The following is a 62,210-nucleotide window of genomic DNA, read 5'->3' on the forward strand; positions in this document are numbered from 1 at the left end:
TTATGTCTAAAATATGTATGTGCTGGAGGGTAAGGAGAAATGGCTGTTGAATAAACCTTAACAACTGGAATTATTTTGTCGAAGGTCAGGTAAATGGGACGAGATCCCATAGTACAATTATAAAGGCCTGGGATAAAGTCAGCGGTCCAAGAGAGACCTCTACTGGGGGTGGGTGGGATAGTTGCGATACCTGGTTTTAGTCTTACAGTAGGATTCCGCTGGTGGGCACCAGTTCTGGATCAGCTGCCGGGAGCCCACGAGGCAAGGCGCTGCGTGGAACTGCAGCCGGGAAGGCGCACACCCAGCAGGAGCGGGGACAGGCGAGCACACTGCCGAGCAGCGAGGGAGCGCCCACCTCCCGACCACTCCCGACCCAAGCACGTGCCCAGCGGGGCGGGCAGGCACCGGCGCCGCTGCAGTTGCGGCGACCCACGGGAAGACGCGGCTCGGCAGCGCCCGAACTACGCTGATGGGGCCCTGCCCGAGTCCCGCACCGGCCGGGGAGTGGCGCCTTCCCCCGCCCGCAGGTCCCAGCCCGTGGCCTTCGCCGCCGCCTCCGTCTTGACGTTGTGAGGGGCTGGGGGAGGGCACGGCCAGAGATGATTCTTCATTACCGGGACCGCTAGGTTATGACTCTCCTAATACCCAACAAGAGACTCAGTTTGGCCAGAGGGCACCCACAGCCGGAGCAGGGCGACGTACAATCAGTGTGCTTTTTGTAAAAAGAAAGGACATTGTAAAGAACGTTGCCCCAAAATTGCAAAGGGCTCTAGGTAACATGAAACCCCTAGGAGGCTTTGCTTGTTTTCCAAGCAAAGTTGGTAAGTAACCCTCAAAATATTACTTACATTTATTCAAAAGAGCAAATAATACATTATCTTTTGTAACAATAAAAATAAGCCCAAATGAACTCAGACCTTCTGCCTCAATAATTTTCATTACTGCAGTGTTACCCCACATTTATAATTCTGCCCTTTGTTTAAGAGATCCAAAGTTCTACCTACCAACCAATAATTAGTTTGTTCCTATCTATGTTCACGATTCCAGATATACAAATACGGTTTCTATCCTCAAGCTCACAGTTTAAATACAACTAACACATAGGACAATTAGAAAAATTACTAATATATAAATATAAGCTGATGCTGTAAGTGCTATAGAAGCTCAGTGGGGGGAGGGACCACAGAAATAAGACTTTGCTGAAAGAGTTCCAGGTTTAGAAAGTAAAATAGCATACAAAAAGAGTGGTGACCTTGTGGTATATTGCAGAGTAAGGAGGCACACAATAATAGCTTTTACATCACAGACGAGAGGAAACCAGAAAATATCTCCATTTTAGAGACGGGTAAATAGTGGTACAAAATACTTTAAAATTTATTCAAAATAGCCAACCGTATATGATCCAGGTCTTCTGGATTTTGAATCACGTTACTGCTTTTTGGGATCTATTTACCAAACACTTCATAATGCCCCGAGTTTTCTTAAAATGTGATTGTTCTGTCCTTTAATTTTGATATAAAAATCCTCTACTTAAATATGTAAGTACAAACCAAAGTTATTTTTTTTTTCAATTTCTTACCTTATTTTTCAATGTACCTTGATTGGCATTAGTATTAAGGGTTTTAAAAAAACCTAGAAAATAAGAACAGATTTGAGAAATCATTCCTCATTTTTAAAAAAATCACCTGTAAAGCAGTGATATGTGGAAAAAGAACTAAAAGCCATAGGAGATTCTGTAGAAAAAAAGGAATTAGAGGATTACGATTTTAGATCTTAAGTAAATCCATACAAGGTTGATTATACTATCAGATCTAGAAGGGTAAGGATTTAGTGACTTCATTTTTAGTAGTTACGATAGAAAAAATCAAGAGAGTCATCATAGGTGGAGCAATAAGAGGCCCAAATGTAGCTCTGTAAAATTATTTGCTGAGCTAGTGTTTGTACAAATTCAAAAGTCCCGTGGGAGAGAATAAATAAATGTTAGAAGAAAGTAAAATAGGGCTTAGATCTTACTTTCTCCATTTTGAAAGTGGAGTTATTTCAATTGTGGTAAATTTAAATGAGATTATGCATATATATATGTGTGTGTGTATATGTATATATAGTGCTTTGTGGAACTGTAAAAAAAAAAAAAAAAAAGAAAAGAAAAGAAGTCCCCAGGAGAGCAAATGTTTTTTTTCAGGTCCAGGACTCAGATGATGATGGAGAGGGCCCAGCGCCCCTGCCTCCAAATATCCCCACGGGAGCCCTTGGTGAAATTGACAGCGGGGATTCAATTGGTGTCAAACCACAGGGACAGAGGCATTCTGGGGGCACCTCCTTGAAGTTGCTCACAGTGCACGAGCCAGACAGGAGTGGTGGGGGAGAGACCAGCGTGATGAAGCTGTAGGCAAGCAGTGACTGTCTTCTTGACTATGAATGGTACTTGGTCACATTTAAATGGCAGAATCCTGGGACTGGAGTGGCCTCATGGGTTTAAAAGGGCTCTCCTGCCCTGTTTGATGGGAGCTTAGCAGGACTTGCAGAACCTGCAATTGGACAGATTTGCAAACAGCAGGTTACTTATCTGGGCTTCCTAGGAATGGCGTCTGGATCCCCGACTTCGGACTGATGGCAAAGCCCTTGTACAGGGCCCTTAAGGAGACAGATGTGGGCCCCTGATCTGAGCCACAGACTGCCAAAATGCCTTTAAAAATCTAAAGCAGAGTCTTATAACTGCCCCCACTTTGGGGCTGCCTGACTTACAAAAAGAATTTGAATAATATGAAAAACATGGGATGAGCCTTGCAGTCTTCGTACAGATGCTGGGAGACATCCCATGGCCAGTGGCATACTTGTCAAAGCCACTGAACAATATTGTGAAAAAATGGCCCCCTTGCCTCTGGTCAATAGCAGCTGCCTGTGAGTTGCTATTAAATACTATGTCTATTCTCAATCCTGCCACCCTGTTACCAGCCGAAGAGAAAGAGCCTGTGCAGCATGACTGATTAGAGCTTCTGGAGGCTGTCTGTTCTAGCAGGATGGATCTGTCACATTGGCTGATGCCAGAGCCAGGTTGGGATCTTTGCACTCATGGGAGCAGCTTTGTGGACAATGAAGGGCTGGTTATGTGGTGATCATGACAGTGACCTGGGATACCCTGGGTAGATTTCGATCCCCTTTAAAATTAAGACTGGAGCTCTGAAACTTGGATTGATGGCATAGCTAAGTGGAGACAGAATTCTCATGGACTCATCCTCCTGCCCAAAGCCTTGGTTCAGCCTCTAAGGGGGCAACTGCATGAATGCATGCATCAGAGGTGTGATGCCTCAGTGGATTTGGTGAGACCTCACTTAAGAGGATCCCATTTTCAACAAACTATTTCAGTATTCAAAACAATCCAAAGACAGAAAAGCAACCTGCTGCACAGGGAGCCCAACCATATGGGGACCCACCATTTTGATGCTGGCAGTGTCACTCAGATGCCTAAACTTGTATTTGGTAGGTACTTTTTCAGGTAGGGTAGAGGCTTATCCTACTTGAATAGAAGGAGTGTCTGAAGTTACCAGAATCCTTCTGAAAGAACTCACTCTGATATGAGCTCCTAGCAGGAGCTGCTGGCCCGGGACAGGGCCTTCAGCACGTTGCTGTGCACATAGGCCAGCACAGCACAGGAACAGGCCTCGGAGGATGACGGGATGATGGGCATCAGCAGTGCAGGGAAAGAGGCTGAGCAGATGGAGAATGGCATGCTGGCGATTGACGCCATGGGCAGGCAGCTGCAGAGACAGCTTAGCAGCTCCTTCTTCTACAGCGAGGATGTCAGCAGGCACCCCATTGTCGACAGGACCCAGGAGCACACTCCACAGAGCCCTGGGCATTTCACAGGAGTAATAATGGATCCTCATTTATAGGAGAGGTAATCAAGCAAGTAAGCAAAGCCCTACATCTAGAATGGAAATTGCATGCACCAGGATGCAAGAAACCCATGTAAAGTGGGATAGGGTGTTGCCACTTCTCCTCCTCCAGATAAGGGTAGCCCCTAGAAGCAGGCTTAAGTTAAGCCCCTCAGAAATAGTTTATGAGAGACCCTTGCTAGCACCCGAGGTAAGTATGGTAATATCCACAAGTAAAGAAAGCAGAGTAAAGCAATATGTCAAACGAGTGGGTCAGACACTAACCACTGTACATGAGTTTGCCTCTTTCAGGTCCCTGCCACAATTGGAAGCAGAGAAGTGGAAGAGACCCTATGACGTGCCTGTAACAACTCATGCCTCATTGAAATTGTCAGGAGTAAAAGCCTTGGGTCCATTGTACCAGAATAAAGAGGTGTCCCATGGAAGAAGAGGACCCAAGCTCACAGTGGATGGGGCAGCCTTTAGGCAATCTAAAATAGCTGTTTAAGATGAAGGAAAAATGACAATGTTGGTATTTTTGCTAACCTTTCTTTGGTTGTTTGTTCTTTCTATAGGATGGAGAGACAACTACTTAGTGAGGATTTCCCAGGCTATCGCCTCTTCTGCTGATCTGTCTTGCTGCTGGGTTTGTCATCCTAAACCTTGTTCGGTGCAAGTATTCCTGTTATGGTTTCTGAATTTGCAGAAACCGGTCTCTTGGATCACCTACGGGGTGCAACTAACAGTTCTGCATTTAGACGTCCCATGTTTCTTTCTTACCCAGCCCTGTATCTTGGCAATGGCATAAATAAGTATAAAATGTGCATCTAAAACATTGCCCCAATTCAGCAGGAGGTAGATTGATGACTATGTCGCCCCTCCTCCCATAGATATGGAAGGGTAAAATTGACAGTGGGGAATATGTAACACAGGGAACAGCCTGAAAAAAAAGATAAAAATGTTTTGTCTTTTTAAATCCTCCCCCACTCCTTTTGGTAATTGAAACCTGCATCCCTGCCTCAGGCCAGTGGTGAGGAGGGGTAGGGGTGTATCCTTTGCTCTTTGTACCACAGGAGATGGCTCAACAGAACTATCTGGGCAGAGGTCAAGGGATTGTCTTTGCCAAAGATAGGCTGGATTAAACAGCAAATAGCCTGAAGCTGAAAACCCTCCCCTTAAAAGCTCTGCATTTAAGGTTAGGAAAAGCGGTACTTTAGGTACTTTAAGTCAGGAGTCTGCCATTTTCCTCATTTGCTGGCAAATTACTAAATCTCCCTCTCTTTCTCCTCAAACCACTTGTCCTTATTCTTCTGATGTGGACTCGAGGACAAGTGCTGAACTTTCAATACCAGTCACAGAAGATAAAATGGCTTCAACCACCAGACAACTACGGAAATGCTAACTCAACACTCTAAATAGTTTCTGTTTAAAATCATAGTTTTTAATTCTTTTATTTTTTTGAGACAGGATCTTACTCTGTGTCCCAGGCTGGAGTTCAGTGGCACAATCATAACTCACTACAACCTCAAACTCCTGGGCTCCAGTGATCCTCCTGCCTCAGCCTCCCAAGTAGCTGGGACTATGGGTGTGTGCATACCATCACACCTGGCTGTTTTAAAAATTTTTTGTAGAGGTGGGATCTCACTTTGTTGCACAGGCTGATCTTGAACTCCCAGCCTCAAGTGATCCTCCCACCTCAGCCTCCTAAAATGCTGGGATAACAGGCATGAGCTGCTGCAGCCAGCCAACAGTTTTAAGTTCCTAAAGGAATTATATTGATCATTTTATTGAAGCTTAGAGGAAATTAGCCAGTTCAGACTCCCAGATAAATGTCCTCAGCCTATTTGGCATCTCTGCTCAGAGGTCTGTTAGACATCACCAACGTAACTGGCCCAAACTAAACTTCTGGATCTTTCTCTCGAGTCTGTCCTTCCAGCGGTCCTCCATGTCATCTCCTTCTTGACAGCACGAACTTTGTTTTTTTCACTGCTGTCTCCTGAACTTGGAATGATCCTGGCCCGTGGCAGGCACTCAGTATTTGTTGGATGAAGGAGTGATTGACCATTTCTATGAATGTTATTTAACAAAATTCTTACTTCCCTTCAACAAAGGGTCACTCATCAACTAGTTGACTTTTCTTAAGATTTTACTTTTTCTCCTTTTCACATGTTGAATTGTCCTTTACACAATGATCACCCAAAACATTCAAAATTCTGTTTTGAGGAATATGATAATGACATGAGTTCACTTCCTGTAATGGGCCTATTTCCAAGTACTAGCTAATAACTAGAACCAACACTGTTTTACTGATAGGCAAATGACACTTTATTGAGTAGTCACAAATCTCCATTTATTTGGCAGATGTATTTAATGAAGAAAACCTTTTTGAGTACATTTACAAACCCCAGCAGTGACTATCCTTATGATGGAAAAGATTCTTTTTTTTTTTTTTTTTTTTTTGAGACAGAGTCTCACTCTGTTGCCTGGGCTAGAGTGAGAGCCGTGGTGTCAGCCTAGCTCACAGCAACCTCAAACTCCTGGGCTCAAGCGATCCTCCTGCCTCAGCCTCCCGAGTAGCTGGGACTACAGGCATGTGCCACCATGCCCGGTTAGTTTTTTTTTTTCTATATATATTTTTAGTTGTCCAGATAATTTCTTTCTATTTTTTTAGTAGAGACGGGGTCTCGCTCTCGCTCAGGCTGGTCTCAAACTCCTGACCTTGAGCGATCCACCTGCCTCGGCCTCCCAGAGGGCTAGGATTACAGGCATGAGCCACTGCGCCCGGCCGGAAAATATTCTTAATACATTTTAAAGTGTACCTTTATTTGGAAGGGATTTTTTTTTAAAAAAACCTGGATGCTGTAGGCTATTTACTGAGTGCAGTGCTGAAAGCATCTAGCACACAAGGGAAAAGAGGGCAAAAGTAGCTGGAGTCAGTTGAAGAGAGACTAGAAGAGAGCTATAGAAAATCACTGTGTCTGTCATCTATTGCTTAAAAAAATATATACATGCACACTAAAACATAGTGGATTACAACAACAGTCATTTATTTGCAGTATCAGCTGGGGTGTTAGGTTGTCTAGAAGAAACACAATGGCCTTACTCACACAGTTGGCAGTTCGTGCAGGCTGTCAGCATGGGGCCATTGGACAGGTTGGCTGGAACAACCTGACCTGTCTCCATATGGTCCCAGAGCCTCTCCATGGGGCTAGCTTGGGCTTCCTCTCAACATGGTAGCAGGGTTCCAGTAAGGAGAATTCCAAGGGGGCAACCCCAGTGGAGTACAATAGAAATCCAAAAAGAAATTAGAAAATATTTTGAGACAAGTGAAAACAAAAACACAATATACCAAAACTTAAAGGATGCAGTGAAAACAGTGCTCAGATGGAAATTCATAGCTGTAACAGCCTACATTTATAAAAAAGAAAGATCTTAAATCAATAACCTACCTTTGCGGGAGGTTATTGAAATTCCTTAAGGAATTGAAAAAAGAGAAGAAAACTAAGCCCAAAGCTGACAGAAGAAAATAGTAAAGATTAGATTAGGTATAAAAGAAATACAGATTAGAAAAACAATAGATGGAGTTAATTACATCAAAAGTTGGTTCTTTGAAAAAAATCAACAACACTGACAAGTCTTTGGCTATGTTGTCTAAGAAAAAAAGAGAGAAGATTCAAATTACTAAAATCAGAAATGATAATGGGGACACTACTATGGACCTTACTGAAATAAAAAGAATTATAAAAGACTACTATGAACAATTGTATGTGAAAAAATTAGATAACCTAGATGAAATGAACAAATTCCTATAAACACAGAAATTGCCAAAACAGACTCAAAAAGACACAGAGGATCTGAACAGACCTGTAAGAGAGATTGAATTGGTAACCAAAACCTCTAACAAAGAAAATTCCAGGATCAGATGATTTCATTGGTGAATTCTGCTAAATACTTAAAGGAAAATTACCACTAATACTTCTCAACTCTTTCAAAATCAAGAGGAAAGACTACTTCCTGATATATTCTCTGAGGCCAGTATTACCCAGATACCAAAGACATACAAAGACAATACAGACCACTACTCTTTATCAATATAGATATAAAAGTCCTCAAAAAATATAGTAAACCAAATGTAGGAATATATTAAAAGAATTATACACCATGACCAAATGGAATATCAGGAATGTAAGGGTGGTTCAACATATGAAAATCAATTATTAAAATACACCACATTGGTAGAATAAAGGAAAACATGATCATCTCTATTGATGCAGAAAAATCATTTGACAAAATGTGACACCTATTCATGATAGAAACACTCAACAAACTAGGAATAGAAGGAAACTTCCTCAATACGCTAAAGGCATTTATGAAAAACCCACAGCTAACATCATACTCTGTTGGGAAAGACTGAAAGCTTTCCCTCTAAAATTGGAAACCAGGGAAGGATTGTGAATTTCACTTCTATTCAACGTTGTATTGGAAGTTCTAGCCAGAATAATTAGATAAGAAAAAGAGATAAAAAGCATTCAACTTAGAAAGAAAGAATGAGGCTATTTCACAGATGAAATGATCTTATGTAGAAAATCCTAAGGAATCCATTAAAAGCTGTTAGAGCTAATAGACCCATTCAGCAAATTTGAAGGATACAATATTAACACACAAATATCAACTGTATTTGTACACATTAGCAATGAAGAATTTGAAAATAAAATTAAGAAAATAATTCCATTTATAATAGCATTTAAAAGAATAAAATACCTGGAAATAAATTTAGCCAATGAGGCCAACAAGTTACACAGTGAAAACTACAAAATATTGTCGGAAGAAATTAAAATAGATCGAAATAAATGGAAAGACATCCCATTTTAAATTGTAGACTTAATATTGTTAAAATGGCAATGGTTAATCTTCATGACCTTGTATTTGGCAATTGCTTCTGAGGTTTGACACCAAATACACAAGTAACAAAGGAAGATAGATGAATTGGACTTTTATAACATTTAAAGGGTTTATGCATAAAAGGTCACTATCAAAGTGAAAAGACAACACACAGAATGGGAAACAATGTCTGCAAGTCATATATCTGATAAGGCTCTAGTGTCCATAATGTATAAAGAACTTTCACAGTTCAACAACAAAAACACACCCCAGTAAAACATTGGGCAAAGGACTTGAATAGACATTTCTCCAAAGAAGACATACAGATGACCAAAAAATACATGAAAATATGCTCAACATCATTAGTCATTAGAGAAATGCAAATCAAACCCACAATGAGATACTACTTCACACCCACTAGGGTGGTTAGAATTTTAAAAAAAAGGGCAAACCCAATTGTTGATGTAGAGAAATTGTAACCCTAGTACATTGCTGGTGGGAATGCAAAATGGTGCAGCTGCTGTGAAAAACAGATCGGCAGTTCCTCAAGTTTAAATATAGAATTACTGTACAACTCAGAAATTCCACTTGTAGGTACACACTCAAAAAAACTGAAAACAGGTGTTCACACAAAACTGTTAACGAACCCACAAGGGGGGTTCACTATTGCTCGCTATACAGAAAGCCAGTTACTGAGACAATGAGGATTGTCAAGGAAGAAAGGATTTATTACAGTAGATGCCATCTGCTGGAAGGGGTGGTATGGACTGCCTCAAATCTGCCTCCCCCACCAACAGGGTCAGGGTTTTTTTCTGAGGCAAAATAAATAATGTATGAGGGGAGTGAGTGTGTTTGGGGTGGAGGGCAGGGCATGCAAGTGCAGTGAGAAATCATGATAGTACAGAGGTCCTGTGAACAAAAAATGGCAGATAAGTCCCTCCCAGGGCAGGGATTTTAATATTATAATGAGCCAGGGTTTAATATTGCTCATTCTTTCAGCCTTTTTCGCAGGCTCAGTGGGTCTTTGGGCAAGGTCTGTGGTGGAGTATGGCTTATCTTGTCTCCCCCAAACAAACAGGTGGTGTGAGGCTTTGTAGTTACCTCATGGCTGCAAGGAGGTTCCGCCATTTCTGGGAAAGAAACTCAGAAGAGAATGCATTAGTGTAACAGAAAGTTACAAAGTTCCAGTTACAAAGTTCCAGTTACAAAGAAAAAACCTATTAAAAATGTTTTCTTGCTTATGGAGCTGGTTACAAAACCGCATACAGGAACTTTCATAGCAGCACTATTCATAAGAGTGAAAATGTGTTACACTGAAGGGTGGGTGGAAACAACTCTTATGCCCATTATTTGATGAATGAATAAACAAAATGTGGTATATGGTAAACCCTGAAAACAATATGCTAAAGGAAAGGAGGCAGTTAGAAAAGGTCACATATCGTATGAAGCTATGTGAGTGAAATGTGCAGACTATTCAAGTCCATAGAGACAGAAAGCAGATTAGTGGTTGCCAAAGGTTGGAGGGAGGAGGGAATCAGAAGTGACTGTTTAATTGGTACAGGTTTTCTTTTTGACATGATGACAGTTTTCAGAACACTTTTGGAAACCATCTAGTGGTGACGGTTGTACGACATTGTTATTGGTTGAAATGGCACAGAATTTAAAATAGTTAAAATGGTAAATTTTGGGTTATGTATATTTTACCACAGCAAAAAATATAATCAACTGGGGAAAAAACGAAAATGATAGGATTATAAGAATTGTATAAATCCACAACCTTAAAGGAAATTTTTTAAATGCTTATTAACTGATGCATTAAGTAGACAGCAAACAGGGATATAAATATTGCAGCATTTCTGGCTAATGGGCTTATGTGGAACCCTGTATTTGTCTTACAGAATACAAAATCTTTTTCAGGACACGTAGGATAGTTACAAAAATTGACAAATCTCAACAAATACTTTAGAACCAATAACTTCCCAATCATATATTCTTACCAAAATTTCAGTTGCAAATCAATAATAAAAAGATAATTTTAAAATGAAAGGCAATAAGCAAAATAAAGAGAAAGGGAAACGATCCAGATCCAAATGATTCTTCCTTCCAAACAAGTCAGACCTGGGAAAAATTTGCCACCTCAGTACAGAAAGAACATTATCAGGCGGTGGATATTAATAATAGTTAAACTTGGTGTGGGGTTTAGGACTGCAAATAGCACGAGTTAGAAGTAAAAGGTGTAACCGGACAAAGACCTTTTTAAGGCGTCTATACTCGCCACTATTTGTGTTCTTAGTCATAACTCTTAACGGACGTCAACGTCCTCACTGTTCTTCAGAAGCAGGTGAGGTGCATTAATTGCTTTGATCAGGTTCCTCTCAACTGTTATTCAACTATTCAAAGCGCCTAGTCCAGGATTGGGTCTCATCCTCAATGAGATTACGAACAATTTGACTTTAAAAAAGGAACCGCTTAAAAGAATTGAATCCGTACCCTAGCGGGCTATTTAGCGGATGGGTGGCCCGTCTTTCGCGGCAGCCTCTTCCACGGAGAGCGCGCTTGGGTGCCCACAGGGTTGAAGGCCCGCCAAAGTTTGATTCTCCGAATCCGCCTGTTTCGAGCTACGCGGGCCTCAGTAGGGTGTAAACCTCGGAGCTGTACGGAGAGACCTGGGGGCGGAAGCCCCACCCTGTGCGGAGGCGAACGCGCCGCAGAACCTGCCACCCTCCACCGGCCGCTGGCAGAAAGCCGGGCCGGACGGCTACGCTACCGCCCGCTTGCCCATGCCGAGTCCACGCCCGCCAGGCTGGAGCCTAGGCTCGTTCCTGCCCAGCGATCTGCGATCGATTGATAGTGCCTGCACGGTGTGCGCGGAGCTCGATTGGCCTCGCCTGTGAGGGGAGGAGCCTCCGCCGCTGCCGCCGCGGCGGGCTTGGTTTGTGAGGAAGGGCCTAGGCCCGGGCCTGCGGTGGTAGGGCTTGCGGAGAGCCGGGGCTCGCTGACTGCCGTCTCCTCTGCCCTAGCTTCGCCCACCTCCGCTTCCCAGCGGGCTGGGCGCGGGGACGACCTGCCGGAGTCATGGAGGACGAGGTGGTCCGCATCGCCAAGAAGATGGACAAGATGGTGCAGAAGAAGAACGCGGTGAGCGTGGCTGGCGGCGCGGGCCGGGCGGGAGGCCGGGCGGTGGGCCGCGGGGTCCGGTCGGGCCCGGCCTGAGGGGGCTCCCCCGACCCCTGCCCCTCCAGCGTCCCCTGCAGCCCTCCCGCGCCGGGAGCCGGGCCGGCCATGCCCGCGTCCTCCGGGACGGCGTCCAGGCCGAGGGCAGGCGGGCCCCGCGGCCCCCGGCGATAGAACCCGCTCTAGGTGTTTCGAGGTCCCTCCTTGTTTGGTACAGCGTGGTAAGTCGAGCAGGGAATTAGGGCACGCTCTCCTTTCATTTTAAACTTTCGTAGTGGTAAAATGTCACTAATTCAGCTTAAGAATTGAAAAGTGTAGAAAGGTCTCGCTTTTTGAAAGAATATACTCTTTTCCGTGATCGGTGGCTGACAGCAAGAAATAGCACCAAATAGAGGCTTGTCATCGGTTTTAGGCATCAGGCTGATAAAATGAAATGTAAAACTCCTGGGTATTATTTTTGAAGAAGGTCAAATAAATATCCACTTGGGTATCTCAACTACACTACATGTTATGGCAGTCACTTGGCGAGTTACTAAACGTTTTTTAAAAAGTTGAACTTGTCAGGTCGTAATGTACAAAAGAACTATGCGTAAAGCAGACGCACCAAGTAGCGTGTTCTTGGAGATGCATTGGACAAATGTCATTGCTGGGTACTAAGTGGTTTACAGTTAATACCAGTCATTTTCTTGTTATTGATATGTGTTTATGTGAATGTGTTCTCTTGTGGTTTGTTCGAGGTTGTCATGCGACCACTTTCTACAGTTTGTCCTGTGTATGTCACTTTCAATCCCTTGCTTCAGACTCATCTGTTTTTAGCTAAACTTTTATGATTGTCTTCACCTGATTTGTTCCACCATATTCAGCATATTTTCACCGTCAATGAACCTGAAATAATTTACTACCATTTATGAAATAAATTCTACATCAAACTCATGTGAAAAGGGTTGCTTTGGTTTGTGCCACACTGTAGAGTTATAAAGCATATGTCCAGAATTCTTTTGTGATTCACAACAAAGCTGTGGGTATATCAAGTGTATCCATTTTACAGATTAAGAGACTGAATCAGTCAGAGAAGTTAAGTACTCGTGCTTAAATTAAGTACTATGTAGTTTGGACAAAGCCAGAGTCAGGTTTTCAACTGGACAGCATGCTTTCCACGTGACAGCCAGATCGGGAATGAGCGTTAACATTAAATGCTTAAGACTTCAGACACCTGTTTCTTTTCTTTTAACAGGTGCATTGCTCAGCATTTAATTTTATACCCTCCCTGTTCATACGTATTTGCAATTTTTGCCTTTTAAAATATTTCCTGTGCTATTTATTTTTCCTGTTGACACAGACAGCCCTTTCATTCCCCATGGCAGTTGATGTGTTATGGTTATTTGATAGGTTGAACATTTCTGTTATTTTGTTTAAACTGGAAAATTTTCCTCTCTGCTTGGAGATCCCCAGACTCTCATAGTAGAAGGTCCCAGGAAAAAAAGTCATTTGTTTGGTAATTTTTTTGTCTAATTTAGGCTATAATGTGTATCCTTTAATCATGTAAAGCTTTAGGGGTTTGTTTCTTTCCTTGTAATAGTTATTTCTTAAATTGAGTAATTCCTTAGTGGGCAAGTATGGAAAAGATAAGTATGTGCCTGCAGTTCTCAAATTATCAACAGATTTTCAGATCTTTAGTAATGAGTCGGGCAGAGAATGACCAGAAACTCCACAGATAATCCTCAAATCTAAGTTTTCTGTTAGTTCAAAACTTTGCCAATATGAAAACTTAACCCCCCAAAAAGAAAAGTAAAACTGACTGGTTCTTTTACTTTTTTCCTTCTTTTTATTTTTCCTGTCTTCTAGAAATTCAAACAGGCTGATGAAATACAGAGAAAGGGAAATGGTCAGAATGACACTCCTTCCCTCTCCTGGAAGTACATAAGTAACCCATAAATAGCTTTCTAAGTGTTCAATAATTTAACTGAAGTTGTTCTGGGGGTTGTAGGATTATGGTAGATTTGTTTCTCTTTTTTTCTGTGGTTTTTAAATTTTCTCTCATGAGTTATTTTTAAAATAATATTTCTATAGTGTGAAAACAAACTTTGAAGAATAGTAGTTGTCATCTTAATTGACAAACTTAAATGCTGTTATTGGATATCATTTTGTTTTAATAAAACTGTAGGTATACCATTTATTGAGCCAGATATTCTGCTAAGTACCTACCTACCTTATCCCATTTATTTCTCAGACAGCTTTGCAAGATAAAAATAAGGAAACTAGATATTTACAAAGTTAAGTGAATTGTCCTAAGCCAAATAGCTAGTAAGTGACCAAATGAAGAGGTCAATCTAAATCTGTTTTGCTCCAGAGCTAGTACTACTGTGTTAAGCTACTGTGTTTCTCTAGAAAACCCTTGCAACTGTGTTTGAGTCAAGCCTGGATACAATTAAGTGAATATAAAACCAAGAAATAAGGGTCCATACTTGATGTTCTGGGGCGGGCAGGTTTCTCTAAATACTCAGGTAAATACTTAAATACTCTAAATACTCAGGTAAAAACTTAAAGTTTGAAGTTCATGACGAGATTTGTGGGTGGTGGTGAGGTTTATTTTTTTCATTGAAGGCTCAAGGCTGAGTAGAATTAAATTGCAGGGAGAGAAATTGAATTAGATTTTAAAATTTCCTGGGAGCTGGAATACCTTAAATGTTTACATCTCTGGCGTGGTAGCTGGTGGCTCATGCCTGTAATTCCCGCAGTGTGGGGGGCCCAGGTGGGAGGATTGCCTGAGGCCAGGTGTGCAACATCAGCATGGACAAAATATTTAGTGAGACCCCTGTCTCTACAAAAAGTAAAACAAAATAAAATTAGCCGGACATGGTGGTGCCAGTCTGTAGTCCCAGCTGCTTTGGAGGCTGAGGTGGTACAATCGCTTGAGCCCAGGAGTTCGAGGTTGCAGCGAGCTGTGATCGCATCACTGCACTCCAGCCTGGGTGACAGAGCGAGACCCTGTATCTCAAAAAAAAAAAAAAAAAAAAAAAAAAATTTACATGTCTCAGTCTTATTATACTTGGGTTTAAAACAGCCACAACAAAACTTTGATATCTATATCAGAGTCAGATTAATTAACATAAATCAAAATTTAGAATAACTACACAATTTCTTAACAGCTTTATTGAGATATACAATAAAATTCACTCTTCTAAAGTCCAGTTGACTTTTGAATAATGCTGGGAACTAGGGACACTGACCTGAGTCAAAAATCCGAGTATAACTTTTTTTTTTTTTTTGAAACAGAGTCTCACTCTGTTGCCCGGGCTACAGTGAGTGCCGTGGCGTCAGCCTAGCTCACAGCAACCTCAAACACCTGGGCTCAAGCGATCCTCCTGCCTTAGCCTCCCGAGTAGCTGGGACTACAGGCGTGCGTCACCATTCCTGACTAATTTTTTCTATATATTTTTTAGTTGTCCAGCTAATTTCTTTCTATTTTTTTTTTTTTTTTTTTTAGTAGAGACAGGGTCTCGTTCTTGCTCAGGCTGGTCTCCAACTCCTGAGCTCAAACAATCCTCCCGCCTCCCAGAGTGCTAGGATTACAGGCGTGAGCCACCATGCCCGGCTGAGTATAACTTTTGACTCTCCCAAAACTTAATTATTAATAGCCTAGTGTTGACTAGAAGCCTTACCAATAATATAAACAGTAGATTAACACATATTTTGTAGATTATATGTATTATATGCTGTATTCTTACAATAAGGTAAGCTAGAGAAAAGAAGATGTTATTAAGAAAATCATAAGGAAGAGAAAATATATTTACTATATATTAAGTGGAAGTAGATCAGCATAAAGGTCTTCATCTTCACTTTGAGTAGGCTGAGGACAAGGAGGAAGAGGAGGAGTCGGTCTTGCTATCTAAGGGGTGGCAGAGATGGAAGAGAATCCTCATATAAGTGGATCCTCACAGTTGAAACCTGTGTTGTTCAAGAGTCAACTGTTAATTCAGTGGGTTTTAATATTTACAGATTTGTCCAACTATTACCATTGTCTAATTCTAAAACATTTTCACCATCCAGAAAGAAACCCTGTACCCGTTAAGCAGTTAATCCCCATTTAACCCCTTCACCCCCCACCAACCCCTCAAACTCCCCTGACAATGACTAATATACTTTCTGTCTCTGTATTTGCCTATTTTGGAAATTGTATATCAGTGAAATCATAGAATATGTGGTTTTTTATGACTGGCTTCTTTCACTTAGTAATAATGTTTTAAAGGTTAATCCATGTTATGTTTATTATGTATTAGTACTTCATTCCTTTTATATTGCTGGATAGTACTCCACTGTACTATGGATATACAGTGCCACATTTTGTTTATTTATTCATCATGTGATGGACATTTGGGCTGTTTCTATTTTTTGGCTGTTGTAATGCTGTTAAGAACATTCCTGTACAAGCATGTGTGGGTATATGTTTTGGTTTCTGTTGGGTGTATACCTAGGAGTAGAATTACTAGGTCATACTATAACTATGTTTAACTTTTTGAGGAACTGCCAGACTGTTTTTCAAAGTGGCTGGACCATTTTATATTCCTACTAGCAGTTTATGAAGATTCCAATTTCACTACATCTTCACTAGCACTTGTTATTATGTCTTTTTGATTATAACATTTCCAGTGGGTGTACAGTGATATCTCTCTCTGGTTTTGATTTGCATTTCCCTATGATTAACAATGTTGAGCATCTTTTCATGACTTCTTGGCCATTTGTATGTCGTATTTGAGGAAATGTCTTTTCAAATCTTTTGCCCATTTTTTTTTTTTTTAAGAGATGGGATCTTGCTTGTTGCTCAGGCTGGAGTGCAGCAGCTTTGCCCATTTTTAAGCTGTATTATTTGTCTTTTTATTATTATTATTCATTTTTTTTATTTATTTCAGCTTATTATGGGGGTACAAAACCTCAGGTTATATATATTGCCCATGTCCCGCCCATCCCCGTGAGTCAGAGCCTCAAGCGTGTCCATTCCCCAGACAGTGCACCTGGTACTCACCAATTATTATTCATTTTTTAAAGACAGGGTCTTGTTCTGTCACCCAGGCTAGAGTGCAGTGGTCTAATCATAGATCACTGCAGCCTCAAACTGTTGAGCTCAAGCAATCCTCCTGCCTCAGCCTCCCTGAGTAGCTCCCAACTAATTTTTTCTTCATATTGTCATTATTAGTCTTGCTCGGTTTCCCAGGCCTATTTATTTTTTTATTATTGAGTTCTTTGTATTCTGAATACTAGACCCTTATCAGATATGAAAATATAGTCTCTCATTTTGTGTATTGTCTTTTCACTCTTAGTATAGGCCTTTGATATACAAAAGCTTTTAATTTTGATGAAGTTGCATTGATCTATTTTGTTCTTTTGTTGCTTGTGCTTTTGGTGTAGTGTAACTGCAAATTTGAGATGATATAGTAAAATTATAATTCCTAGTTTTATAGTGATATTAATGGGCCATGACTCAAATATTTATAATTTAGTGTTTACTTTTTTGAACATTAAATAGCATCTTAATTTTTTAACCTTGAAATCTCATGATAAATCCTATGAAGAAGTGTTTGAGTTGATTGAGCTGAAATATGCTCAGTTAAAATGCTGGTTTGTGGCTCTTTAAGAATATTTTTAAGGTTGAAATAAATAATTGTATAACTTTGTACTCCTTATCAACCATCTCCTATGTGTCAGGCCCTCTATTTTGGCAATTCATCTGTGTAACATTCCTGCATTTGGATATTTTAACTATCGAGGTAGGTGTATTATGCTTATCTACAAATAAAGAAGTTGAAGATTGAAAAGGGCAAATAATATTCCCAAGATTTTGTGATTAGGAAATGACAGATCATAGATTTGACTCTAGATCTGTCATATGTATAGACCCTATTCTTAACTGTAAATTTTCTATTACTCCTTCTTTATGTCTCCTTGAGGAAGGGGATGCATGTATCCTATACAATCTTGTGTATATTGGGCGCAAAGTACAAGCGTGAATACCATGTTTTGTAAAAGCACTTATTTCCATTAGCAGGTAGGAGCATCAAGAATGTAATAAAATAAAGTAGTGTGATAGCTGTAGTTTGTTTTTTAGCCAGTACTATGAACTAAATCTGGCTCTGGAAGTTAGAGTCTTGCTTTCTCTTGCATCATCTATGGGAGATGCTGCAATCTAATATTCTTGACATTTAGAGGCAAGTGATGATTGGAGAAGGATAGAATACAGCTTCTTGTTTGGTAATGCTGTTCACCTGAGTTCACAGAGCAGAACAACCACTGGTGGACCAGTGGAATGGAAAGAGCAGAGGTGTAAGGGCCAGGAGAGTAGTTTTTGTCCTTACTGTTTTATTACCCACCACTATGACCTTGGGCAAGTCACTTTCCTTTTCTGGGTTTAAGTTTCTTTGTATAAAGGTTTGGAGTAGAGTCTTAAAGATTACTGTTTGTTTTTAAATTCCCTGAAGTCCGAAAGGGTTTCTGTCTTGCTCACTGCTGTATCCTCAGTACAGAGCAGAGGTTGGTACATAGTGTTGATGAGTATTTGTTGAAAGGCAATAGAGTCTGTCAATAATTTGACAGAATTGGGGTAGATCTCACCTTTTCTAGCTAGTAATTTTATGACCTTGTGCAAGTTTTTTAACATATCTGGGCTTTATTCCTTATCTGTAAAATCAAGATAATAGATTATCTACTTCCATGGGGTTGTGAAGATGGAATGAGATAATATATATGAAGTATTTAACATAATGCATGGCACATAGTAATACTGAAAGTTTGTTGTCACTGAATTAATGTGTGATTATCTGGTTCTTGCCAGTTTCATGCAGATCATCATAATTGTTTATTTCTTAAAGAAGCTTGAATAAAATATTTATCTTAATTGGTTAGAACACAGTGTGATTATGAGAAAGGTCATAGATTTATCCCCTGAGTGTTATTTAACTTTTTCTTCCTGCCATAGCCTGTATTTGTAAACCCAATCTCACCAAAGAGATCTGACTAGAAAGAGAAAATAATGAAAATAATGAAATTAATGTAAATGTATTGCCTCTACTTGGAATGCAACTTAAACTTATGTCTCATTGCTGATATGTTAGAAAAATTAACTTTATGTGTGACAGATGGAATTATATAAGCCATGGAGACCCTGCCTTTTTTGTTGTTGTTTTTTAAAAAAGGAAACAGAGTCTTTTGCTCTGGTGCCCAGGCTGGAGTGCAGTGTTCTGATCATAGCTTAATGTGACCTTAAACTCTTAGGCTCAAATGATCTTCTCACCTCAACCTCCCGAGTAGCTGGGAGTACAGACAGGTGTGTACTGTCACACTGGCTAATTTTTAAATTTTTTTTTTGTGGAGACAGAGTTATGGTATGTTGCCCAGGCTGCCCTCTAACTCCTTACCTCAAGCATCCTCCTTAGCCTCCCACTGTGCTGGGATTACAGGCATGAGCCACCATGCCCAGCCCCACTGTCTTTTTTTTTTTCTTTCTTTTTTTTGGTGGTTCCTCGTGCTTTTTAAGGAACACCTAGAAGTGTGGTTCTTTATCTTCCTTTCTAATTCATCCTTGATCAGAAATTCTATGGAGCTGTGGGTAGAAGAAAGATGTCTATGGTAGATAGAGGATGCAGGTCCATTTCTGCTACTTAAAACCCTTAGGGTCTGATATATTTGGGAATTCCAGATTTTTCAGATTTTATAAAGATAATTTGGTGCATACATCATATATTATTAATACATAATAGTATCTGGGCAGTTCCCAGTAATCAGACATTACCATTTCTGTAGTGAAATGCATATCTCACATTAAGTGGGATAAATAGAACATATTAATAAAAAGCATTATATGTGTTGAGATTAGGTTTGGCTACCAAATGAGTTTATTAGAAACCTGTGAGAAGGCCGGGCAAGGTGGCTCCTGCCTATAATCCTAGCACTTTGGGAGGCAGAGATGGGAGGATTGCTTAAGGCTAGGAGTTTGAGACCAGCCTGACCAGCCCGAGCAAGAGCAAGACCTCTTTCTACAAAAATAGGAAAAATTAGCCGGGCATGGTGGTGTGCGCCTATAGTCCCAGCTACTTGGGAGGCTGAGGCAGGGGGATCGCTTGAGCCCAGGAGTTTGAGGTTGCTGTGAGCTATGATGACGCCATTGCACTCTAGCTGGGGCAACAGAGCGAGACTCTGTCTCAAAAAAAAAAAAGAAAAGAAAAAGAAATACAGTGATACACTGAGAATCTTTGCTTGCTTCTTTCTTTGGGCTGCATAAAGAGTGACATGCTCTGGGACTTTCTGTTTTTCTGAGATATGCTGTGTTTCATTGATTTGTAAGGTTCTTCGTTTTCATATTTTAACATTTTATGATAGAAAGCAGGGTGAATTGCATTTATTATTGGCCAGATGGCTGTTGTGGTGTACTCTCACAGGCAGAATGTCAAACCTAGCATCAAAACTTGTACAAAAGGGGGTCTTTAGCTTGGAAGGAAATCTGAGAGACATTAGTGGAGTACTCTTTGAATCTCGAGGAACCAAATGGTTGTGAAGAGCAGTGAGGGTGAAAAGCAGATGTGCACACTACAAAGCCGTCCTGAAAACTAATGCTGTCAGCTCTTTTATGGATTCTTTTATGAAATGCTGCATCACTAGTGTTTTTATACAACTCTTTGTGGGGTAAAAACAGATAGTGTTGAATCTGAGTCAAAAAGTGATTCATAAGTGTTAGACTCTGAATGTGAAGTGCTTTTAGTAACACCTTAGCCAATTTATGTTGCTTATATTTTTCTTTTTATAAATGTAACAGATGATATAAAAACTCCAACTCTAAAAGAATTCTATCAATAAACAAAAGTGAAAAGAAGTTATAAGAAAAACACTGTCATAGTTTAATAGTTTTTTATTTATTACTGGTTTATAAAATAATCATGTGTCCAATTATAGCACATTAAGTAAATATTAGACAAAAATAAGTGAATGTATTAGATGAAATATGATTAAATGAATATCAGATTGGAATATTTGGCCACAGGCTATAGGTGGTGCTGTTGCTCCTTATTTAACTTTATTCCTCTTAACTTTAGGTGCTTTCTGTAATTCTTCCATTAGCCATATTTTGTTTCCTCTTCATCTACATGGGAGCTTTTGACTCTACATGGGAATTGCCAGGGGACAGGCCTGTGAACTTAACATAGATCTCAATTCTGAATTTTCTTTTAGATTTGCTCTTTACTACTATGCAAGAACCATGTAGGCAGATCTTGTGGCAGACCAGTGACATAGAGAGAGACCACATGAGAATTGTAGCAACGTTTCCCTTGCTCCCTTTGTCTTTCTCAGGGTTGGCTCCTTTCTCAGGCAGGTGTTCTCCATGGAGATTTGCAGTGTGTTACATCACCACAGTAAGGAATTGTACATTTCTACTTGGTACACACGTATTAACAAGTAAACAAATACTATTGAAAATAAACTTTCACAGAACAGTACTTGCCAGTTACTTCACAAATGCTGATCATAATCTAGTAAATGGATTTTATGATCGTCTGATGAGTTTCCATCTCCATTTGAAAGATACTGTATGTGTATGTGTAAATGTATCTGTTCTCACATGAATAAGTGAGCCATCATGAGTTATGGATAGGAATCATAAGTTTAAATATCTGGCTAGATCCTGCTTTCCTTTTTTGGAAATTCAATATGAAATTATTTTATTTTATAGGCTGGAGCATTGGATTTGCTGAAGGAGCTTAAGAATATTCCCATGACCTTGGAATTATTACAGGTATGTGCTTATATGCATCACAGTTTTAAATAGTAGTTGTCATAAAATACTGAAACATCTTCAGTCCCAATATAAGTTTTTTGTACTATCCGGTTATGGTATGAACTTCTATTTTTTTTTTTTTGAAGCTAGCAACATAAATCCATAATCTATTAAATTGCCATTATAGAATAATGTTGCCTTTCTCAACAAGAATAAAATTTGAGTCTTTGGCGATGGACTAACTCTTGGCCCTGATCCGGTCTCCCAAGATTTGTCTGTGGTGGTCTTATCATTGATAGCTGCTGCTACATGAAGCCAGCCTCAGGGTGAGGATGGCAGGGTATCACTCCGCTCCCTGTTTTAGCACTGGCCAAGCATGTACACAATTGATGTCTAGTAGACATTACATAGATTCATTACTGAAGTCTTATTCTATTTTTAAAACTTTTTATTGATATATAACATTTGTACATATTTATGGGGTACACACGATATTTTGTTAATTGCATAAACTGTCATGATTAAGTCAGTATATGGGGTGCCCATCTTCTCAAGTAGTTATCATTTGTATGTGTTGGGAACATTTCAAGTATTGAAATATATAATACCTTGTTAACTATAGTCAGCTTACTCTGATATGGAACGTTAGAACTTAATTCATTCTATCATCTAACTGTATGTTTGTACCCATTAACCAGCCTCTCTCCATCCACTCCCCTCACCCTTCTCCAGCCTCTGGTATCAATTATTCTAATTTCTATCTTCATGAGATCTGCTTTTTAAGCTCCCACATGTGACTGAGATCATGCAATATTTGTCTTTCTGTGTCTGGCTTATTTCATTTAAAATAATGACTTCCAGTTCCATCCATATTGCTGCGTGTGGCATGATTCCATTCTTTTTTATGGTTGAATAGTATTCCATTATGTATATATACCACATTTTGTTTGTGCATTCATCTGTTGGGTTAATTCCATGTCTTTGCTATTGTGAATAGTGTTGTAATAAACATGGTACACATATCCCTTTGATATGCCTATTTCCTTTTCTTTGCATAAATATTCAATAGGGGGATTACTGGATTGTATGGTAGTTTTGTTTTGAGTTTTTTGAGAAATCTCCATACTGTTTTCCATAGTGGTTATACTAATTTACATTCCCATCAATAGTGTATGACAGTTCCCTTTTCTTTGCATCCTCACCAATATCTGTTATTATTTTTTGTCCTTTTAGTAATAGCTATTCTTATTGGAGTAAGATAATATCTCACTGTTGTATTTTCATTTCCTTGGTGATTAGTAAGTTAAACATTTTTTTCATATACCTATCGGTCATTGTATGTGAGAGATGTCTTTTGAGAGATGTCTATTCATGTTCTTTGCCCACTTTTTAATGGGATTGTTTTTTGTTGTTGTTGAGTTGTTTTGAGTTCCTCGTATATTCTGGATGTTAGTCTGTTGTCAGATGAAAAGTTTGCAAACATTTTCTCCCATTCCTCAGGTTGTCTGTTCACTCTGTTGATTGTTTCCTTTGCTGTGCAGAAGACTTTTACTTTAATATAGTCCCATCTGTCTGTTTTTGTTGCCTTTGCTTTTGAGGTCTTAGCTGTAAAATTTTTGCCTAGACCAAGATCCTGAAGTGTTTCCCCATGTCTTCTTCTAATAGTTTTATAGTTTTGGGTCTTACTTTTAAGTCTTTAATCCATCTTGAGTTGATTTTTGTATGTGATGAGAGGTAGCAGTCTACTTTCATTCTTCTGCATATGGATATCCAATTTTCTCAGCACCATTTATTAAAAAGAATGTCCTTTCCCCAGTATGTGTTCTTGGTGCCTTTGTCAAAAATCAGTTGGCTGTTTCATTGGTCTATGTATCTATTTTTATACCAATACTATGCTGTTTTTGAAGTCATGTTCCATTAGGACTAAAACATAAAAATAAAACTTTAACAAAAGTCAAAATGTTAAAAAGGAAAATAAATATAGTCAATAACACAAATCTGGCTATTTTCCACTAGACATTTCTTTATTATCCACAAGTCCCTTTTTTGATATTTCTATTCGATTAAGTCAGAATTTAGGGATGAATGTCTGGGTGTGGTGGCTCACACCTGTAGTCCCAGTGAGCTGGGAGGCTAAGGCAGGAGAATCACTTGAGTACAGGAGTTCAAGGCTGTAGTGAGCTATGATTGAGTCACTGTACTTCATCCTGGGCAATAGAGCAAAACCCTATCTCTTAAACAAAACAAAAAAAAGAATTTAGGGAAAGGTGGCAGTTGATTTGTGTGACATGGTTGGGGAAAATAATTACATTTATTTTCACTAATGTCTAACTGAAATTTAACATTTCTTTTAATTATGAAGCAGTAAATCATAGTTGTGTTAGCAGTATCTATGACTGTAACTAAAAGAAATGTTTTAATTTCAGTTAACTTATAATTGTTATAGATGTATTGAAATCCATTTTGCTTATTATTATTGTTGCTGTTATTCCTTAGGCTAGATCTTATTTAATGTTTTAATAAGTCAGGCACATTGGCTCATGCCTGTAATCCCAGCACTTTGGGAGGCCAAGTTGGGAGGATCGCTTGAGGCCAGGAGTTTGAGACCAGCCTGGGAAATATAACGAGACCTCATTTGTACAAAAAAAAAAAATATTTAATGTTTTAATGGGGAGCACATAACGCCTTCATATAGACAATAAAGCTGAAGCCAAGCTTCAAAAGATGAGTAGGTACACCAGCAGAGGAAACAGTATGTGGAATCAGTGTGGCACATTAGGAGAAGTGAGGGTAAGGGAAGAGTTAATCGCATGCAGGGTTGAAGACATAGGAAAGTTGGTGTGCAGGGCTTCGTATCCAGTCCAGCAGTACTACCAAAAGGTATTAGGCAGGAGAGTACATGACCTAGTGTGCACACTGGGAGAAATGAGAAGCTGGATCCCGAAAGACCTGTTGACTAATACATTTATTCAGGTGAGGAATGAGGAGGGCTTAAACTAAGATATTAGCCATAGAAACGGAGAAAAGGGGACCTTGTTAATGATAGACAACCTACAAAAATTGATAGCTATGGATGGGGGTGAAGGAGAGGAGGGATTTAGGATGACTGAGATTTTTGCCATGGTGACTGGGTAAATGGTACCATTTAACAGCGTGGGAAAATTCACAAAAGGTGGTGTGAAGGTGGGGTTGGATGAGAAAAGGAAAGGTGGAGGGGCGAAGAGGTAAAGGGTAATTTTGGATACATTGGGTTTTGAGATGCTGGTGAAACAAATATGTGCAAATGCTTGATAGGTAGTTGAGTATGTCTTCTAGACCAGTGCTATCAAGTAGAACTTTCTGCAGTGACGGAAATGTTTGATATCTATGTTGTCTAATATGGTAGCTACTAACCACATGAAGCTATTGAATGCTTTAAATGTGACTGAAGAACTGAATTTTAAATTTCATTTAATTTAACAAATTTCATTTTAAATAGCCCTGTGTATAAACAGCTCTAGAGTGCAGGAGAAAGGACAAGTTTAGGAAACATTTGGGAGCCAATATCATAGGAGTGGATCCTGTAGGAAGGAGGGTAAACAGTGTTAGGATATAACAGAGTGGTTAAATCAAATGAGAACTGAAGAGTCCATTGGAGTTTACGATTAGGAGTGCAGGAAATTTTCAGCAGAGTGATAGAGTAGAAAGCTAATTGGTATGGGTTGAAGGTGAGGAAGTAAACATGAAGACAGATATTGTAATAGACTGGGAAGTTTTGTGAGCTTTTATATATAGTAGATTAATTCATTCTATAATTATTTATTAAGTGCCTGCTGTGTGCTAGGTATTATTCTACGTGCAGAATGTAGTGGTGAACAAGACAAAGTCCCTGCCCTCTTGGAACTTACTAAATGCCTAGTAAACATAGCTGTATGCTTTTTTTTTTAACAGCTCTATTTAGATTTAATTCACATACCATACATTCATTTAAAGTATACAATTCAGTGGTTTTTAGTATATTCAAAGAATTCTGCTACCATCACCACAATCAATTTTAGAACATTGTCGTCTCCCCCAAAAGAAACCTCATGCCTTTCAGCAGTCACTCCCCATTTCTCCCTGACTGGTCCTCCTCTCATTCTAGGCAACCACTATCTCCTTTCTGTCTCTATAGAATTGCTTGTTCTGGAGATTTCATATAAATGGTTTCATACAATGTGTGACCTTTTGTGTCTGGCTTCTTTCACTTTGCATAATATTTTCAAGGTTCATCCGTGTTGTTGTTTATTCCAGAATTTTATTTCTTTTTATTGCTGAATAATATTCCAGTCTATGGATATATAACATTTAGCTTATCTGTTTGTCAGCTGATGGACATTTGGGTTGTTTTGACTTTTTAGGCTTTTATGACTTATGCTGCTAGTGTGTTCATGTACAAGTTTGTGTGAACATGTTTTTGTTGCTCTGGGATAAACACCCAGGAGTGGAATTCCTGGGTTATATTGTAACTCTGTGTTTAACATTTTGAGGACCTGCCAGACTGTTCCCAAACCTCTGTACATTTTACATTCTCAGCAACAGTAAATGAGGGTTCCTTCTGTACATCCTTGCAAACAATCTGTCTTTGATTATAACCATTCTAGTGGGTGTGAAGTGGTATTTCATTGTGGTTTTGATTTCCATTTCCCTAATGTCTAATGATGTTGATTTTTGTGTGCTTTTTGGTCATTTCTGTCTCTTATTTGGCAAACTGTCTGTCCAGATCCTTTGGCCATTTTTAAATTTGTCTCTTTATTATTGAATTGTAATTGTTTTTTCTATAGTCTAGATACAAGTGCCTTATCAGTTACATGGTTTGCAAATATTATTTCCCATTCTGTGGATTATCTTTTTACTTTCTTGATGGTGTTCTTTGAAGCATAAAAGTTTTAAATTTTGATTGTAGTCTAATTTATCTTTTTTCTTTGGTTGCTTGTGGTTTAGGTATCATATTTAAGAAACCATTGCTTAATTCAAGGTCACGAAGATTTACTTCTATTCATTTTGAGTTAATTTTTGTGTGTGGTATAAGGCAGAGGTCCAACGTCATTTCTTCTACATGTGGATGTCTAGTTGTTCCAGCACCATTTGTTGAAAAGAATATTCTTTGCTCCAGTGAATTTTCTTTCTTTATGTAGGGGTTTATTTCTGGATTCTTAAATCTATTCCATTGATCTGCATGTCTGTCCTTTTTCCAGTACCACACTGTCTTGATTACTATATCTTTGGTAGTACATTTTGAAATTAGGAATTGTGAGTGCTCCAACTTTGTTCTTTTTCAAGATTGTTTTGGCTATTTTGGGTGTCTTCTATTTCCATATGTACTTTAGGATAAGCTTTGTCAATTTTTGCACAAGAGGAAGATCGGATTCTGATAGAGATTGTATTGAATCTGTAGTTTGACCTGATTAGTATTGTAGTCTTAACAGTTAAGTCTTCCAAACCTGTGAACATGGGATTGTTTTTGTTATTTATTTAAGTCGTCTTTAATTTCTTTCGATAATGTTTTATAGTAGCTGTGTTTCTTCTTATATGTTGTTTTAGTTACATGTCTGTTTTTACATTTTTTACATGTTTTATAGCAGCTGTATAGTAGCTATATGTTTTTTACCTTAAGATTCAGTGGCTACCTTCAGATCATCTTGGCAAAAACTCATGAGTGATCACGAAGGAGATTTTTCTTCTGGAGCACAGCAATCTGCTTGTTTCCTGTGATGTTAACAGTGTCTCTTGATCTCAGTACTCATTCCTTTCTGCTTTACCATCAGTGTGCAGCTGACTCCCTAAGTATGCTTAATGCACTCTCCACCTTTCCAAGGTAATGTCTTTCTTACTGTATGTTCTATAGAAACCATGGACAAAGGCACATATTTTCTCTGCTGGCGTTTTGCAATGTATACTTTGTCTTGAAAACTTTTCATTAGTCCTGTAGTCAAGAAAGCTGTTTAACACCACAACTCCTAATGTAATTTAAGCACAAAACAATTTTTATAGTCCAACAATTACATCTTGTAAATCTTAGCATACCAGGTTTTTGGAAAAATCCCTAGGGAATTCTTAGAGGCAAATTCAGACTTGGTTATCCAAGTAAATAGCTTCATAATCATTTCTTCTGTCTACTTTTTCCCATTTTTCCCATAATACCCCACTAAAGGGAAAAAAAACCTATCTCAAATCTTTGTTTTTCATTTTACCTCAGCAGCCTCATTTCTTCTTATTTTGATTAGACAATCTCTTCCTTAGCATGTTTATTACAGATAATTGTATTCTCAGTATGGGTTTTATTAGTTGCTAAGTGAGACAATCATTGACTTTTTAGTAATCAAAACATCTTTTGGTCATTAAAAAGTAGTCACCCATCAACACACAATTTATTCATCTTCTCCCTAGACCTTTGCTTACCTGCAAATCCCTACGAAAACACCATTTTTTCCCCTGCGATTTGTGTCAGTTCTAAGCTTCAGAACTACATTAGTAACTCAAGTAATTTCCTCCACTCGTTCAAAAAATAGGCTTTTTGTAGATAATTTGACTTGTTAGCCCCAGATGACTTTGGGGCATTAGCATTGTGGGGTCCCCTTTATCTTTCTGCTGTTGAACCTTATCTGCTTTGCTCAGCTTTGTAAGAGATGTAACATAGGACTCTCCCGCCAAGCACATATTCTAAATTCTTGAACAAAACTTATGTCCTGAATCTGTCTTTTTGTTGAGAGGGTTGAATAATTTAGAAGGAAATCTTAAGTACTCTTTATTTTTCTGCCATAAAGCTTACAACAGGGATTCTCTTCTTTTTTTTCACCACCAAGAATTCCTTTTGTTATTTTTTTCTTCCATAGACAGTATTTTTTGAAACATTATCTACTAACAACGTGAATTTACTAAATAATTTACCATTTTTTATTTATCACCTATAATTGGACTGTCATAGCTTTTGTGTTCTTTGAGCACAGTTAGAAAACCATTGATGTGCTCAAAAGAACATGGACTTTGGAGATGGACAGACCTGGATTAAATTCCCAGCTTTGCCAATTAGTAATGGTGAAATGCTGGGCAGGTTATTTATTGGTACTTCCAATCTCTTCATCTTTAAAAATAGAGATAATGATGTCAACTTTAAAGGTTGTTAGGAAGATTAATAGATGCTCTGAGCATAATCCTGGGCGCATAATATTATCACATGTTGAATTTTATCTATATTCTTTGAAGTCCATTTTAATATCTGTGATTATATGCTGATTACAGGCCTCCCAAAAGAGTTTTAAACCCCTGTAAGTGTAGTTTTTGTTTGGATATCCTCATCATCAGTTGTGGCTAGTGCTCTGTGTAGTGTATGTAGAAGAATGTATAGAAACAAAGAAGTGTGTATATCAAAATTAGCCATGATTGCTTCAGCCTGCCTTTTATATACACAAGTGCAACATTTTATATTTTATCCTCACTTCTCCCTTGTAGAAAGACTGATTTCATTTCTCTAGTTAACCAGCCTTATTACAGTAGCAAATTATATGCTTGTAGATCTCAGGGATAAGAACATTGATAAAGATGCTTGATCTGAAGATGTATGTATCTTAAGAATATAGTTTGCTATTATAAGAATTCCAATAATTGAAGTTTTTAAATTCTAAAATGGAAACAGGAATCTTGGAATGAGGAAAATGTGGGTGACATACTAAGTTGTTTAAAATAAGATTGGTGTATGTAATTTTTTTTGTTGCCTTACAGTCCACAAGAATTGGAATGTCAGTTAATGCTATTCGTAAGCAGAGTACAGATGAAGAAGTTACATCTTTAGCGAAGTCTCTCATCAAATCCTGGAAAAAGTTATTAGGTATAATTGATCTTCTTGTACATATATTTATGATTTTCTGGTTTTTCAAACAGTTGGTGGTTGCATTTTTTTCCTCTATGAATCTAGATGTATTGGAGTCAATGCCTCATAATAAAGGTGAGGGGGATTAGTTTGACCTTCTTTAGGGTTTTGCTTTTTAGTCTAGTCAGATTTAGCTTTCTTAACTTTTGACACTTACAACTGGATACACTTCTTTATGTAAGAAGAATTCTCTCCCAGGGGAAAGGTGCATAATTTTTGAAATGGTTTTTGAAATAATTTTTTAACTTCCAGAAAACTTGCCAGAATAATAAAAAGAACTCTGTATCCTTTATCCAGATCATCCATTTTTAATATTTGTCATATTTGTTTTATCCTATTCTCTCTCCTTCTCTCTCTTTATATGTACACATAAATACACCCAAATTGTTTTTTTCTGAACCATTTGAAAATAAGTTGAATATATCATGGTCTTTTACCCTTTCATACTTAACTGTTTTTTCCTTAGAGGAAGCTTATTTTCTTATGGAATCATAGTATAGGAAATTTAACATTGACATAGCATTATACTTTAATCTGTAATCCATGTTGTAGTTTTGTCAGTTGTCCCAATAATGTCCTTTATAGCTTTTTTTATTTTTTCTCCTCCAGAACAAGATCCAGTTCAGTATCACATCTAGTTTCCTAGTCTGGCATAGTTCTTAATTCTTAAGCCTTTCTTTGGCTTTTATGACATTGACATTTTGAAGAATACAAGCGCCCTTTCCCCTTTGTTTATCTCTAAGGCAGAAATGTCCTTTCTCAATTTAATACCCACCTGTTTATTTGGCTTCATGATTTCATTTCTTCTTTTTATTAGATCTGTGATCTTTCCCTGTTAGTTATTGGCTCTCTAGGAAATTTACTCTATCCTTGTCCATAGGGTCCTAGCCCAACAGATATGAATTCCCTTTTTCTAAATCTTATTTTGGGGCTGTTTTTGTTGATAAACAACAGTGCAGAAAGGTCTCATGTACCCTTCATCCAGCTTCCTCCAATGGTAACATTACATAATTGAGGTATACACTGTCCCAACCAGGAAATTGACATTGGTGCAGTCTATAGACTTTATGCAGATTTCAACAGCTTTTACATGCACTGGTTTATGTTTGCGGGCATGTATGGTTCTAAGCAATTTTATCATATATATGGATTCATGTAAACACTAATATGGTATTTTAAAAATATTGACTTTCATGCAAATCAAATTTTTATCAAATTGATAATGGGCTTAAAAATCAAAGGTTAGCATATTTTTTAGTCTCAGGAAATACAACTTGGATATGTTATACAACATACAGAAAATGACTGGGTATAATGAATACAGAGTAGAATTAGATTTTGGTTTAAAACTAAACTAGGAAATTTATTCAAGTCAAAACTTCAAATTTTTAAGTTATATACTTGAAGCAAGTGTATTCATGCTTTGGGGTTTTTTGTTGTTTGTTTCGTTTTGGTTTTAGAGATGGGGATCTCACTATGTTGCCTAGGCTGGCCTTGAATTCCTGGGCTCAAGTGATCCTCCTGCCTCAGCCTCCCAAAATTCTGGGATTACAGACAGGAGCCGCTGTGCCTGGCTTCCCTATTAGTTTTAATAGCATGTTCCTTTTTTGAGGTTGATTTGCTGTTTTCTCATGATTAGTTCAGGTTGTACATCCACAATTGGAATACTACATAAGCATGCTTTTCAAGGTGTTATATCCAGAGGCATTGATGGTGGTAATTTTGAGAATCCAGTATAAGTGTGTACACTGTATAGTTTATTATTTTTCCTCCTATAACTAATAGCCATTCTGTGGGAGACACTTGAAGACCCTGAAACTGTCTTGGGCTTAATCAGATCTTCTCTCTCCCCTCCCAATTTAGTATCCATTGATTCTTACCCAGTGCTTACAGTGATGATTGCAAAATTGTGATTTTCTGACTCTTCCACTTTAATATTTATAAATCATCATTCTACTATAACAAGGAACCCTCCTTTTACTCCCAGCTATTTATTTATTGTTAGCGTGGACTCGTGGATTTCTAGTCCATATGATGGATTGTAATCCATTACTATTCAGATTTATTTTGATATTTTCATTGTTTGAGATTTGGCCAGTGGGCACCCCTTCAAACTGGCTCTCGTGTCCTTTTGACAAATCCTTTTCAGCTTTTTGATCACTTTCTTATATTCTGGCACCACAAAATGTATTGGGTTCATCTTTCTTCTCTGCCCCAGCCATGGAATCAGCCATTTCTCTAAATAGCTATTACTTTATATGGAAGAGAAAACAGGAAAAATGAAACTTTTAAAATTTCAAAGACAACAGTAACAACAACAGAAAACCCATTACTTAAAAGAAGTTGGAAGCTAGGAACTAAAAGTTGTACAGCTATAGAATTTTTAAGTCTGGTCTTAAGAAAATGAAATATAATAATACATCATCCTATATTCATTCTGGACAAGAAAAAAATAAAAAGATCGTTATTGGGACAATTGGCAGAATTTTATAAGGTCAGCAGATTAGTTAATAATATTATACATTGTTAAATTTAATCATTATTTGCTGTGGTTATATAAATGAATGTCTTTATTCTTAGGAAGCCCACAGTGAAGTATTTAGAGATAAAAGAGCCTAGTGTCTGCTACTTATTTTCAAATGGTTCAAAAGAAATATGTCTATGCATCTGTGTATGTGTGTGTATACATGCATGTCTATATATGGGAGAATGAAGGAATGAATGAGAAAGCAAATGTGCCAAAATGTTAATAATTGAGGAATCTGAGTAAAACATGTATGGCAGTTGTTTATACTTTTTATATTTGTGCAAGTTTGAAATTGTTTCAGAATAAAAAATTTCTTTAAATGTCTTATCTTTAAAGATAAATGGCAACTCTAGGTTTACAGTTCATTTAAATTTTAAAACTAATTCCATATCCTAAAGTAATTAAAATTAGTCATTGAAAGTTGATTGAAAACCATTAATTTTTTTTTCTAGAAAAATGCTTTACATTTTGTGGTAGAAAAGAGTAGACATTGCGGTTATGCTCATTTAATCCTAACTTTAAAGAATTTTACTCTTTTATACTTATTGAAGGTATCTCATTTCAGTGTAAGTTCTCCTTTTAAAACTTTGTTAAAAGATTTGTGTGTTCATTAAGTAAAATTTAGGGAGTTGGGGGGGAATCATCCTTAGGTCTATCTCTGAATACAACCATCAACTAATATCTTATTGCATTTCTTTTTTTCACCAATTCATAGATTTTGCCTCAACTATAATTTTACTTATGCTGCATGTATATTTATTTATATTATCTTTTTTGATGAAAATATTTTGTATTTTTCATCATAACTCTCATTTTTATTAGCTTCAGAATAATCCATTCAGTGACTATACCATATTTTAATTACTAAATTACTAATTACTAATTACTAATTAATTATTAGATTTGTTACTGTTGTTTTTAATTTTGTGGCTGTTTAATGTCTTGAATATCTGTCTGCCTAAAATTTTTCTTTAGATTGTTAGCTAGATTTCTCATAGATTTACTACTACTGCAACTAGGTAGCACATTTTTGAATACTTAAGATGTGTCAAGCATTGACCTGTATTAATGCACTTAATCTTCGCAACAATCTGGTGTGGTAGGTGCTGTTATAATCCCCATTTTGTGTTGAGGAATCTGAGGCTCAGAGCGGTTAAGTACCTTTGCATACAGTTGGATCAGTAGTTAATAGCCAAGCTGGGATCTGATTGTAGACAGAGTCCAGAGCTGGAGCACTTCCTTCCCTGCTGGCTGTGCTGTGTTACCCACAGCACTGTATCACATAATAGGAATGTTTTTAAGGGTGTTGTGCCTCTTAACTGCTCTGCTTTCCAAAAGGATTGCACTAATCCATTGTGCCAGAGCAGTGTGTGAGATCAGTTTTACTGCCCCTTTAGCAGCATTGGATCCTTGGTAGATCATATTTCATTGTTATATCACCTTTCCCTTGTAAATGCTTTCTACCCTGTTACTTTCGGACTATTTCTTAGTCCTTGCCATGTGTCATTATTCATCTTTGTTTTCTTCCTCACAATAACTATATAGCATCTTTAGGCTTTGAGGCCATACAGGTGAATTATAGAGAATAACAAGGAGCAATAAAATTAGTATGTGAAAACTAAAGCATACACTCATGTTATACCATAGAGGCCTTGAATTGTATTTTAGGTTTGATAGACCTCAGCTTTACAAGATAAGTTCTACAATTGTGTATCAGTGATTCTTATCCAGATGGCATATTAGAGTTGTCTGGGGAACTTTAAAAAAATTACGATGCTTGTGCCTCATGGCCAGAGATTTGGATTGAATGGATCTGGATTGGAGCTTGACATGAGGATATGTTTAAAAGCTCCGTGATGATCCTGTTATCCAGTTGAATATATGTTGTTCTGTATTCTATACAGAGAGATGTGAAGAATTGAAAGAATTGTTTATGTAGCCCTTATTACTTAGGTAGGAAGCAAAATGTAGATAAGTGGTGTACTTTTTATACAGTAGACTCAAACATTTTCTGAACCTAGCTTCAAGGCGGTTTTGATTGATTTAAACATGTGTGTTTCTTGCCAGTACTAAAATATTGCATTGACTCATCCTATTTTATGTACGTTATTTCACAATATCTAATTGCTTACCTCTTTAAGTCTTAAAGCTTGTGCACTTTGTATTTTAATACTTTACAGATCATTTAAGACAGAGAATGTGCTAGGTAGGTCTTACTAATCTTGAGGTATTTTCTATGGAATTGTTCTTTGTTTACTTTTCTGGAAATATTTATTTATATTTTGGGTACTACCATAAATTTTTTGACTTCACGAAAAATTATTTTAAAAATATTGCTATCTATGCTTTGTGCTTTCATTTTTTTATTTTTTAAGAGATGAGGCCTCAGTTTATCGCCTAAACTGGAGTGCAGTGGCACGAGATTATAGCTCACTCACTGTAGCCTCAAACTCCTAGGCTGAAGCAATCCTCTTCTGCTTCAGCCTCCCAAGTCACTGAGTAGCTAAGACTGCAGGCATGCCACCACACCAGGCTAATGTGCTTTCATTTTTAAAGTGACAGTGTTGATATTTCCATATTCTTCCCTTCTCTTTTTCTGTATACTTCCCGAAAAGGTTCCCATTGGCATATGAGTTTATAATTCCCACCAAATGAGAGGATTTATTTGAGAGTGTTGACTGAATATGCATTGTGAAAAATACTCAAATATATATGCATATACTAATAAAATAGCTTACATAAACTCATTTAGATTTTAGTTCTTTTTTGTGGGAGGGGATTGCATAAATAGCCTGTCACCATGCAGTATTTCAGTAGTTTTTATTTTTAACAAATGCTAACAACTTAGTGATTTTGTAAATTTTTAGATGGGCCATCATCTGACAAAGACCCTGAAGAAAAGAAAAAAGAACCTTCAATTACATCACAGAATAGCCCTGAAGCAAGAGAAGAAAGGTATTTCACTTTGTGGAAATTATTTATGTTGAAAGCCATAGATTTACCTCCTCCATCACTTCCTTCATGATCTTATGATCCCACATCTGCACTCCTCTTTCTGTTTCTGTTTTCTATTCAAATGGAACTAGTAAATGAATATAGCCAAATATTCTAAGGTTTTTTTAAACAAGATTTCCTGAAAATTTAAAAGAGAGGTAGAAGACACTGCATGAATAAATTATTTACGTTGTACTTAACAAGTTTAATTGAAAGATTGCTGGGATAGGCACTGATAGAATTGATAACGAGGTACTGACTAGGGATTCAAATGGTTACTTCCTCCATTTGTCACATTTCTTTTAGATTTATTTTGGCCCTGTTTCTCATTCTCCTTTTTGTGAGTTTTTCCCCCTTCCAAATATAGCTATTTATCATAAGAACTTAAAATGTAGTGTTTATTAAGGAAAGGTTCAAATTGCGCCTCAGTGCCTATGAGGTCTTTGCATTTATTATTGCCTTTCACATTTCATGAACTGTGCAATATCCAGCATGACACCATAATAGGATATGTGTAGTGGATTAAATATGAACAGTTCCTCTGTTGTTGGGAAGCTTGTGGTTTAACAGTTGACATTGGCCGGGCGCGGTGGCTCACGCCTATAATCCTAGCACTCTGGGAGGCCGAGGCAGGTGGATCGCTCGAGGTCAGGAGTTCGAGACCAGCCTGAGCAAGAGCGAGACCCCGTCTCTACTAAAAAATAGAAAGAAACTATCTGGCCAACTAAAAATATATATATAAAAATTAGCCGGGCATGGTGGCGCATGCCTGTAGTCCCAGCTACTCGGGAGGCTGAGGCAGTAGGATTGCTTAAGTCCAAGAGTTTGAGGTTGCTGTGAGCTAGGCTGACACCACGGCACTCACTCTAGCCTGGGCAACAGAGCGAGACTCTGTCTCAAAAAAAAAAACAAAAAAACAGTTGACATTGATTTAGAGCAATGGTTCTCAAAGTGTGGTCCTTGGAAGAGAAGGGAACCTGACAACTTGTTAAAAATACAGATTCTCAGATCTTACGCTGTAACTATTGAATCAGGAATTTTGGTGGTGGGGCCCAGAAATCTGTTTTTTAACAAGCTTTTCAGGTGAATCTGATACACTCAACTTTTAGAACCCCTGCTTTAGAGCAATAGCTTCTAAGCTCTGCTCTGCCCCTGAACTTTTTATTACTATGTAGCCCACTTGGAGACTTAGAGGTATTTAGGACATTAAGGCTAAACCTATTTTGACTTTATTTGTCAATATTTTCCCCAAATTGATCATGTATTCCTCATTTTTTATTAATACTTAGTAATATCCCATATGCTGCTGTTTTATGTATTAGTATTAACTATACTTGATACTAAAAGAGGTAAGTCAAAGGTAGAGTTAAACAGCAGTTGTTAATAAAATTTATGCATTTTTTTCTCTTTATTTTGAGAAAATTTAAGACTTTTAGAAACTGCAAGAATACTACCAAGAAGTCCCATAAGCCCTTTACTTAATTGTCCCATTTATATTTTAATATATGTGTTTGCTGATGTATGTATATATGCACACAAGCTAATTTTATTTTGAACCAAATAACGTGATTTGCAGACATTAAGCCCTTTATATACCTAAATACATCAATGTGTATTTTCTAAGAACAAGGACATTTTCTTACATATAACCACAGTATAGCTATTAATATTAGGAAATTAACATTGATACAGTACTTTTTTTAATCTACAGATGTTATCCATATTTTAGCAGTTGTCCTGATAATGTCCTTTATTGCAAAGGAAAAAGATTTTTCCAAAATATCATCCAGGATCACATATTGCATTTAGTTATCGTATCTGTTCAGTTTCCTTTAGTCTGGAGTAGTTCCTCAGTTTCTTTTATGACCTTGATGTTTTTGAAGAGTACAGGCCATAATTTATGAATTGTTTACATGCTTTCAGTTGCGTTACATTCAAAGTCGCTTTTTTTTCTTTTTTTAAAGAGATGGAGTCTTGCTCTGTTGCCCAGGCTGGTTTCAAACCCTTGGGCTCAAACTATTGTCCTGCTTCAGCCTCCCGAGTTACTGGGATTACAGGCACATACTCCTAAGCCTGGCTAGAGTTACTGGTTTAGTGCCTTGAAAATTTAAGAGTATAGACAGATTTTGTTTCTTTTTAAAAAGACAAGGCCTCGTTCTGTCACCCAGGCTGTAATTCAGTGGCATGATCATAGCTAACTGTAACCTAGAACTCTTGGGCTCAAGCGATCCTCCTACCTCAGCCTTCTATCAGTACATACTGCCTCACTCCGTTTTAATTTCTTAAAATTTTTTTTTACAGAGACAGGGTCTTGCTATGTTGCTCAGGCTGGTCTTGAACTCTTGGCCTCAAGCTATCCTCCCACCTTGGGCTCTTAAAGTGGTAGGATTACAGGCATGAGCCACTGTGCCCAGCCTAGACAAATATTTTAAATAGATAATGAAGAGAGGGTAAGTTCTCAGTATATTTATTAAGTACTCAGATACTTGAAGTTTAGATGTAGAGTTTATCTGAAAAAGCATAAAAATCATTGTGTATGAAGTCTGGTAAAGTAAGTGGTTGGTATTTATCTACACACACACATACATCCACACACATACTGATGGAAGTAAAAGGATTAGAGAAATGAGTCTGGGGGGTAATCTAAAGGAAGATATACGGTTAGATATAAGTTACTTGTAGCTAAGCAGAGTTTTACATTTTAAAAATTTAAGGAGAAAGTAATGTGCTTAAATGCTTAGAAAGGATGCACCAGAATGTAAGATGCTGGGCAGAAGTAGTGAAGCTAGTGAAGAAGGCTCCATCAGTCCACCTGGGCAATTGCCAGTGGTTGGGCTAGGCATTTGGCTATAGGCACAGAGAAGCAAAAGCAAAAAGTATTTAAGAAGTGGGCTTTTTAATCATTGGTTTGTTCATTTATTTATCACTGACAGATGCTGTGCTACATATTGAAAATGCAAAGAGTAGTAAGTCCTAGTTCTTGCTCTTGAGAAATTCAGTCTGGTAGGGAAGAATGTATGAAAAGTTATCGTGTACAAACCTTCGTGAAGACAGTGCTTTGGGAGGGTGGGGAGAAATCAGATGAGGCTTCAGAAAGGAACTGACTAAACTTAGAAGGGACAAATGACTATCTTGCCCCAGTGACCTGTTTGTGAAGTTTAATAGTAGTTATATTTTGGAGAGAAAGCAAGGGGGTGTGTCCTACCAATAATGCAGCAAGCCAGATCTATGGAAGATGAATGATTTAATCAGTCCTTGAAAAGGTTTGTGGCATGTATCTTTAATGTGATAAGACTTCATTGAAACCAGTCAGAGAGTATTTTGGAAGGAACATATTTTCGTGAAAATTCAATAGAAGAAGTTAATCAGAAATGATGGAAATAATTAGGTTGACTGGAAAATTATTAAACTGTCCTGATGTCCATATTGAGTTGATGTTTCATGGGAGAAATTAAGAGACCTTTTTGTATTCTCATGACATCAGTACACATGACTTTTATCCTGAAGAGGGTGTTTGTCTCATTTTAACCTCATTGTCTGATTGGAACAGGTTTTTCAAACATTTTTTCCCCTCCCTCTAGTTTTGGTCAAGAGCTGTCACATTCTCTAGTCCCGTCCCCTCATCCCTCTCCTTATGCCAAGATTCTTGCTTTTCGCTTATTATGTTGAACTGTCATATATATTTTCTCTATTAAAAATACTGTTTAAAGTTTAAAAGAAGAGTCAAGGTCATATGTTTAGTTGGTTAAGAAAGACATGAGACTTATCTTTCATCTTGATGAAATTTAAAAATTTTTAACTTCTTTTTAATAATTTGTGTGCAGTCAAATTTTTTTGTTTCATATAAGAATTACTGAAATACTATTTCATGTATTTGGGCCAAATAATTTTATTTTTATGTAGTGATAATAGTGTCGCTACTTTAAGAGGGTTTTTCCTGATTTATTTTTGGGGTGTGTGTGTATTTGTGTATTTTAGTAGCTCCAGTGGCAACGTAAGCAGCAGAAAGGATGAGACAAATGCTCGGGATACTTATGTTTCATCTTTTCCTCGAGCACCAAGCACTTCTGACTCTGTGAGATTAAAGTGTAGGGAGATGCTTTCGGCAGCTCTTCGAACAGGAGGTAAGTTTCGAGTACGTTGTTTTATTTCTTGGTGCTTTGATCACCGCCACCATTACTATCTCCACTTCCATGTTGCTGTTTTACAAGTGTCATCCTGTTGATAGCTGCCCACCGCTATCTAGCTCAGGGAGAATTTGTTGTCAGTAGGAGTCCCTGAAGGAAGAGAGGAATACTGGGGCATCTGCTTATTGTTATGTAATTCTAAGAAATAGATTCCTTCTAATATATGAATCTTTCCCCTAATTTCATAGTAATTTAAACTACTTTCTCACAAATCATTTATTTCCCCACATTTAATTTGCAAACTAATTAACTCTGCTCCAGATTGAGAGTTAACAATACTGAATTGTTAAATAATAGTATGACACACAGTATGTAAGTTTTGTACTCATAATTCCATTTTCTACTATTTTGAAGTAGAAAAGTGGTCTTGATTTACATATGGAAACTTAATTGGAAAGCATCCAGTCTGAACATGTAAACTTTTGGCTTTAAAGTTTTTTATACAGGAATATTTATCATCTTATATAAATTCATCCTTTTTCTGTTCTCTTATTCTGAACCAGAGCTAGTTTGAACTGTTTTTCTCCTTACTCTACCCTTTCTACTTTGATTTCCTTACTGTCTCCTTATATATGTTTTTTTCTTTTTTCTTCCTTGTTTCTGTTTATTTCCTTCTATCCTTTTGAATATTTGTATAGGAGTCTTCTAAGTGTGTCCGTATATGTGATTGGCAGATGAAATGAATGGTTTCTTTGCATTGAAGCCTGAGTCACAGGAGACAAGACAGTTCTTTCTATAACTTTCTCTACCCTCTGCTGGAGCAACCAGAATTTATGAAGTTATGAAATGAGGAATTGCCTGCTAGATCAATTACTTCCCCATTCCTGAGGGATAAGGAGTCATCAATGCAGGAGCACTGTGGATATTAGGTGAATCCCAGAAAAGGAATGGAGTGGGTAGTGAAGAGACCAGATTCTAATGAAATTAAAAGGATTCTTTATGTAAGGCAAATGGGGTTTAAGAAATAGGAATTCAATTTAATTACCCTGTATTGAATTTTCTTTTAATATTATTACAGTAACTTGACAATTCTTTATGCCTGTTTTTAGATGACTACATTGCTATTGGAGCTGATGAGGAAGAGTTAGGATCTCAGATTGAGGAAGATATCCTTTGTGTGTATATTCATAATCGTTTTAAGTAATCTGCTAACTTAATTGTAATTTTCTCTTGTGGTATAGAATTCAGAATTTTATTCTTCAGTTTCTGTCTTGATTGTATTGTTTTGCTCAGAAAGGGGAGGGGCATCTATGTCATTTTATTCCTCTTGTTTTTGCTGTTTTTCAGAAGTAAAGCACACAGAGTTGATGACATTTTAATTTTTCCACCTTGCGTATTGGAGGTGTAGCATTTGAATTTAAGTTGTGCAAAAGGGCATGGAAAACACAGACACATGTAAATATGAAGATTTCTCAGTTGGGGGGACCTCAGAGCACACACAGACCCCTGAGCTCATTATCCCAGAGGGATGTGTGCTCATGCTGGGCACCGTGGAAAGGGCTCCAGGAGAAGGGTCCTCCATATGGAAAGAGGACAGGGGAACATGGAGGTAATGGTGTGACATGGAACTGTCCTGGTTGAGGAAATAGTCTTATTAGGAAGGGAGCTGCTCCGGGGCTCAGCCTCTGTTATGGCCTCTTCTGTGGAGACGAAGCTGCTAAACTAGCTTCTTGCTGAGCTGGGGAAAGAGGTCACTCCCCAGGGCCATCTCTAATGGTCTCTTCTCAAAGGCTACAAGGAGGCCTTAGAGACTTAGGATCCTTAGTAGAATTCAGATTTGGGCAAGTTAAAGCTTGTATAAGTTCAAGCTCCTTTTAAAAAATTGGCTTATTTATGCTGAGTACCTGCGTTACTCTTTGAAACCTTGTTGATTTGCATGCTGCTGGCATTAAACATGAAAAAAGCATTACTCATTCACAGCGTAAAAGTACTATCATTATTTGCCAGTTGCATATCAAGGAATTTGTGCTTTGTTTTTAATTTATTCTAAATTAGAAACAGTTTTGTGAACTGGTTAGAAATTTCAGAAATTCTTAGTTTGGCAGAATAGAAGAAAAGTTGTCTTTATAATTTTACCTTTTTCCCTTAACTGCCTAGTACCTATATATCAAGAAATAAGGAATACTGACATGAAATACAAAAATAGAGTACGAAGTAGGATATCAAATCTTAAAGATGCAAAGAATCCAAATTTAAGGAAAAATGTACTATGTGGGAACATTCCTCCTGACTTATTTGCTAGAATGACGGCAGAGGTGAGTATACCTGAATATAAAGTTTCTGTGATGTGATTCCGTGATATCAAGTATAAAGCCTATTTAAATCATAGAGTACTATATAAATAGTGCATATATAATAAATCACTATTAGCGATATATTTTCATGTATATATTAAACAAACACTTAAGATGATTGATTCTATCACACCAGTACTCTGTCCCCTTCTCTGCCTGTCACCATGCTTTTTGTGTGTAATCATTAAATCATTGTCTAAAAACAAAAATGTTTTACTTTTTATGAATTCATGTAGAATCTAAGAGTTGAATCTCTAATTGCAAGTGGACTTTAACCGCTAACCTTTTTTCTTGGTTAAATGCTGTAAGATTGATAACAATTATTTCTTAAATTTATGTAGGGATTGATGGAAAAAATGAAATTCATAGCTTGCTATTTATAGACATAGCTGTTCATAGATAATAGCTGTAGTGTATCTACAGTCTCACTATTTAGCATTCAAGAAAGTGAGTTTAGCTTTCTATATATAGGCATACCTTGGAAATACTGCAGATTTGATTCATACTGAAGTAAAGTGAATATTGTAATTAAGCAAGTTACACAAATTTTTTGGTTTCCTAGTGCATATTAAAGTTATGTTTATACTGTAGTCTATTAAGTGTGTAATAGTATTATATCTAAAAAATATACATACCTTAATTAAAAAATACTCTGTTGCTGTAAAATGCTAACCTGAGCCTTAAGTGAGTTGTAATCTTTTTGCTGGTAGTAGGTCTTGCCGTGATGTTGAGGGCTGCTGACTGATGAGGATGGTGGTTGCTGAAGGTTGGGGTGGCTATGGAAATCTCTTAACATAAGACAACAGTGAAGTTTGCTGCATCAATTCACTCTTCCAGAGATTTCTCTGTTGTATGTGATGCTGTTTAATAATTAAGCATTTTACCTATAGTAGAACTTTTTTCAAAATTGGAGTCAGTCCTCTCATAAACTGCTGCTGCTTTATCAACTAAGTTCACGGACTATTCTAAATCCTTTGTTGTCATTTCAACAGTGCTCATAATATCTTCACTAGAAGTAGATTTCATCTCAACGAACTCTTTGCTCATCTCTAAGAAGCAACTTCTCATCCATTCAAGTTTGATCATGAGATTGTAGCAATTCAGTCACATCTTCAGGCTCCATTTCTAATGCTAGTTCTCTTGTTATTTCCACATCTGTAGCTTCTTTGTTCACTGAAGTATTGAACCTCTCAGAATCATCCGAGAGGGTTGGAATCAACTTCTTCCAAATTCCTGTTCATGTGGATATTTCGACCTCCTCCCATGAATCACAAATGTTCTTATTGTCATCTAGAATGGTGAATCCTTTCCAGAATGTTTTCAGTGTACTTTGGAATGTACCAGATCCATCAGAGGAATCACAATCTAGGGCAGCTGTAGCCTTACAAAACGTAGTTCTTAATAAGACCTGAATGTAGAAATTATTCCTAGATTCGTGGGCTGTAGAATGAATACTGTGTTAGCAGGCATGAAAACAATATTAATTTCCTTGTACATCTCCATCAAAGCTATTAGGTAACAAGGTACATTCTCATTGAGCATTAATCTTTTGAAAGGAATCTTTTTTCTAAGCAGTTGGTCTCAAGAGTGAACTTCAAATATTCAGTAAATCATGGTATAAACAAATGAGCTGTCATGCAGCCTCTCTTGTTTCATTTATACAGCACAGAGTACATTTATCAAAATATATTTATTTTAAGGGCCCTAGGATTTTCAGAATTGTAAATGAGCGTTGGCTTCAACTTAAAGTCACCAGCTGCCTTAGCCCCTAACAGGAGATTCAGCCTGTCCTTTGAAGCTTTGAAGCCAGGCATTGACTACTGCTTTCTAGCTCTGAAAGTCCTAGATGGCATCTTTTTCCAGTAAAAGGCTGTTTCATCTACACTGAAAATTTGTCATTTAGTGCCAATTCTCTTAGGTAGATCTTCTGGGTAGCTTGCTGCAGCTATTACATCAGCATTTGCTGCTTCACCTTATGCTTTGCACTGTGTTATGGCTTCTTTTCTCAAACCTCACGAACCAACCTCTACTATCTTCTCACTTTTCTTTAACCTACTGACCTTTCTTATAAAGAGAGTTAGGGTCTTGCACTGGAATAAGCTTTGGCTTAAGGGACTGTTGTAGCTGGTTAGATCTTCTATCTGGATGGCTAAAACTTTCTCCACATGAAATAAGGGGGTTTGGCTTTCTTGTCATTTGTGAGTTCACTGGAGTAGCACTTCTAACTTCCTTCAAGAATCTTTCCTTTGTGTTCACAACTTGGCTAACTGTTGGCACAAGGGCCTTAGCTTTCTGCCTATCTCGGCTTTTGACATGCCTTCTGCACTAAGCTTAATTATTTCTAGCTTTTGATTTAAGGTGAAATGTGTGACTCTTCCTTGCATTTGAACACTTAGAGGTCATTGTGTGGTTATTAATTGGCCTGTTGTCAATATTTTTGTGTCTGAGAGAATAGGGAGAGGCAGAGAGGCAGAGGAACGGCTGATTGATGGAGAGGTCAGAACACATAACATTTATCGATTAAGTTCTCTGTCTTATATGGTCACAGTTAGTGGCACCCCCAAAACAATTACTAGTAACATCACAGATCATTGATCACAAATCACCATAATATATGATAATAATGAAAAAGTTTGAAATATTGTAAGAATTACCAAAATGTGACACAGACATAAAGCGAGCACATGCTGTAGGAAAAATGATGCTAGTTGACTTGCTTGACACAGGGTTGCCACAAACTTTCAATTTGTAAAAAAACACAGTATCTGCAAAGTGTAATAAAGTGAGATATTCTTATAGCTAATAAAAATATTTTTAGGGCCGGGTGCTGTGGCTCACGCCTGTAATCCTAGCACTCTGGGAGGCTGAGGTGGGAGGATCGCTCGAGCTTAGGAATTCAAGACCAGCCTGAGTAAGAGCAAGTCCCTATCTCTACAAAAAAATAGAAAACTTAGCCAGGAGTGGTAGTATGCACCTGTAGTTCCAGCTACTTGGGAGGCTGAGGCAGGAGGATTGCTTGAGCCCAGGAGTTTGTGGTTGCTGTGAGCTATGATGATGCCAATGCACTCTAGCCTGGACAACAGAGTGAGACCCTGTCTCAAAAAAAAAAAAAAAAAAAAGTAAAATTCAGCTTTTCAAAACCTCATTAAAATAATTTAAAGCTTTTACAAAGTTGAGAACATAGTGTAATGAGATCCATTATATCCATCACACAAGCTTCATATATTTTCTACAATTTGTCACCCTTTTGATCTATCACTTTCTTTTCCTTCTTTTCCCTTGAATTATTTTCAGGCAAATCCCAGATATTATATTCTTTTACCTCTACATACTTGGGCAATGTCTTTGAAAATAGGATATTTTTCTTACATAATTGTATTGTCATCACCACATTCAACAAAGCTAACAATTATTCCCTGGCATTATTTAATATCTAGTTTATATTCATGTATATTTTTTAATTAATTTTTTATTTTTTATTTTTTTAGAGCCAAGGTCTTGCTCTGTCACCTAGGCTGGAGTGCAGTGGCATGATCATAACTCACTACAGCCTCAAACTTCTAGGCTCAAGTGATCCTTACCACCTTTACCGCCTGAGTTGTTGGGACTACAGGTGTGTGTCACCACACCTGGCTAATTTTTAGGAAAATTTTTGGTAGAGACAGGGTCTTGCTATGTTGCCCAGGTTAGTCTTGAACTCTTGGCCTCAAGTGATCCTCCCACCTCCACTTCCTGAGCAGCTAGAACTATATCACCGCCCAGCTCTCATATTCATATTTTTCTGATTGTACATTTACTTTGTATTAGGATCCAAAGTCTGCACATTACCTGTAGTTTGATCTCTTAAGTTTTTATATTATTTTAAAAATAAACAGTTCCTTCTGCCCCTCACACCATCCTCCCTTGTTTTTTTTTTTCCTCTTCATGACATTGATCCCTTGAACAAAACAGTTCATTTCTTCTGTATCCCACAATATGAATTTGTTTTTTCCTCATGATGTTATTTAATTTCTCTATCTTCTCTATTGTCTGTAAACTGTAAGCTAGTTCTGTAGGCTTGTTTACATTCAAATTCAACCTTTTTTCTGCATAAATTCTTTTTTTTTTTTTTGAGACAGAGTGTCACTTTGTTGCCCTGGCCAGAGTGAGTGCTGTGGCGTCAGCCTAGCTCACAGCAACCTCAAGCTCCTGGGCTTAAGCAATCCTCCTGCCTCAGCCTCCCGAGTAGCTGGGACTACAGGCATGCACCACCATGCCCGGCTAATTTTTTTTATATATATTTTAGTTGGCCAGCTTATTTTTAGTAGAGACGGGGGTCTCACTCTTGCTCAGGCTGGTCTCGAACTCCTGACCTTGAGCGATCCACCTGCCTCAGCCTCCCAGAGTGCTAGGATTACAGGCGTGAGCCACCGCGCCGGGCCATTTTTCTGCATAAATTCTTAAGTGGTGCTTTTTACTTTGGTTGCATCACATAAGGAGGCATTAATGTCTGCTGCTCTACTCTTAGGGTGCTGAGGTTTGTCAGTGGGTTTGTGTAGTGACAGTCTGATTCCTCCATTGTAAAAGTTGTCAGTTGACCTTTTGTCTAGTGGGTTCATCTGATGACCCTGGCCTTAGTTGGTCATTTCATCAGGATTTACAAAACAGTGATTTCTAACATTCTGTCATTCCATTTGCATTTTATGAGCTAGATTTCTTTGATAAAAAAAGTACTTTCTTTTATAAACTTGAGGCTGTTGCTTACCCTGTTGGTTTGAATAGGTAAGGCAAAACAAATGTGTATAATTCTTTCCCTTTAGTCACCAGTTATTAGAATGGGGAGTAGGTACCATAGTTAATGCCAGTGGTGGCTTTTGTTCTTATTTTGTTTTTTGGGGCTAGATGGCAGAAGGAAGGCTTTTGTTTGCTTTTGCGTGTGTGTGCCCTCTCTTAAGTATCATCGTGGAGTCGTGGCTTTTATTTATCCTGTGGGGATTGGTTCTTTATAGTAATTTATTTTGATGACTGAAGAAATTGTCCTATCTTTGGCCAATAGGAGCTCTTTTATGTTGGTCTTTGTCTATTTGACTCAACGGCAATAGTCTTTGGTAGCTTTTGTGTTTTCTGGCACAAGAAGATGACCCTGGCATATCCTGTGCATTTCTTACCTCAAAACTGGAATCAGACAGTCCTCCAAAAGTCCCTGGCTTCTTTTTGGGGAGAGAGGGCAAAAGTATTTAGAGACTATAATGTGGGCACTAGAGGTACTCATTGCTACAGGTTTACATTGTTTGTAGCCTTTAAACAGTACTTAAATCCAATTTTCACATGCAAACTTATAAATATTTGAAGAAAGTTTAAAAGGAATTAAACTCTTATAAGTTCTTCAAGGAAACATACTAATTTTATACTATTAGAACTGTAAAAGTGGCTTTGGTTCTGTTATTATTAGGCTGATTGAGCATAAAAGCATTCAGTATATATATAGAAGATGTCTGTAAGTGAATGGTATTGCCACCTTCCTAATAGGAAATGGCCAGTGATGAGCTCAAAGAGATGCGGAAAAACTTGACCAAAGAAGCCATCAGAGAACATCAGATGGCCAAGACCGGTGGAACCCAGACTGACTTGTTCACATGTGGCAAATGTAAAAAGAAGAATTGTACTTACACACAGGTTTGTGATTGTTTATAGATTCTTATTTTTATATTACGAATACTTGCAACTCCTATTTCAAAACAAATAGCAAAGACAATTACCAGTACAGTAAGTCCCCGTTTATCTTCAGGAGATACATTTCAAGATCCCCCGTGGATGCCGGAAACCATGGATAGTACCAAACCCTATATACACTGTTATATATATTAATGCTGTGTTTTTTCCTATACATACATACCTATGGTAGAGTTTAATTTATAAATTAGGAACAGTAAGAGATTAACAATAAGTAATAATAAAACAGCAATTATAACAATGTATTGTTATAAAACTTCTCTTTCTCTAAGTACCTTATTGTACTGTACTCACCCTTCTTCATGTGATGAGATGAAGTGAGGTATATGACGTAGGCATTGGGACTTAGTGTTAGGCTACTATTGACTTGCTGACCATTCGTCAAAAGGAGGATCATCTGCTTTGGGCAATCTTGGATCATCGAACCATGGCGATGTCAATGAATAAAACGGGGGGTGGGGGGTAGGTAGTATGTAATACACTGGACAAAGGGATGGTACATGTCCCAGGCAGGAAGGAGTGGGACAGTGCAAGATTTCATCACATTTCTTAGAATAGCACGCAATATAAAACTTATGAGTTGTTTATTTCTGGAATTTTCCATACAATATTTTCGATTACAGGGACCTGAAACCATGGAAAGGAAAACCATTGATAATGGGAGACTACTATACTTTGCTGTTTTTCAAGAGGAGATATGATCTCTTTCTTAAGCATAAGAATGCTTTCTTAATGAAATCCAGTTAATTGAAAATAAGTTAATTTATACTTTCATGGGAATAGTTACTGTGAAAGGTATTTCAAATAAAATTTATAAAATATAAAATTTAATAAAATAACCATGTTTTTTTTCTAAGAGTTCATAAGCAGTTGATTATTGATTTCTATGTTAAATAGGCCATAATTCTTTTTATTTTGCAGGACTATAAAATTTAAGAAAAGTTCTTCAAATACTCCCTCACTTGGTATGTGGGTACATTAGGCTTGACTGGCTTCCAGCTGTCTATTCCTTTTTGTAATATATTGATGCCTTTTATGTTCATATATGATGTGACTGCCATTCTTGTTCTTGAGTGGCAAAAAAGAACCACATTATAGTTATTGTGGTTATATGTGCATATATGAAAATGATTTTTATTTCTTTCTTAATGCCACTTGCCAAATAGGGTTTTTATGCTATATCATTGGCTAAACTCAAAATTTTCCCATTAAAAGACAACTTATTGTTTTGTTTCAGACAATAGATTTAAGGAATTGAATTTTCTCACTCGCAGAAAATTAAACACTTAAAAAAATAACATCACTAAACTGAGTAAGTTGTAGAAAGGAGCCTTTATTTAAAAAAAAATTTTTTTGGAGTAGTTATATTTTCAAGATTAAAAATTGAAAAGATACAAAAGATTATGAGTAGAAAGTTTCCCTCCCATTTTTGCCTGTAGCCACTGTGTTCCCCCTTGCTGGATGTAAACCAGGATTACTAGTTTGTTGTTTAGCTGTTTGTTTTATGTGTATACATTGCAAATACTAGTATATTTTTGTTTTCCTTTTCCTAAACACATATGGTAGAATATTATATGAGCTTCTGCCTCTTTTTTATAGGCATGTAATACTCCATTTCAGGTATATACTATTTTCTTTTTAATTTCAAAGTATTATGGGGGTACAAATGTTTTTGATTACATGGATCACTTTTGTAATGTTTGAGTCAGGGTTAAAAGTATGCCTGTCACCCAGATAGTGTTCATTGTACCTGTTAGGTAGCTTTTTGCCCATCTACTCCGCCCCTCACCCCCTGCTTGATTTCCTTTGAGATTTACTTCCTTCTGTGCACATATGTACTGATCAGTTAGTTCCAATTTAATAGTGAATACATGTGGTGTTTGTTATTCTATTCTTTAGATACTTCACTTAGGATAATGGTCTCCAGTTCCATCCAAATTGTTGCAAAAGGCATTAAGTCATCCTTCTTCATGGCTAAGTAGTATTCCATGGTATATGTATACCACATTTTGTTAATCCACTCATGAATTGATGGGCATTTGGGTTGTTCCACATCTTTGCAATTGTTAATTGTGCTGCAATAAACATTCGAGTGCAGGTGTCTTTTTGATAAAATGACTTTTTTTCCTTTGGGTAAATACCCACTAGTGGGATTGCTGGATCAAATGGTAGGTTGATTTTTAGTCCTTTGAGGAATCTCCATACAGTTTTCCATAGAAGTTGTACTAATTTGCAGTCCCACCAACAAAGTTCCTTTCTCTCTGCATCCATGCCAGTGTCTATTGTTTTTGGACTTTTTTTTTTTTTTTTTTGAGACAGAGTCTCACTTTATTGCCCGGGCTAGAGTGAGTGCCATGGCGTCAGCCCAGCTCACAGCAACCTCAAACTCCTGGGCTTAAGCGATCCTACTGCCTCAGCCTCCTGAGTAGCTGGGGCTACAGGCATGCGCCACCATGCCGGGCTAATTTTTTTCTATATATATTTTTAGTTGTCCAGATAATTTTTTTATTTCTATTTTTAGTAGAGACGGGGGTCTCGCTCAGGCTGGTCTCGAACTCCTGACCTCGAGCGATCCACCCACCTCGGCCTCCCAGAGTGCTAGGATTACAGGCATGAGCCACTGCACCCGGCCTATTTTTGGACTTTTTAATAAAAGCCATTCTGACTGGGGTAAGGTGATATTTCATTGTGGTTTTGATTTGCATTTCTCTGGTGATTAGTAACAGTGAGCATATTTTCATGTTTATTTAGCCAGTTTAAAGCCACAGTTTTATATTTCAGTGTTTTATTTTGTAGCAGTTTTACTACTGATAGTTATTGAAATTTATCAACATAAGGATGAAAGTGGTCTCGGAAAATTCTGAGTTTGAATTGCTCTATTTTAGTTATGGAGAAAAATCTTAGGAATGAAAAATTCTATCCTAAAAATACCATGCGGTAGAAAATATTAAGTAAAATAGAAAGTTATTTAAAAGGTAGAGCTTCTTTAAAACATATTCAGTAGAAAAGTTATATTAATACATAATCAGATTGTAAACAACTAAGATAAAAAACATAAATATCAAGTTTGTTTCCTTTAACAGAAAGAACCCAGCCTGGAGGTGAAGTCAATATGATTTTCTTAGAATCAAAAAAATGATCTCCTTATATAGAAACCTTCCAAAAGTTCTCATAAAAGTAACAGATATAACAGAATCAGGCCGGGCGCAGTGGCTTATGCCTGTAATCCTAGCACTCTGGGAGGCCGAGGTGGGCGGATTGCTTGAGGTCAGGAGTTCGAGACCAGCCTGAGCAACAGCGAGACCCCGTCTCTACTAAAAATAGAAACAAATTATCTGGCCAACTAAACATATATATAGAAAAAAATTAGCCGGGCATGGTGGCGCATGCCTGTAGTCCCAGCTACTCGGGAGGCTGAGGCAGTAGGATTGCTTAAGCCCAGGAGCTTGAGGTTGCTGTGAGCTAGGCTGACACCACGGCACTCACTCTAGCCCGGGCAACAGAGCGAGATTCTGTCTCAAAAAAAAAAAAAAAAAAGAATCAAATCTGACTCTTGGTTACCCATCAGGAGACTAAAATTTTTTGCAGACCGCAAAAGCTTCCTCATATCTACTGTACTTTCAGGGCCCTGGATGTTAGTATTAAGTACAGCAGATGGATTTTTTCAAACCATTTTTATCTCAAGGCCTTAAATAAGCAGAAAGCTGCTGTTTTGAGAATGTTGCTTCTTTATTTTCCTTTGGACTTTGAAGTTAAAAAGTCATGTTGATAGTTTACTGACACCATGAAGCTTCTGCTCTTTGAAGTGGTGATAAACTGGGATATCATCTCATATTAAATTTAAATATACCTTCTTCAAAATTCAGCATTGTTAGTATTTAGGTTCTTGCCAAAACTTAATTAAACTTCAGACTAACTTTTACTCCAATAATGCTCTGTCATCTTCATTCAGGAATGTATACTTGAGAGAAATAAACCTTTCTGTTTTTAAGACCTTTGGTTTTAGTAATTGTCTTCAGTGAAGAACTCCAGAAGTCTATAATCTTGTATAGGTAAACCTTTAGAAAATCATATCAGATTTTTTTTCTTGCTTTGTTCTCTTTTCTGTTTGGGTTTTTTTTTTTTTTTGAGACAGCATCTCACTCTGTTATCCAGGCTAGTGTGCAATGGTGTCATCATAGCTCACTGCAATCTCAAGTTCCTGGACTCAAGTGATCCTCCTGCCTCAGCCTCACAAGTAGCTGGGCCTATACAGGCATGTACCATCACGCCTGGCTAATTTTTCTATTTTTAGTAGAGACGGAGTCTCAGTCTTGTTAAAGGTGATCTTGAAATCCTGAGCTCAAGCGATCCTCCCACCTTGGCCTCCCAGAGTACTAGGATTACAGGTGTGAGCCCAGCTTTGTTATCTTTTAATTTTTTTAACCCATTTTTAAAGGTGAATCTTTTAATTTTAAAAAAGTTGTGCTTGTGGTAAAATACATATAACCTAAAATTTTTCATCTTAACAATTTTAAAGTGTACAGTTCAGTAGTAGAACATTCACAGTGTTGAACATCCAATCTCCGGAATGCTTTTCCTCTTACATAACTGAAACTCTACCCGTTAAACAATAACTCCATATTCCACTCTCCCCCCAGCCCTTGGCAACCACCATTCTGCTTTCTGTCTGTCTGAATTGCACCACACTGAGTACTTTCTATGAGTAGAATCATACATTTTTTTTTTGGAGGTGAAGGGAGAGGGAGAAAAAAGTGAAATCATAAAATATTTGACTTTTTGTGGGTGTCCTATTTCACTTAGCATAATAGGTTTATCCATGTTGTAGCATGTGTCAGAATTTCCTTCCTTTTTAAGGCTAAATAATCCACTGTATATATACACCACATTTTGTATATTCATTCTTCTGCTGGTGGACACTTGGGTTGCTTCTACTTTTTGGCTACTGTGAAGTTTTGTGCTGTGAACTTGAGTGTACGAGTACCTCTTTGAGACTCTGTACTCAGCAGTGGAATTGCGGGATCATGTGGTCATATTAGCTTTTTTAGAGCAATATAACAGTACCTGCTTTTATAGAAAGTTAGGACAATATAGAAATATATGAACAAGAAATTTAAAAATCATTAATCTGCCTTTTAAAGAGAACAATTATCAATATTTTGGTGTCTGCAATATTTTGTGAATTTTTTTCTAACTGTAGTTGGAGAAAAATACTGTAAAGAAGTATTCTGTACACTTCTTTTTACTTAGTTACCATAAGGTAAGCATTTTCTTAATTGTTTTTAAAAAACCCCTTTGTAGATATCTTAATGGCTGCATAATATTCCACCAGATGGATATACTATTAATTTATTTTATTATTTTCCTGTTGGATATTTATTTCTAGTGTTTGTGCTATTATTATAAAATTATACTCTTTAAATCATCCTTGTATACAAATCTTTGTGTTTCTAATTATCATCTTAAATCAGATAACAAGTTTCTAGGTTACAGATAATGGGTTATTTAAGGCTTACCTTCTTGCTACCTGACTTTTAGAAAGCTTGTGGCTGGTTACGTTTGTCAGAATGAAATATTCTTAATTTTTACATCTTTGCTAATTTGTAAGAGAATTATGTTTAAATTTACACAGTTCTGTGGTTCTGACTGATACTTTTTAAAATATTAGCTATTTGTAAAAAGTATAAAATATAATGACCTTAATTTTCCTATTTATCTAGGATAGATTAAACATGAAAGAGGGAAGGATTTTAAAAAATGAAGTTTGGAAATGTATGTTCTTTTGACATTTTTTAGTGTACTTGAACTTGTTTCAGGCTTTTATTCATGTTATTGTGGCACTATTGTGTTTCTCATATACATTTATGTATAACGTTCTTTTTTAAGTTGGATTTTTATATGGTACTACAAAAATTAATCGATGTTTTTAATTTTGCTGCAGGTACAGACACGTAGTGCTGATGAACCAATGACAACATTTGTTGTGTGTAATGAATGTGGAAATCGATGGAAGGTATGGAGCTCTCCTGGATTCATATTGTACTCGTTTATAATAAAATGATTTCTTCCGGTCTTTTCATAAGTCTACCTAGATATCTAAATATACACAAATAAATGCTTACACTAGCCAGTACTCCTGTAGTCTCTGACTACTTGTAATGGAATATACTGTCTTAAACTCTACTAGAAATAATGATAACTTGATATTACCACCTTTATATTGTTTTGGTGCAAGAATAGGGGGAGTGAATCTTAAATGTTCAATTATTGTATCACAGTCCTGTATATACTATATTCATTACATTAGTTCGACTCTTGTACTTCCAGAGAATCTGTACATGTTTATTACTTGTCTTCATAGATTTTGATTTTGGAAAAATTTCTTTACCTGTTGAAATCAAATGCAGTGATTTTTAGTGTTTGTTTTAAGAATTACACATGAGCACTGTCGTGGTTTTGTAGGCTTTTCACTGAGCCTTCATATTGCCTGTGTACTCTTGTGATTTTGTGAACCACAAAAATAAAATTTTAAATTGAGAGAAGAATTATATTTCAGCCCTAAGAACACTTTTATTATTAACATAGATGGGGATGCTAGGGGTCTGGGGTTGGGAGGCTCACATGGTAGGAATTTAGTCTTTGGAGTCATGCAAACTGATTTTGAGCTCCCTTGCTACTTCCCATTACTGAACTGTATTTTTCTCATGTATTAAGTGTAAATGATACCTACATTGCAGGTTGTGATGAGTAGAGATAATATATTTGCTATGTCTGGTAATTGTCAGTGTTCCAAAAATACTAGTTTTTGTGAAGTTTATATAAGATTCTCCCCTTCACCCCAGTTATACTTAAACAGACTTTTTGGTTTAATGCTTATTTTGAATTATTGACATAGCTTAAAGCATTTTCTGAAAATCAGAAGTGAGTTAGAGGCTAGATGGATTGCCTCCATAAATATTTGGGACTTCGGTCCTAGACACTCTTTTAAAAGGTTTGGAACCAGAACCCATTTTATTATATACAAAGATTAGTTCTGGTCTAGAAAGGTTACTGGTATTGAGTTTCTTCATGGTTTGAAATATTATCTCCTATCATTCTGAGGTGGCAGAATTTGTTTACATTGGTCTAAGAGGGAGATATTCATGTTTTTTTTTCAATCCTGTTGAACAAATTTGGCTTTGCTCTCTTAGATTTGTTTTGCACGATGGATTTTTATTATTATGAAGCCTATAGTGCAGTTTGTTTTGAATATATGCAGTATGCAGCACAAGTTTTGACATAGCAATTATTGGATTTAACAAAGTTCAATGTAGGGTAGAAAGCTGAGGCCTAGGGTGGCATATTCTAGAAGTTCACGTTTGGAATTGTTAATATTCTTACCCTAAAAAAATTAAGAAGAGAGGTACTTAAAAATACTAAAAATGTTTATAATAGTTCTTTAGTTACCTGTTCCTACTAATTCTAAGTTGGGAAAGTCAGACACTTAGGTGATTATTATGTGTGAAAAATATATCTTTTCAAAAAATGCCTTTTTTAAAAAAACAAAGTTATATGTTGTATGCTGTATTAAATGGGGGATATACCCTATTGTTTGTAAAGGTCTCACAAAATATTTTTTCTTTTTTGACAGTTCTGTTGAGTTGGAAGAATTGGCAAAATGTCTGGACCATTAAGAAAATGGATTTTGTAATTAGCTTTAAAACTAAGCCAAGCAACTAGTTTTCCTGCATATCAGATTTTTAAAGCAACATACATCCCTTGGGATAGTCTTTGTTTTTGACCTAACATCCCTTCTTTAAATGCCTTCTATAGTTTCAGATCAGTAGGGAGACCGTACAATAATTGTATGTTTCAAAACTATTTTTTTTCATTTTTATAAGTTGATATTAAACTTTTACCAATTAAACTTCTGAAAATTTATTTTTATTTTTTTCTTCTTAAAGGAAAATGTACCTTTTTTAATAGTATGAAACATACACAGTAGAAATCCACTGTTATCCTGTTATTAATACATAAATGGCAATTACATTTTTTCCATATTGGCGTGTATCTACAAATATTAAAGGAGGAGAAAAGGTAATATAATTTTAGGTTTACCAAATATGGTGTGTATCAAATAATACTTGACCAGCTTATCTAAATTGTACATAATATTTGAACTAGCATATGAATTTGATTTTAATTATTATGTTCACAAGCCTGGGATATTAGATACTATTTTGCCTCTGTAACTAACCTGATCATTTCTTGTAATTTCTTATACATGTATATTACTTGTTCTTAATAGATTTGAATTCTGGAAACATGACTTGACTTTGTTGAAATCGGTTTGGTTTTGTTGTTTATTTACCTGTTTGTAGAGTATTTTACTTTTGCACAAGAACACCATTGTAGTTTTTGTAGGCTTTTCATAAATCCTCTCATAGGCAAAGAAGGAAAGCTTCTGACTATTATTATTTTTTCCCTCATAGGAAGACATACTGAGAAGAATACCTTAGCGTCTTAGTATAGTTAGTTATTGTAAACAGTTCAAGACTTGATTTTGGTTTGGAAATCTGTACTGACCAAGGATTAAGCTTAAGGATTATATAAATCATTAAAGCTGTGGTCTTTCCATATGGAGATTGATAGAAAATATTTTTGTCCTGAGTCTTATTTGCTGACTTTTTCTGTTGCACAATGAATGAGGTTATTGAACAAACCGAATATATAGGCTATAGCAAGTAGTTTTATAGTACAGATCTTACAATTAAGTTTTCCTTTCGTTTAAGTGTGTACCATTTTTTTTCTGTTTGGAATAAGAATAAAAAAGTGGTTTTCATGTAGGTTCCTTAGAGTACATTTTCTTTAGCACATATTAAAGGCCACTGTTGCAAAGTCTGCATTTTATCATGCTGCATCTGCATTCTATCAGATACCTATAGAAAGACCTCAGTACATGCTTTGCACTCTGCTTTGCTTCCCTTTTCCAATTTCTTATTGCAAATTATTTTAATGTAATACTACAGAAAACAACATTTAAATGGCCATGTTCAGAATTAGCCCACTGGTACCAGCCCACCTCTACTTCATTAGTTCATAATTGAATCTTTGGTTTTATCAATTCAAAAAGTACATTTTTGAAAGAATAAGTTTAATAATAATATGAAGATAGTCCCATTTTTAAATTTGTAATTCAATAAAGTTTTTTGTTGTTGTTAAATGTGTATCACATTTTGTCATTTTTTTAGACATTGAAGCTTGTTTAACCTTCTGTTTCAAAAGTCTCCCCCTTACCCCTCAATTACTAAGGTATTTTTAAAGTGTAGTTTTAATTAGCGAAGCCTGGTCTTAAATTAAAACTAGTATTGAGTAGTAGTACAGAGCACGTTGTCTTTCTAGTCTTCTTCGGACCTCTGTGGATGGGTGGATGTTTCTGATTAGATACATGAGTGCATCCCGTGTGTGCACTCAGTGTAATGGGAGAGACTAAATTGTGAGTCTTCTATTGAAAAATACTAGACATTTATAAAGTAACAAAGTAGATATTAATATCTTATAATATTTACTTCCAGGGCAAAATAACTGTTAAATGAACATGCCAGGAAATTAAGTTAGACAAATAAAGTGGCAAATAATGAAGAACCATTCTTGAAAAGCAGAAAATAACAACTCTGGTTTTCTTGCTCACCTGAGTGAGCATTGGTTTATAAATTTTGTTAAGCCATGGCAAAAGTCCTGAAATGTTTATATTCACCCAGACATCTAAATCTGTATATATCTTCCAGATGGAAAATGTTTAAAGTATTAACAAGTCAGCAAAAGAAATAACAGGCTATGCTTTTTTTTTTATATAACTACACAATAGTTGTCCTTAAAGGTCAAAATGTAACTTGGGGATTTGAATTGACATCTCAAAATAAAAACTACAGTTACAGTTGTGACTTAAAGAGTTTTAATCAACACTTGTTCCCTACTCCTCCCCCTATTTGTAGAAAATTAGCTATTCATAAGGAATTACATATCCCAGTCGTCAATGTTATGAGGATAATCACTGACAAGTGAAAGCCACATACCAACAATTAAGTATGGACTTGGAGGAATGTTCTAAAAAGATGAAGAAAAATTATTTTTTTATTTATAAAGAAGAGAAAAAATTTTAATTTAACATTAATTAAAAAAAATAAACAAGGATACTGCTTCACAGGAAGTAGAACAGAGTTACTGACAAATTCCTAGGTAGTAATAGAAGAATTATGTTAAAGGTAATTCAAGTAAATTGAAGTCAGTCACAAGTGTTAATAATAGTGAAGTACAGGCAGTTCCTGGATCTTGGATGACCCGATTTACGGCATTCTGTACTTATAAATGGGCTCCCAAGGCTCCCCCTGAGGATAATTTACAATTAAATAATTAAATTAACAATTTGGGAGTCAGTTTGTTCTGTTCCTGTGAGTAAACCTGCATGGCGTAAGTGCTTCATTGGGGCAGCATCTTTACGCTAGCGACTAGTCAGTCTCATTGTTTGGGTCACTTACTCCCAGCGTCACTGTCATCTAAAATTTTTTTTTTTTTTTTTGAGACAGAGTCTCGCTGTGTTGCCTGGGCTAGAGTGAGTGCCATGGCGTCAGCCTAGCTCACAGCAACCTCAAACTCCTGGGCTTAAGCGATCCTCCTGCCTCAGCCTCCCGAGCAGCTGGGACTACAGGCATGCACCACCATGCCCGGCTAATTTTTGCTATATGTATATTTTAGTTGGCCAGATAATTTCTTTCTATTTTTAGTAGAGACGGGGTCTCGCTCTTGCTGAGGCTGGTCTTGAACTCCTGACCTCGAACAATCCAGCCGCCTCGGCCTCCCAGAGTGCTAGGATTACAGGTGTGAGCCACCACGCCCGGCCCATCTAAACTTTTTTATTCGATTTTGTGAGTCTGCGTTTACTCTTATGACCATGCCTCCAAAGTGAAAGTCCACTGGACGTCCAGGTAAACCTGCAGCAAAGAGGTGATTACAGTGGAAATGAAACTAAAAATGATTGAGCACTTAGAGAAAAGCCAGATGCCATCATTCATTTTTTCCCTTAATGGGAACGACTTTAGTTGCTTGACTTTCGGAACAATTATAAAGGATAAAGTAAGAATAATAGAACATGTGCAAGGCAGTGCTCCAATGAAAGCATCAATTATTACTAAGCCAAATAGCAGATTAATTATTGAAATAGAAATGTTATTATTGATTTGGTTAGAAGGTCAAAATAAGTGTAATATTGCTATCAGCCTAGGAATTGAAAGAGCACAATAGTTTCTGTAACTTATTACAGTACTGGAGTATTATTATAATTACACTTTATTATTACCATCTATGAGCCATTATAGTATGATATTGTCACTGTATATGTACTGTTCATCAGGGATCTGAATTACATACAAATCTGACCTAAAAATGTTCTCGGGATCATATAATATCTCGCCTGTGACCCAGGGACCACCTAAAAATCTCATGATCCTGGCTATGTTAGAAAACCAATAGCTATTACTTAACAGACACAGAGTTGGTAAGTTCTTGTGGGTATTTTGTTCACTGCCCTATCTTTAGTACCTAGAAGAATGTCTGTCACGTAGGTGCTCATGAGTTTTCTTGGTTATATTTGTGTCAATGTGTTACATCTTTTTCTTCGCTGTACGGGAGTTAAGATGTAAAGAATGTTCCATGAGTTGAGGACCTGCAGAGGTAGGGTGCATAACTACTGGTTGGTAATGTTTTAGACTCTAAAGGAAGAAAACTAATGAGGGAGAGTCTCGGGAGATCTCATTTAGTGCTTTAATTCTACAGAGTGATCCAGTGGTTTTATTATTAATTGAAAAAAATTTTTAATCAACCTATATACTTGTTTATTTAATTGGAGGATAGAAAATGAACACACAGGTTAACTACCTCAAATGATTTACGTTATTCTTGCTCCTCGCCTTGGATGCTGTATAAAGACAGCTAATTATTTTTTCTCTTAATGGACACAAGTGCAAAGATAGAAACACATTTCATATGTGATATCCCATACAATCTGGTTGAATTAGTCTAAGTGTTTTCATAATTGGATGCCTGAACTGCTTTGAAATAAAAGTTACTTGTGTAATAATGCCAATGTGAAATTATAGCTGATATTTTAAAAAGCAAAACCTGTGAGAGCCCTGGAGTTTGGAATGGTGTAGCTATAGTTTTGGTCTGTTTGGCACTGGCTCCCATTTTTCTGATTCATTTAGGGGTCAACTTCTCCCTTCCATGTGACCCTGGTGTGCCTTATTCACAGTGTCCCAATCTACCCCATGCTCTTCCTTAATGACAGCTAAGCCAGCATGAGCTGCGTCTGGGGCTCCCTCCCCCATTTTGCCCGTTGTATGCAGAGACCCTTTGTGTATGATGAAGCTGAGGGGAATTGAGATGGAATCAGAGAGAGCCCTGATAATACTGGCCGTCAGTCCAGCCGTATGGATGCTAGAACTACTGTAGACCAAAACATTTTCCTTTGTGCTGAAGTTAGTTTGAAATAGGTTTCTGTCATGAGCACATGGGAAAAAATTCTTAAATTATTTTGGGTGAATATTTGAGTTAAGTTAAAGAACTCATATAATAACATTGAAAGCTATGAGAACACTGCTGAGTTTCCAGGCACTCTGTAGAAGCAAAAGAGATCTGGAGGAGCATTAAGGTTTCAGTGAAGGTTATGGGTGGTAGCAGACTGGTTTATGTCAGTATTGTTTTACTGATATGTCCATCTTTTTAACATTTTTAATTTTTTGTGGTAAGAACAGATAACATACCTACCCACTTACATTTTTAAGTGTACAGTATTGTTAACTATAAGCACAGTGTTGTTCAGCAGATCTCTAGAATTTATCTTGCATAACTGAAACTTTGTACCCGCTGAACAGCAGCTCCCCACTTCTCCTCTCGCCAGCCTCTGACAGCCACCATGCTACTCTCTGTTTCTCTGAGTTTTGGCTATTTTAAATACCTCCTATAAGTAGACTCATGCAGTATTTGTCCTTCTGTGACTCACTTCTTTCCCTTAGCATAATGTCCTCAAGATTCATCCATCATCATGATCCATCAATCTTGTCATATAAGGCAGGATTTCCTTTATTTTTTAGGGCTGAATAATATTCCATTACATATATAGAAAATCACTTTTTTTTTTTTTTTTTTGAGACAGAGTCTCACTCTGTTGCTAGGGCTAGAGTGAGTGCCATGGCATCAGCCTAGCTCACAGCAACCTCAAACTCCTGGGCTCAAGTGATCCTACTGCCTCAGCCTCCTGAGTAGCTGGGACTACAGGCATGCACCACCATGCCTGGCTAATTTTTAGTTGTCCAGCTAATTTCCTTCTATTTTTAGTAGAGACAGGGTCTCGCTCTTGCTCAGGCTGGTCTCGAACTCCTGAGCTCAAACAATACACCTGCCTCAGCCTCCCAGAGTGCTAGGATTACGGGCGTGAGCCACCGCGCCTGACCGAAAATCACATTTTCATCATCCATTCATCCATCAATGGACATTTAGGTTGTTTCCACATCTTGGCTATTGTCATAACACTGCAATAAAGGGGAGTATTTCTTTTTGAGATTCTGATTCCAGTTCTTTTGCATAAATACCCAGAAGTGGGATTGCTGCATGATAGGTAATTCTATTTTTAATTTTTTTGAGGACCTTCCATGGCTGGGTCCTCACTGTTTTCCAGAGTGGCTGCACTGCACCATTTATATCCCTACCAACAGTGTACAAGGATTCCAATTTCTCCACATCCTCTCCAATACTTACATTTTGCTTTTTTCATGGCTATCCTAACAGGTATGAGATGATGTCTCATGGTTTTGATTTGCATTTCCCTTATGATTAGTGATGTTGAGCATCTTTTCATATACCTGTCAGTCATTTGTATGTCTTTTTTTGAGAGATGTCTATTAAAATCATTGGCCCATTTTTAAATTGGGTTTTGTTTTTTTACTATTGAGTTTTAGTGGTTCCTTATATATTTTGGATATTATCCCCTTATTATATACATGATTTGCAAATATTTTCTCCCTCCATAGGTTGCCTTTCCACTCTGTTTATTGTTTCCTTTGTAGAGCAGAAGCTTTTTACTCTGATGTCCCACTTGTCTGTTTTTGCTTCTGTTCCTTGTGCTTTGGTGTCAAATTCAAGAAACCATTGCCAAGACCAATGTTATAGATCATTTCCCGTGTTTTTTTCCTAAGAGTTTTATAGTTTTAGGACTTAATGTTTAAGTCTTTAATTCATTTTGAGTTGATTTTTGTGTCTGGTGTAAAGGTAAGTGTCCATTTTCATTCTTTTGCATATGGATATCCAGTTTTCCCAGCACCATTTGTTAAAGAGACTGTCCTTTCCCCATTGTATATTCTTAGCATCTTTGTTGAAGATCCATTGACTTATATGTGTGGGTTTATTTCTGGGCTATTTTATTCTGTTGGTTGGTATATCTGTATTTGTGTCCAATATGATAATATTTTAATTACTGTGACTTTGTAATGTATTTGGGAATCAGGAGGTGTGATGCCTCCAGCTTTTTCTTTCTCAAGATTGTTTTGGCTATTCAGGGTCCTCTGCAGTTCCATATGAGTTTCAGGATTGTTATTTCTATTTCTCTGAAGAATATCGTTGGAATTTTTATAGGGATTGCATTAAATTTCTAGATTATTTTGGGTAGTATGGACATTTTAACAATGTGAAGTCTTGTGCACGTGGGGTGTCTGTCCATTTATTTGTGGAATCCTTAATTTCTCATCAGCATTTTATAGTTTTTAGTGTGTAAGTCTTTCACCTCCTTGATTAAGTTTATTCCAAAGTATTTTATTCTTTTTGTTTTTTTAAGAGAAGGGGTCTTGCTGTGTTGCCTAGGCTGGCCTCAGACTCCTAGGCTTAAGCAG

General features: G+C 37.1%; 1 protein-coding gene across 1 annotated transcript; it reads left to right on the plus strand.

The window, feature by feature from the left end:
- The first annotated feature begins 11,504 nt into the window (after positions 1-11,504).
- Positions 11,505-55,616, plus strand: TCEA1 (transcription elongation factor A1). The gene is made up of 10 exons (XM_045560999.1): positions 11,505-11,894; positions 21,646-21,708; positions 29,431-29,536; positions 34,973-35,060; positions 39,078-39,223; positions 40,336-40,392; positions 41,387-41,541; positions 47,089-47,235; positions 53,234-53,305; positions 54,923-55,616. The coding sequence occupies exons 1-10, from the start codon at positions 11,832-11,834 to the stop codon at positions 54,929-54,931; spliced, it is 906 nt and encodes a 301-aa protein (XP_045416955.1). The 5' UTR covers positions 11,505-11,831; the 3' UTR covers positions 54,932-55,616.
- The last annotated feature ends 6,594 nt before the right edge of the window (positions 55,617-62,210 follow it).

The sequence above is a fragment of the Lemur catta genome, chromosome 9 (assembly GCF_020740605.2).
Source record: "Lemur catta isolate mLemCat1 chromosome 9, mLemCat1.pri, whole genome shotgun sequence".
In the NCBI taxonomy this organism is placed as follows: domain Eukaryota; kingdom Metazoa; phylum Chordata; class Mammalia; order Primates; family Lemuridae; genus Lemur; species Lemur catta.

Bases quoted from the DNA above. Each gene is read 5' to 3' on its own strand.
- TCEA1 (XM_045560999.1), top strand. From the start codon at position 11,832: ATGGAGGACGAGGTGGTCCGCATCGCCAAGAAGATGGACAAGATGGTG. The intron at 11,895-21,645 runs GTGAGCGTGGCT...TTTATTTTATAG, and splicing joins TGGTGCAGAAGAAGAACGCG to GCTGGAGCATTGGATTTGCT. The intron at 41,542-47,088 runs GTGAGTATACCT...CCTTCCTAATAG, and splicing joins TTGCTAGAATGACGGCAGAG to GAAATGGCCAGTGATGAGCT.